The sequence below is a fragment of the Musa acuminata genome, chromosome BXJ1-3 (assembly GCF_036884655.1).
Source record: "Musa acuminata AAA Group cultivar baxijiao chromosome BXJ1-3, Cavendish_Baxijiao_AAA, whole genome shotgun sequence".
In the NCBI taxonomy this organism is placed as follows: domain Eukaryota; kingdom Viridiplantae; phylum Streptophyta; class Magnoliopsida; order Zingiberales; family Musaceae; genus Musa; species Musa acuminata.
This window is the reverse complement of record NC_088329.1, coordinates 31,132,677-31,197,500: the sequence shown is the minus strand read 5'-3', so window position 1 is coordinate 31,197,500 and position 64,824 is coordinate 31,132,677. Positions and strand designations below refer to the sequence as shown.

At 42.3% G+C, this 64,824-nt stretch overlaps 6 protein-coding genes across 9 annotated transcripts in view; 2 read left to right on the top strand and 4 right to left on the bottom strand.

Annotated features, from left to right (window-relative positions):
- Positions 1 to 4,315: 4,315 nt before the first annotated feature.
- On the top strand, positions 4,316 to 6,789 carry LOC135638611 (AP2-like ethylene-responsive transcription factor ANT). The gene is made up of 8 exons (XM_065151809.1): positions 4,316 to 5,181; positions 5,359 to 5,441; positions 5,589 to 5,597; positions 5,694 to 5,782; positions 5,844 to 5,917; positions 5,993 to 6,043; positions 6,139 to 6,215; positions 6,278 to 6,789. The coding sequence occupies exons 1-8, from the start codon at positions 4,316 to 4,318 to the stop codon at positions 6,787 to 6,789; spliced, it is 1,761 nt and encodes a 586-aa protein (XP_065007881.1).
- A 1,243-nt stretch (positions 6,790 to 8,032) lies between these two features.
- Positions 8,033 to 15,714, bottom strand: LOC135624593 (branched-chain-amino-acid aminotransferase 2, chloroplastic-like). The gene is made up of 12 exons (XM_065128379.1): positions 15,272 to 15,714; positions 15,128 to 15,198; positions 14,015 to 14,189; positions 13,480 to 13,659; positions 13,236 to 13,367; positions 12,929 to 13,027; positions 12,442 to 12,558; positions 12,217 to 12,312; positions 11,536 to 11,648; positions 10,298 to 11,150; positions 8,582 to 9,016; positions 8,033 to 8,486 (listed from the first exon to the last, which is right to left on the bottom strand). The coding sequence occupies exons 1-10, from the start codon at positions 15,320 to 15,322 to the stop codon at positions 10,967 to 10,969; spliced, it is 1,218 nt and encodes a 405-aa protein (XP_064984451.1). The 5' UTR covers positions 15,323 to 15,714; the 3' UTR covers positions 8,033 to 8,486; positions 8,582 to 9,016; positions 10,298 to 10,966.
- LOC135638605 (uncharacterized) lies at positions 8,247 to 8,920 on the bottom strand. Its single transcript, XM_065151802.1, has 2 exons — positions 8,582 to 8,920; positions 8,247 to 8,486 (listed from the first exon to the last, which is right to left on the bottom strand). The coding sequence occupies exons 1-2, from the start codon at positions 8,918 to 8,920 to the stop codon at positions 8,247 to 8,249; spliced, it is 579 nt and encodes a 192-aa protein (XP_065007874.1).
- A 6,424-nt stretch (positions 15,715 to 22,138) lies between the features above and the next one.
- On the bottom strand, positions 22,139 to 37,220 carry LOC135624588 (branched-chain amino acid aminotransferase 2, chloroplastic-like). 2 transcript variants are annotated; one of them, XM_065128357.1, is made up of 10 exons: positions 37,032 to 37,220; positions 36,150 to 36,232; positions 34,429 to 34,606; positions 28,584 to 28,760; positions 28,367 to 28,498; positions 24,870 to 24,968; positions 24,334 to 24,450; positions 23,631 to 23,726; positions 23,226 to 23,338; positions 22,139 to 22,458 (listed from the first exon to the last, which is right to left on the bottom strand). In XM_065128357.1, the coding sequence occupies exons 1-10, from the start codon at positions 37,158 to 37,160 to the stop codon at positions 22,341 to 22,343; spliced, it is 1,242 nt and encodes a 413-aa protein (XP_064984429.1). In that variant the 5' UTR covers positions 37,161 to 37,220; the 3' UTR covers positions 22,139 to 22,340. The 2 variants fall into 2 exon arrangements, with proteins under 2 accessions (XP_064984429.1, XP_064984439.1); XM_065128367.1 differs by having other exon boundaries at positions 34,429 to 34,603.
- Positions 37,221 to 60,605: 23,385 nt separating this feature from the next.
- On the top strand, positions 60,606 to 62,760 carry LOC135583696 (homeobox-leucine zipper protein HOX19-like). Of its 3 annotated transcripts, none has more exons than XM_065128338.1 (4): positions 60,606 to 61,268; positions 61,446 to 61,990; positions 62,075 to 62,154; positions 62,308 to 62,760. In XM_065128338.1, exons 2-4 carry the CDS (start codon positions 61,526 to 61,528, stop codon positions 62,597 to 62,599), a joined length of 837 nt encoding a protein of 278 aa, XP_064984410.1. In that variant the 5' UTR covers positions 60,606 to 61,268; positions 61,446 to 61,525; the 3' UTR covers positions 62,600 to 62,760. The 3 variants fall into 3 exon arrangements, with proteins under 3 accessions (XP_064984410.1, XP_064984417.1, XP_064984403.1); XM_065128345.1 differs by having other exon boundaries at positions 60,606 to 61,280; XM_065128331.1 differs by having other exon boundaries at positions 60,606 to 61,990.
- A 709-nt stretch (positions 62,761 to 63,469) lies between these two features.
- LOC135624572 (inositol-tetrakisphosphate 1-kinase 4-like) overlaps positions 63,470 to 64,824 on the bottom strand; it is a 7,166-nt gene continuing 5,811 nt past the window's right edge. Inside the window, exon 10 of the mRNA XM_065128327.1 lies at positions 63,470 to 64,016. Coding sequence (XP_064984399.1) covers positions 63,922 to 64,016 — 95 coding nt within the window. The 3' untranslated portion in view covers positions 63,470 to 63,921. The remainder of the gene's footprint in view (positions 64,017 to 64,824) is intronic.

Sequence of the window (64,824 nt, the reverse complement as noted above, 5' to 3'; positions counted from 1 at the left end):
CTCAAAGGGATAATAGACCTATCATTTTTTATTATATATGGTATATATACAATAATCAAATTATGACATAGGAATTGAAAGGACCCCTCATTGTTATCACAAGTTATGGAAAATAATGATTTTAAAAAATGATATGATATAATAAAAGAAGAGTTGAAGTCAATGGACTAGAAGGATGTTTTAGAACTCATCGAATTACAAAATAATTATAGAAAAGTCTGTTATATAGATATGACTCAAATGATGATATCAAACGATATAAAATTAGACTTATAACTAAAGATTTTACTTATAAAGAAAGCATTAACCTAATAGACTCGTTAAAAATCATGCATTAATAACTCATTATGATTTTAAGTTATATTAATGTAATTTTTGAATGAAGATCTAGATGTAAAATTTGGTATATAAATTTAGAAAATTCATTTATGATCTTAAATATGCCTTAGATAATGATATATAAAGTTCTATAATACTATTATTTCCATCATATTTAAGAAAAATACTATTAATCAACACTTATATCTAAAGGTTAATTAGAGCAAGTTTATTATATTAGTTTTATATGTAAATAAAATTTTACTTATTAGTAGTAATCATAATCTATTATACGGAACTAAAATATTTCTCACTAAAAATTTTAAGATGATTGATATGAATGAGGCATTTTATGTTATTGGTATTAAGATATTTATGGACAGATTTCAAGGATTACTAGGGTTATCTCAAAAAGGATATATTAAATAAGTCTTCAAGAGATTTAATATACATCTTTGTTTAATAAATGATAAAAATAATAAATTTCAATCAAAGCAATTATTTTTAAAATGGCTTGGAAAAATATCAAATGAAAGAAAATTATTTCTTATATATGTGTAATTGAAAGTTTATTAGATGCTTAAACCTATATCAGACCAGATATCAATTTTATAGTTAAAATACTAGGTAGATATTAGAGTTATCTAAAGATGAAATATTTTAAAGAAAATAATAAGATATCTAGAAGGGATGAAAAAGATCATATGCTCATATATATGAAATTAGATTATCTTGAAATTATTATATTTTCATATGTTGATTTTGTAAGTTGACTCGACAGTAAGAAGTCTCATTTACATTTTTATATTTATTAGTGAGAGATATATTTTATAAGAAAAAAATATAAAATAATATATTATTGTATTATAAAGAATAAAAGTTAATTTAGTGGTATGTTTTGAGGCCATTGATCAAGCTTTATAATTATGAAATTTTGTCTTATGACTCGGTGTGATTAGACTCAATTGTCAAGTACCAAATATACTTTATAATATATTATAATAGTTTTCTCTTGTAAGAATGAAAAGTATTCTAATAGTTCTATGCATTATGATATAAAGTATTTGAAGAAAAAAATCTAAAAATAATTAATGTCAATTAAGAATATGAGTTTCAGTATATCAATTGCAAATTGATTCATTAGGATTTATAATCTAAAATATTTAAAAGAATATATTCTTGTTTGTAAACAATCATATGATGATGTATGTTTTAGTAGATATTATAATTGATATTCTTGTTCACACAATTAAGGTTATTTGTTTCTGTTATCCTGTTCATATTTATGTGTGTATATATATATATATATATATATATATATATATATATAATAGTATTATCTTGATAAGATAAATTACAATGATCATTTTGGACTAAAGTAAAAAGGATTAACAGTGTTATGATACATAAAAGAAAACATGATATTGATGACATATAACAATTATGACTTGCATTGATAGTCAAATTTAATGTGATATTATTATATTTATTTGATTTATTGGTTTATTTTATAAAATTCATACACATGTGGAAAACTTTTTTAAAGTTTTAAAATCTAATTAATTAAAATTATTTTTTAAATAATTTTTTATTTCATTCATTTTAATCTTAATTTTTTTATATCTTATCAATTATTTTTAAATAAACTATGCGACTAATAATATATCAATTAATATATCAATTAAGATATATTATAAATTTGATTATGATTATTGACTAATAGAAAAAAATTTCAATTATAATGAGATTGGGATGCCAAAAGAAATTTTTTAATTATCATTCTAAACCCTTTATCTATTTTCAATCTCCCTTGATCCTTAATCAATCGTTCATATCGATTCTAAGAAAAAAAAAATTACGAGTCTAATTTTTCTTGTAAATCAGTGTTTTCAAATTCCATGATTGGTACAATTATATATCAAATAAAGATTTTAAAAATAATATCGAAAGATACCTATCATAAATTTAATATATTATTATTTATTTTTTATAATAATAATAATATAATTTTTATGCTTAATACTTTTTTTCTGTGCTCCCAGACATCCTCCTCCCAAACATCCTACCCACTCATTCTTGGAGTTCTGACATCATCAACGGCATGCGTTCCGTTCAGTAGCAAAAGATTCGTTGCTGCTCATTCGTGCATCAAACGTAGAACTCAATCCCAACTTAGATTCACGAGTGTCCACTTAATTACCGCTAACATTCCCCCGAACCCAAATCGCTCTTTCTACTGCTCCGCCAAGGCTAAGTAAGACGACAAAGCCAAAGAAGAAGAGAAAGCAGATGGGGGTGGGTCCCTTTTCAGCCTTAGCCGTCAGCATTGACCTCTGAAGACGACTTCAGCATTGAAGGCTCTGTCCCGTCTCAGCCTGCTTTTATCACATGCCAACAGATGGGAAGCAATGTTGCAACATCCATTTCGTTCTCGCTTTGACAATGACCCTACCATGACTGGTCTTTCTCCTTCAAACCCAGCCACTTTCCATGATGGTGGTGGCATCCATGGGGGCTCCTTTAGGTCTCCGACTGCCTCCTCTTTTCCATCACACACACCATAGTTAATCTCTCTATCTCTCCCGTATCAGCATAGTCTACTCTTGTAGTGTACAGCTCTCTTGTGGCTCTCAGTCGATCGCTACCAAATAGGGATCCATTGTGTGGGGTATCTTACTTGGATTTTGTGCTTCGCACTATTATTGTGTACGGTCGCAGAAGCTTGATCTCCGTCTTATCTTGAGAGAGTCGCATTAATTCCACAGTAGTACTGGTCATTTCTCTGTCCCCATCCGAGCTTCTTCCGACTCTCAAGTACCAGAAGATGCAGTATGAACTGTCAAATCATTTCTTTGTACCGCAGCCTCTCCATCTCGTGTACTCAAAGCGAAATGCTTCTTTGTCTCCGCCACCGGAGTCCCCCATTTGGCATCAGTCCGGTCTCAGCACTCTCCTTAAGAAAGAAGAGACATCAGGTTGGATCATGAAACCTCCTCCGTCGGAATCAATCAGGCATTGTGCTGAACCAGTCGGTGTGCTGTTTCGAGGATGAACAGAATGGCAGCAGATGAGAATCAAAGTGGCAGTATCTAAATCGACAGAGTGAAAGATAATCTTCACAGACCACAGACCTGTATGCATCCTTATTGAGGCTCGGTCATCAACCTGTAACATCTTTACTTCGAACTCAAACCAAAGTGTCCCCTTCTTATGATCTGCTTCTGTCAGTTTGGCCATGATCATTTCTGGTTTCAGCTGTAGATTCTCACAGTAGCAAAGGCAAATGAGTCGAAGGGGAAGAGGCAACTTGCTCTATAGTTTTTGAGGTGGGGAAGAAGAGTGTGGTTGACACAGTCATCATTGCAGTAATAAAAAAGGAGATGGGTATAAGGATACATGGATGTTGACATCTGTACCCTGGAATCTCTCTGTACCTCATACCTCTCCGGTACCAAATCATTCCCTCATGAAAACTGTCCCTAAGAAGGCCATGCATACATCACAGGAAAGCCTTTGCAGAAACTCTTTGGAGATCTTTTAGCTTCTGTAATAGCAGTGAATTAGGGTTATAAATCTATGCAAATGGAGGTCACGTTGAGGACAAACAGGATTCATGGATTGCACTGCGTTTAGTACAGAAAGTAGTGTTGTGAAGTGACTACTTGGACAGTCGTCTTTCCCTGTCACACTGTCTCCTGGCCATTACACTGTAAAGGTAGCAGCCTTGCTTGGGTATCTGATGGTGAGATATAAAGAATGGAAGGGGGGCTTCTCCCTGTTAGCAGCGTCGCCATAAAAACGAAAAACTACAACAGTATCCCCCCTTCTCAGACCACAAATCCCCACTGTTTATTGTTGTCAAGCACTTGCCTGTTGGAGCTCATTCTTTTTGCCTAGATTGAATGATCTTATTTGGTTCTCCTCTCGTTAGTGCAGTGTTAGGAGAATGGAATCCATGAGCAGCAACAACTGGTTGGGCTTCTCTCTCTCCACTCACATGAACACGGAGGTGTCTTCAGAGCCACCTCATCGCCAAACTCGACCCGCCCTTGCCGCTGCTCCGACTGCAGTAGCATGCAACTCCGGTGTATGCTACGGGATGGAAGATGAGAACGGCGGAGGACTTTACTCTCAGCTATCCATCATGCCATTCAAGTCCGATGGGTCTCTCTGCAACACGGAAGCACTCAGGAGATCACAGCAGGAAGGTCTGCCCGGAAGCCATCGCATCGGTAATACGTTCCAGAAATGCTTGTTCTTATTCACGTTTCAATGTGATGAAGGAATGATGATGCCATCTCCATCACCAAAACTAGCAGACTTTCTCAGTGGCGGACAGCATATGGGGATCCATCACCAGTATGAGAACAATGACAGAGCAGAAATCGCTCTAAGCTTAGACAGCATGCACCGTAACGAGGAATCTGAGACCGGAGGCCATGTCAACCAGATGCAAGTGCAACAACAACTGTGCTTTGGGCCATCGCAGGAAGGGATGTGCTCTGAGGTGAGAAGCCATGAAATGGACGTGGACGCCATTCCCGGACTGAGAAATTGGGTGCACTGGCACCACAATGCTTGCAACAACGGATCGTGCGAGGAAGGAGGTCTTGGAGCTGGTAACCCTGTTGGTGCAATGGGATATGGTCATCTGCAATCTTTGAGCTTGTCCATGAGCCCTGGGGCTCAGTCCAGCTATGTCACAGCTCCATTGCAGACCTCTGCTGCTGTTGCAACGGAGTGCATGGCTTCAGATGCACCAAGAAAGAGGAGGACCGGCAAAGGGGGCCGGAAGCAACCAGTTCATAGGAAAAGCGTTGACACTTTTGGGCAGAGAACGTCTCAGTATAGAGGTGTTACCCGGTCAGTGGTCATGGTGGTGATTCTTACTAGGGCCGTCATTTAGTATATCTTCTCATTTTCTTCTGTAGGATACTGCAAACATTTCATGCTTTTCGCCATGAATCAAATCAATGTTCTTTTTTCTGGTGATCTTCTTTCTGGCAAAAACATATACGATGAGTTCTTTTCATGCATCAGGCATCGGTGGACTGGTAGATACGAAGCACATCTCTGGGACAACACCTGCAAGCAAGAAGGCCAGACAAGGAAAGGAAGGCAAGGTGAGCAGAGCAAATAGATTCTGTTCCGAGAACCTCTTCTCCAGATATTTCCGACTGAAAACTAAACCACGCTAACTACAAATGAAATCTTGTCTGCCATGTTCTTGATTTGGGAGATGTGTCATAAAGTATCATGAGCTTCTGCAGTTTATCTTGGTAACCTTTCCCTGAACTCAGATATCTACTTCATTTCCACCTGTCAACTTCTTCATGAGTGAGCTCAGATATACCACTCGCATTTCAATCTCTCAGGGGGTTACGATATGGAGGAGAAAGCTGCCAGAGCATATGACTTGGCTGCATTGAAGTACTGGGGTTCATCAACACACATCAACTTCCCGGTATGTTTGATCAGTTCAAATCTTCTTCATACTTGCAATACTGTGATGGGAATTCATGCAGTCGGAGAATTACCAACAAGAGCTTGACGAGATGAAGAGAATGACCAGGCAAGAGTACGTTGCCCACTTAAGAAGGTGAATCTCCTTATACACTAATCCTAAATGGGACTGGTGGAGGTCTCATCTATCTCTGCTTCGATTTGCTTACAGAAGGAGCAGTGGGTTCTCACGAGGTGCTTCGATGTACCGGGGAGTCACAAGGTGAAGGTGACGTGGGGTTATAAGAGATGGAGCATCCACATTTCTCAGCTTTGATATCATCTGCTGATTCCTTGCCATTTAATGTTGCTCTTCAGGCATCACCAGCATGGAAGGTGGCAAGCTCGGATCGGTCGAGTTGCTGGGAACAAAGATCTCTACCTTGGAACCTTCAGTAAGTTTCTGATGTCTGCCACCTTCAATAAGATCACTGTTGCATCATCATCAGCCTTTCAGGTACACAAGAGGAAGCAGCCGAAGCCTATGACATTGCAGCAATTAGATTTCGTGGGGTAAATGCAGTTACTAACTTCGACATAGCAAGATACGACGTGGAGAAGATAATGACGAGTAGTATCTTGTTGTCGGGAGAGCTTGCCAGGAGATCAAACAAGGCAACTGATGCAGGAAAAGAGCCACCTCCAGCACAGGATAACTGCAGAGATCTTACAGAAGAAAGCAGCTCTGGTGCGGGGTGGAATATGGACTTCCAACAGCAAACTCCTCCCTCCGAGTACAGGAGCCCCATGGAATTCTCACCTGTTCTTCATGGGTTGGTCGTGGGAAGCTCGAGGTCAATGCAAGGGGTCGGTGACACGGACAGGTTAGGGAAGAGCTTGAGCAGCTCCGTGGATCAAACTGAGCTCTCGCTGTTGTATGCCAAGGGATCATCCCCAGAGTTCACTGGTTCTACTTGGGCTCCATCAGCTCCTCACATGCCAGTGTTCGCTGCATGGGGCGATGCTTAATCTTCTGCGGGTTGGTAAGACATTTCAGATTCATGAGCAAGTCACCGAAGAGAGGAATTGCTGTGCTATTTTGGTGGAAAATACTGCAGACATGAAATAGGCTTCAGGTCTAAGGAGAAAGATGATGATGGTTTTTTAGTTAGTCGAGAAGAAGAAGAAGAAGGGTTCTCTCACAGCAGATGCAGTGTAAACTTTTGACCACTCTTTGATCCTTTTCGTTGTCACCACCAGCATTCTCTTTATTTGTCTTGGCTGTGATCTGCTGCTCTCATCATGTCTGCATGTCTAAATTGACGATGGATCTGTGTGAATTAACATTACATCGAAGCCATTTAGGGATGCATAAATATAAGAATGAATATGCATTAAATCCAATTTGAGATAATAGGATACGATAAAATTTATGGTTACCCAATTCTACCAATTGACAGACATTCTAATGCCTCATTTCAGTAACATCAGTGGCTTCAATGCAACTATTAACATAATTAAAATCCTGACTACTTAGTTGTAGTTTAGCCTTGAGAAAAGCTGATGATACCATCCATCAACAAAGATAGATCGAGTTGTTTCCAGGACTGAAACTCTAAGCTACTATGCTTCTTGTCCCGAATGAAGCAACTTGGGATTTGTCCTGTGACCTTGCTTCTTATCAAAGGCAATTCGTACACGAATCAGTATGTTCTAAATCATTACCTTCATCATAATTTGAAGACACCATAAATTAAAATCTTATTAGTATAGGCAGGACATAATAGTAAGGATTAGTTTTTAAGTTCCAATAAATCTCAAGGAGGTGAAACAAAGAATACCTTATTCCTCAGGTAATAAGCCACTCTATCCAAGCAGTTTCATGGACTTTGCACATGTAGATGAACATAACCTGCAGTAATGGTGAAAAAGGCGAGTGAGTGCGCAGTTGGGGAACAACAAATTGCCCATCAATGGTGACCAAATCCACTATACTCACCCATGATGTTGAAGATAACACCCAGATCACAGAAGAAAATTGAAGCACAGCATCATATGTAGATTTGGAGATTGTTAGAGCAGCAATCCAAGAACAAACCTTCTGCCAGTTGGGGATCAGCGCCTCAGTTGAACCTGTCTCAGTCATCTATTTAATTCACATGCATGGTAGGGAGTACAACCTATCTTGATAAATTTTCAAAACAATGCTAAACAAATACATGTAAGATGCAGGGGTCAACTCACTACTGATAGATCTTACAGGGTGCAGAACTAGGTAAAAAGTTGATTGATTTCTCTGAGCCACACTATCGTATGTTGAGTACAATAACCTCCTCAATCCATAAATCACATAACAAAGAACAACAATCTTGTTCTTGTTGTCAAACTCAAGAGAGCATTTTTCTCAAAGAACAGGCTTGTAGGTATTATTAATTAAACTGGTAGGACTGGGACCATTGACCGACAGCGCATTCTGATTCTTGATATCATCTGTCTGCTGCAACTTTCTCACCAACCACAGTACTTGCATCAGTCGACGGTGCGTTCTGATTCTTGATATCATCTGTCTGCTGCAACTTTCTCACCAACCACAGAACTTGCATCAGTCCACCATTGCCAATATGCGAAAGAAGCACCTTACCTTGCAGTTTGAAGCACAAAGAAACAAACTTAACAAACACAAAAAATGATCCAATGCCCAGAAGATTTGTATTAGGGTCTCCATCCTGTTCAAAAGCAGTAAGAAATGCAAGGGTATGATCACAAATTTGAACAGAAATAGAATAATCAAAATAAATCATGAGTAAATCACAAATTATACCTCTATGCGACTTTTCAAAAACTCTTGCAAGGATTCCTTTATGAAATCTGCCAATGATACACCAACAAACAGGCCAATTGGTACAAGAAGTTCTCTATCTCTTGAGATAGCAAGAGATATGTCCGATAAAAAGCTTATAGCATACAGCCCAATGAAGGACCACCTGAGAGCCTTTTTTCCAAGAAAGAACAATTGGCGAAGAACCATATCTTTAGCTTCCTCCCAAGGAAACTCTTTGAGCGATTTAGGATAGGCCTCCCATATCCTATCTGCCAAATCTTTGAAATAACTAGTAGCTTTGTTTGGTTGAGCAAACTTTCCAGCAGCTTGCAATTTCATTATTGAATGTCTTATAGGTTGCCACTTTAAGTGGTATTTTGAAGAAGGATAGAAGCCATGATGGTCAAAGGTTCTACAGCTACAGTGAGTTATTATCTGCCAAATGAAAAGCAAGAATGTTAAAGAATCTAGTAAGAAATTATTATTCACAATGCTATGCCTAGTGCAGTTTAATTCTATATTTATTAGGGAAAACATGATAAACCTAAAAGGAACAAAATAACATATTATCTCAGAAGACAGAAAAACACAAACAAGTCATATAATGCATTTCAACACAGCCAATCAACTTATACTAAATCTGGTTTTTAAAAAAAAAACAAGAGATGGCTATTTTAATCAAATTCACTAGGTCAATTAAATTAATCTGGGTTATCAGGATCAAAGTACCATAACCAGGTTTCTTTGATGCTTCATAACTTTATCGTGGCTGGCAGGCTGGAGCCTCCAGTCAATGGCTTAATGAATCTCCTCCATTCAGAACCAGACAATACCTTAAGGTATCTAATCTCTTCTCATCCTTAATAATTCTCACCTTCCCTCTGATGTCATGCAAAACTCTTATAGTTATGGCAGTCTGCAAATGACCGACTTAGATGATCTATAAGTATGGAAACACAGATGTTGGTACGACTCTAAGATTTCATAACTTTGCCCTTGCAATTCGATGGCACATCCTTCAGGGATCTTTAGAACGATGGAAGCATACAACAAGCTAATCAAAGGTATGACCAGTGACAATTCTAGTGAAAGATATGGCATTAATTTCAAGAACTTCTCAAACACTAGAGCAAGCTAGGGTTGATAAAATAAAAGAATCACCACAGTGGCTGAAACTAAGATGTCTGTTTGTCATGAGTTATACACGACTAGAATCCCCAACAGTCCACCAAAATTAGTACCTCAGCTTGATATAAAGCAATCCAATTTTATCAAGTTAAACACTTTTACAGTCTAAACCTTTTTCCATCAAAACAAACCAGCATCATCTAAATTATATATCAGTATGCAATATGTACAAGCAGACATGAAGAACATCACGATTCTCATGTGAATGTGTCGTTAGAAGTCGAACAATCTCCTTGAAGGATCTCAACGTTTCGGACATGACCACAAGCACATCACCATCGTCTGGAAATAACCTTCGGTCACAATAGTTAGATTAGCTCGGAGGAATGTCCAAATAATTAGGAATTCCCTCAAAGTTCGACCTAAAAGATCGTCGAGGGACTTGGTAAAGCAAAGTGCATTATTGGTGAATTCCCGAACCTTCATTTCTCTTACCTTGTCCCCATTTCCCCATCAACGAAACCCACCGATCCTCACAAAATAACGCACAGAGAATTGTTCAGCGAATTGAAAGAGGTTCGAACTTACTTTACTTGTGACCAGGTACATCGAACCGGAAGAAGCCGTGATCACCGAAGCCATCATCCGTGGTGCCGACGGTCGAATCCTCTCTTTCCGCCTCGGTTAGGGTTTTCTCTTCAGCATCACTTTCGACTGCTTCCGCATGCCTCGCAAGCCTCACAACCCCAAGCTATGATGAAGCCGATTGGTAAAGAAGGCGAGAGACTTTAGGATTCGTGTTCACGCTAGTACTGTCCGTCCGTCCGTCCGTTTTGGTTGGGCCTGATTGATCATCGTGGGCGAGGTCGTAAATTATTAGGCCTTTTTTATCGCTGCTCGCACTATATATTAATAAAAATAATAATAATAATAATAATAATAATAATAATAATAAATAAATAAATAAATAAATAAATAAATAAATAAATAAATAAATAAATAAATAAATACAATAATAATAATAATAATAATAATAATAACAATAATATAATAATACATGTTGTTTCATAGGCTATGCAAAATTCATCAGTAATTCTCTCACTCTAAAGATAAAGGCTAACTTTATTTGTACACAAGAAAGGATGATCTAGCAAACCTAATAATTAAAAGGATACGCTTGCCTCACCATATGATGGCAAACCATTAGATGCATAATATGTTGGGACTGTGAGCTCCCAACATGGTCATAATCAATGTTTAAATACACTTTCCTTTCAGATTCATAATTTGCTTACGCACGATTCTGATGCATGTATACAAAAAGTCTGGGACAATTTCAAGCGTCCATCTTTTCTTGTCTTCTGCCCGCCCCATTTGAATTGCGGTGAGGATATCATATAGCTTTCGAGTGACAGTTGCAGCTCCTGTTTTATATTCAAACCTGCACAGGCAAAGAAATTATCCATGATCAAGAACTGAAAAGCAAAAGAAGATAGATAGGAGAACAGCATTTTTATTTTTATTTTATTTCCTTCCTTGCAGCTTACAACAGTGCTTATATAGGGCACCGATGGTTTCTATTTTAATGTAAAATAATTTTAGAGCAGATTTAAAGCATTGTTAATCTACAACAATCTATCAGTGGATCTTATGCTGATTCTCGGTTCCCTGTTGATCTTTGCCAAGAAGAAGATTTAAGAGCTCGGTCATTCTTTTTCATATCAAGCTCTAATATTCACTGTTTCAGTGGCAGATATTTTTCGAAACAATGCCATAATGAATGATCTACACAAAAAAAAAAAAAAAGGGAAATCATTTATCAGTACCTTTGGCCTTGATAAGTAATGCTGCCTACTGGAGCAACAACCACAGCGGTTCCTGTGCAAAATACTTCATCAGCATCCATCAGATCCTCGACAGAGACAAGCTGTTCCTCCACCTGATTGGCACAGAAATAAGAAAATTAAAATAAATGAAGTGAAGGAAGGAGAAAATAGATTATGCAACTGTTTTGTTTTTCAACTAAGGGAATCTGACTTTTTATGGATGTACTAACACATATGTGGCTAACTCACTTCAGGTCATATTTTTCAAATACTCTTCATGAATGTTTTGCTATATTTTTCAATCCTTTACCTCTAGCAAAAATGAAAAATAAATTCATGTCTGTATTATTTTGGTGTCTCTGACTCAAGATGGATGCACCTTCGGTACAACCTATGATGTCTCGCAGTTTTTCATTACTAGCTCAATAATTATCACTTAAATTTGATGGATTAGCAAGATATAAGTTCTACATAGTTTTCTCAGATTAGTATTAAAATTATGTCTAAATATTTAAGCACTAAATGTATCAATCATGAGGGCCTTCATCCTTGGTCTTTCTTCTGAAAGAAGTATGAAATGTCTTCGGATTCGGTAAAGTTGAACCTTCCTAATGTCGATACCGGCGAGTTGCCTTTCAAAAGAACAGATAACAACGGTTCTTGTAATGATCAATTTCTGACCTGGTATCCATAATCACGAGCTATTTCAATGATGCTTTTGCGGGTGATTCCTGGTAAAATGGTTCCCATAGTAACCGGTGTTGAAATGACATCATTCTGCAAGAGAAAATCTTGTAAATATTCACATGTTAACTGATTATAAAAGCAGAGTTTTTTTTTTTTTTTTTGTGAGATTACTTGTTTGTTAGCAAAAGAGATTCCTCCAAAAAAGAGGCACAAGCATACCTTCACAATGAACAAATTGCATGAAGAGGCCTCCTCCAAATATTTTTTCTTAATAGAATCAAGATATAAAACATCCGTAAATCCTTTAGCCTTAGCTTGTGTCTGTGCCTTGAGAACCTGAAAAATGGAGCAAGACTGAAAACCCTTGACGTTGTTGCCTTGCATTGAAAACATGAAAGGAGTATCTTTGGATGCAAGTGGGGATATAAAATGTTTGTTAGATTTCTCCAACAGAACCAGTAATTCTTTAGGCAAATATGATCTTTGGGTCTATTGGAATTACACAATCATACTGACTTGTCTACAAGGACCCAAGGACAAAATTAACTCTGGGAAACATTTTGAAGATTAATCTCATAGAGAAGAAACTTCGAAAACATGTCCAATCATATAGGATAGTGATTGGACAAGTCAACTTGCAGATGGAGATTGCAAGCCCATGAACCTCATATTATACTAAATAAGGTAAAAAGAAATAGAAAAATACCGGTGCATAATTGGTAATTGTCTTCACACCACCAGTCCCACCAGGAGTGGCACGATGAGTGTTATCGTCTATTACTAGATTGATTGGAGCCAAACCCTCCTGCAAGTGAAGGAAGATTATATAACACTCACAGAAGAGTGATGCAAGAAACAAGTAACAAGTAAAAATACAATGTATCGATGATAGATACTGAATTAGCTCTTTATGATAAGCAACAGCCAACATGCGAGGAAAATTATCTTTGGTTGCAAAAACAGAAATAATTTGGTGGTAAAATAAGAAAGGACAATCATTAAGCATCAGTTACCTTAAAATATGTACCCACAGGAGCAGCATAGACTAGAAACATGTAATCTGGTGCTGGAGCCAAACCAAGCACCGGTCCACTCCCTATTAGTAGTGGTCTGATATAGAGTGAACCTTTTCCTTGAGGAGGCACCTGTTTCAGAAACCATGATACAGATGGATCTCGTGTGAACTATTCAGAGCTGAATGAGCCCTTTTCTCACAGATAACAGAATCTCAGTAATATGAACCTAAGAACATCATACCCATCGTTTATTGGCAAATATTGTCTCTTTGATGGCATGAATGAACTGTTCAACTGATGGAGATGGCATGCACAGTCTCTCTGCACCCATTTGCATTCGACGTGCATTCTCTTCTGGCCTAAAGAGCAAGAAACCACCATTATCTACTTTCCGATATGCTTTCAGACCTTCAAATAGACCCTGATCAAGACAATGATTTCACAATTTACCGAAAATGTTCAAACAAGTTTTTTAAACATATATATATATATATATATATATATATATATATATATATATATATATATATATATATATATATATATATATATATATATATATATATATATATATATGTTTAAACAGCATCACCTACTGAATGTATATGTACAATTTAGGAATTTCGAAAGTCCTTTAGTTTAGATTGGTGGAATAATATGAAGGTCCCTGTAGGCTACATACAGATTAAAGAGAAGAGCTACAGAACTAACACTATCTACAACTGCAAGAAACATAATAAATATTCTTGACAGATGCGTGCCATAAATCTGCAAACCTGCCCATAATTTAGGACTCCTGATGATGGGCTCAACTCAATGTTTCCATACCGATTAAGCACTCCGGATGAGAATTTCTCATCTCGTCCACATCTCATTACATACATGTAGTCGGTCGGTACGAGACCAAACCCAAGGTCATCCCAGTTAATATCAGCATCTTCTTCATCACTCCTGCGGATTTCACAAGTGAAAAAAGTTCATGTCAATCCGCAACTCGACAAGCTGCTAAAATTTCAGGTGAGGACACAACTTATGAAAATGATATCCTACAAAAAAAAGAGAAAACAAAATTCAAAATAGCTAACTTTTCTTATTTTCTTTCAATCCCTCCTCCTCCCCAAAAGAAAAAAAAAAAAAAAAAAGGTAAAAGAAAAGACATGCCCCCTTTCTTGCAAGTTCTCCACCGGTAAAGGTAGTAATTCCAGAGTCTCTCTCTTTTTACTCGTTCGGTAGGAACCAAAATAAATACTCTTTTTTGTAACCAAATGCTTGGGAATGTAATCAAAGTTAAGGATAGAGGATACTTAAGTCTTCAACATTTATCTTTTCCTTCCAATCACCAAGGTATATTTCTATTAATCTAAAATCTTAGACAAAAACTATTAACCATACTAAAATAGATTAAAAGATCCTAGAAGGAACACAAAGAAACAAGAGTTATCATTTAGGATTTAGTACATCGCATAGCATAGGGTAAAATCAAGGAAACAACTGTTTGGGTTAGAATCTGAAGATGAACACAATTATCCATAAGTAAGAACTATAATATAATATATAAAATGGTTTGACGACAAACTAGTAACTAACTTTATAGAACAGATGATTAATTTATTTTCCTCTTTTAAGTCCAAGGAGGTTGCAGTTAAAAAACCATGCACAACTTAAGGGATGAGATCTACACGCCAAAGAGAATTTACTCAAAAGCCTCTAAACGAGGCAATCCGACGCTCCAACCAATTTGGAGCAACTGCAAGCATGATGAGAATATTATGTCACAAGAAAAAGTGATACGAGGTTTGATAAAAATGTGCTAATACTCAAAAAGAAAAAGGGGGACAGAATTACATGGTAGTCATCAGAATAAGCATATACGATCGTGTCTATCTCACCTGATGGTGTCAAGACATGCCTGTTGCAAGGATGAAGCGGACCGCGACGCAAAGGATCGCCGGCCTGCAAGCTGCAGCAACAGCAACAGCACAGGTAAAATAAGACTGCAAAAATCACCAAAGGACGAACACAAACTGACCCACCCTGTAAAGCATGCTCGACGAAGCAGGCACGAGAGCTCGCCTCACTGACATAGCTTCTTCTGAATCAGACACAACGCCCCAGTCTTGATCCGTTTAAGATCCAAGAAAAGCAGGAAGACAAGCTCGTTTTATTGGGTACCGATACTCAGTTTGAGCCTCCTCAAACTCGGGAAGATTTTCTTTGGAAAAGGCCAGAAAGAAAGTACCCAAATAACAGCGTCCGGAGACAAATCAGCAAATAAGGAGGGGACGAGTTAAGAGTGATAAACTTGGGACGAAACCAGAGGTGACAAGTCCTACGACTAAGACATTAGAAGAAGAGAGATCCGCAGAATCAGAGAGGAGGGTAGATAAATAAAGCCGGATAGTCGGAGATAATCGATACACGTATGAAATAGGTGGCGAGGGAGAAGAGTCTATCTGTAACGCTTCCGCACACGCCTCTTACCATGCCTGCTTTTGACAGAGGCCGCTGCATTGCGCTCTGCCCCGTGAAAGTGTCCATCAGCAACGATTCCGCACACGCCTCTGTCGATGTCCGCTTTGACAAAGGCCGCTGCATTGTGCTCAGCCCCCTATTTCTCAGATCAAACCTGTCAGGTTTTCCAGCCACTTTTAACCTACACCATTGTCGATCAAGTTATATCCATGGCCATGGAAAATTTGCGTGTTCTTTTCAGGATTTACGAATGAATTCAACCTGCCTAATTCGACCCAAAGAGTTGGGACCAAATATACGCACGCTGCCCTCGTGAACTAAGGCCAAAGAGAGCCATCGACACCATCCATGAGCGCAGCTGCTGCTGTCACTGTCACTGTCACTTGGAGAGGGTTCTAAAGTTGACCATCTCTTTGACGTGGCGTCGGCAGGGGTGTAAGGTGCATGTTGATGGATTTCTTGGTCAGATATCCTACGGAACTCGAAGCAAATCTTTTTCCCAACCACCTGGCAAGAGAAAAAAAAAGGAATAGGAAGAAAAATGGACGACCATACCGTGTGAAAGGGGACGACGGCCTCGAGTGACGTCGCCAACTCCCTCGTCCAAATCTGTCCAGAGAGAGAGAGAGAGAGAGAGAGACGTGTCAGTGGATAAGGACACATACGAGATGGGGAGAGCATCATCGTCCCAATCCTACCTTGCGTGTCGCGTCCGAAACCTTCGCACCTTCCATGTGGAACCCAATCCTCACGGCAAGCACGCGCGTGATGAAACATGCATCTTTGGACGCTTCCTTGACCCCGCAGAGTCCGTTTTGTGGCCTCCCTCCGACGCCCGCCTACGAGACGATAAAGTTGTGCTCCGTGGAATTCTTACCCCATGCACAAACTCCAAGAAATAAATGATAGGAGAAGAGACCGTTCACCTTAAAACAGGCACACACGTCTCTGAAAACCTAAGATAAAAAACCGAAACAGAAGGGTGAGCTTAAACAAATGGCAACTCGAAAGTATAATAATATGTTAGAGACGATTCCATGACCTGGATAAGTTTGCAGCATATGCTTGCTTATTGCCCATGACTTCAATGATAAGATTATAAAGTCTTATCGTAAAAAAAAGAAGGAAAAGGGATGATTACTTCAAGGGGATCGATCTCCTTGATCGTTTCAAGGGAATCAGCCTTCCTTGATCGCTTCGAGGGGATCGGCCTCCTAAGGTTTCCCAAAAGACAAAATAGTATTTTTCATAGATAACCGAAAAGAAACAGTTACATCCCTATTTATAGAGTTCCGACTTTAGCTAAACTAAACAGACTTAATAAATACGTACAAAATAAAAAAAAAAAACATAGAAAATAAAAGAAAAAATAAAAGAATCCTAATAATCCCGCCTCCTTCAATTCAGCCTTGTCCTCAAGGTTGAGCAGCATCAAATTCTGGAAACTTCTCCTTAAGCATGCTATAGGACTCCCAAGTGGCATATTCCTTTGGTAAGTTGACCCATTGCACCAACACTTCAATTACAGGATGTCTGCGGTACATTACAACTCGTCGATCAAGTATAGCTTGTGGTTGAGCTTGAACTTCCCCAGTAGTAGAAGTGTTTGGCAAATGGCACTGCACTATTGCATCTTCACCCAATTTCCTTTTAAGGCATGCAACATTAAAGACTAGATGTATTTTAGAGCTAGCAGGCAAATCCAAGCAATAAGCAACTTGTCCAATGCGTTCTAATACCTTATAAGGCCCAAAATATTGAGATAGCTTCATGAAAGATTTGACCTTTATGGAAGTTTGCTTGTAGGATTGAAGACGAAGGAAAACCCAATCACCCATAGTAAATTCTCGTTCACTTCAGTGTTTATCAGCTTGTTATTTTATTTTTGCTTGTGCGACTATGAGGTTATCCTTTAAAAGTTGAATAATCTTATTTCTATCCATCAATTCCTTGTCCACTTGATCAACTTTAGAAGAACCGGGTATATATTTTGTAATTGTAGGTGGGGGTTGACCATAAACTGCTTTAAATGGAGTCATTTTAATAGAAGAATGGTAAGAGGTATTATACCACCACTTTGCCCAAGGAAGCCATTTAATCCATTCCTTCGGTTTGTCGCTAGTAAAGCATCGGAGGTAATTTTCTATGCACCTATTTACTACTTTAGTTTGCCCATCTGTTTGTGGATGATAAGCAGTGCTCATATTCAATTGAGTATCTTGTAAACGAAAAAGTTCTGTCCAGAAGGAGCTAGTAAAAATCTTGTCTCTGTCACGAACAATGGAACGGGGACTCCCATGCAACTTAGCTATGTTTTCCATAAAAATACGAGCAACACTTGCAACAGTATAAGGATGTCGTAAAGTACAGAAATGAGCATACTTTGTAAGCCTATCCATGACTACAAGTATAGTACTCTTTCCTTGAGATGGTGGGAGACCGTTAATGAAACCCATAGATATGTCGGTCTAAGTAGCATCAGGAATAGGGAGGGGCTGTAGTAAGCCTGGGGTGGCTACTGTCTCACTTTTATGACGTTGGCAAATATCACATTTATTAACAAATTTCTTGATAAATTTTTTCATAACTTTCCAGTAAAAAAGTTGTCGAACTCGCTTATAAGTGCGGAGAAATCCCGAGTGACCAGCAATTGGTGATGAATGGAACTCCTTCAGAATTATTATCTGGCAAGAAGAATGTGAGGCAACCACTATTCGGCCTTTATAATGATGTTTTGAGACAGAACCTGGGGCTTCTTCTAATTTTTGAGAAGTCCACTGAATCCCAACTATAATTTGAGACAGAACCTGGGGCTTCTTCTAATTTTTTAATGATGTTTTGGATCTCAGGATTATCTGACCATTCCCTTATGATAACTTCCAAAGTCTCGTAAATAGGAATCGAAATAGCTACTAGTTCAGCTTGTTCTGGAAGGCGTGAGAGGGCATCTACTACTAAATTCTCACTCCCCTTTTTAGAAACGATCTCATAATCGAATCCCAGTAGCTTTGTGACCCATTTCTGCTGCTCTGAAGAAGAAATCTTTTGCTCTAGAAAATATTTGAGACTTTTGTGATCAGTGCGTATTTGAAACTATCGACCAATTAGGTAGGGTCTCCATTTTGTGACTGCATGTATTATGGCTAGCATCTCTTTGTCATAAATAGGTAAACTCAAATGGGAAGGGGAAAGAGCCTTACTAGCATAAGCGATAGGCCGACCTTCCTACATTAATACAGCCCCTATTCCAGCTCCAGAAGCATCAGATTCAATCACAAACATCTTATTAAAATCGGGTAGAGCAAGCACGGGTGTAGTAGTCATTGTAGTTTTCAAGAAATGAAATGCCTGAGTTGCCTCTTCTGACCATATGAATGTATTTTTCTTTAGAAGTGACGTCAAGGGGGCACTAATTTTGTCATAATTCTTCACAAACTTTCGATAATAACCTGTTAGTCTCAAGAACCCCCTTAAAGCTTTGATTGACTTTGGAATTGGCCAGTCTGTAATCACTTGGATTTTTGAAGGATCAACTGCAACACCCTTTTGAGATATGATATGGCCGAGGTACTCAACCTCAGGTTGACCAAAACTGCACTTGGATTTCTCGACAAAAAAACCATGCTCACGAAGAATATTAAAGACAATTCGTAAATGTAATAAATGACTTTCTAGGGAATGATTGTATATTAAAATGTCATCAAAGAGAACCAAAACAAACTTACGAAGATGAGCCCGAAATATATCATTCATTAAACTCTAGAAGGTAAAGGGCGCATTGGTTAAACCAAAAGGCATTACTAGAAACTCATAATGGTCGTTATGTGTCCTGAAGGCAGTTTTCTGAACATCAATTTCATGAACTCTGATTTGATAATAGCCCGATCGTAGGTCCAATTTAGTGAAGACCTGAGCTCCTCTCAATTCATCCAACAGTTCATCCACTACTGGAATAGGATATTTATCTTTCACTATAATGTTGTTAAGTGCTCGATAGTCGACACACATCCGCCATGAGTCATCCTTCTTTCTAACTAGTAAAACTAGGGAGGAATATGGGCTAACACTAGCTTATATAACTCCTGTTTTGAGCATCTCTATGACAATCCTCTCTATCTCTGCCTTTTGAAAATGTGGATATCTATAGGGTCGGACATTGGTTGGTGCCTTCTCGAGTAATAGTGGGATCCGATGATCATGACATCTAAGAGGTGGAAGTCCGTGTGGCCCTGCAAATATATCTGCAAACTCTGTTAGCAATGATTTAATATTTCCAACCGAAATGTTCACTATCATTTCCTTTTCAATGTTATGCAATTGCACCAAAAATCCGGTGTGTCTTCCGAAGGACCCGCTCCATCCGATAGCTAGTGATAGTTGTAACCTTACCTCTACATCTTCCTTTGAGAGTCACCTGCCTTCCATTAATAAAGAACTTCATAATTAGTTTAGAAAAATTCCAAGAGACATTACCTAGGGTTGATAGTCATTCAATTCCAAGCACCACTTCATAGTCTTCCAAAGATAATAAAAAGAAATCCACAAATAATTCTTGACCTTGCAAAATCAGTTTTATCTTTGAGCACTTGTTGTCACAGGTTAAAATCCATCCATTGGCGACCTTGACTTCAAATTTGTCACAACATTCGATGTAGTAAGCTAATCGGGCTACAACCTTCCTATCCATAAAATTATTAGTGCTACCCATATCAATCAAAACAGTGACAGACTAGTGTTTCAGAGTTCTCCCAATTTTCATAGTTTATGGATTAGAGTAGCCAGCCAATGCATGCACTGTATGTGTGACGGCTTCAACATCATCATCAGTTTCCACTTCTTCATGATCGGAATTCAATACTTCTACTTCCGGTTCCTCCTCGATCGGTTCAATCATCAAAAGTCTTCCTTGTTTGCATCGGTGCTCCTTACTCCACTTTTCATCGCAATACCAGCACAAATCCTTCGCTAACCTTTCTTTGAGTTCTTCTCGGGTTAGTATGCTAGTGTTATGGTTTTGACTAGGAGTAGATGAGGTAGGTTGCCTGCTAATCACTTGTTTATTGGTACCTCTGTTTCGACGATATTCCACACTGATTTTTTCCATATGTAGGCGTGCAAATGAAATCACAGCCATCATAGTGCGGGGTTGACAAGCCTTAACCTCGCACCGGATCTAGGGAATAAGCCCTTCAATAAATATACCCAGAAGTTGTCGTTCTGACCAATTCTAACTTGGTTGGACAATCTTTTAAATCTACTCTAATATTCCAACACTATAGAAGTCTGACGAATTTTGGCGAGTTGGCCATCAACATTCTCATATTCGGATGGGCCAAAGCGAACAAGAAGCCCTCTTTTGAACTGCTCTCACGAAGGAACTCCATGGCAAGTTTCGTACCAATCATACCACTAGATTGCATCTCCATCGAGCTGGATTGAGGCCACTTCTACCTTGGATTCTTCTGGGGTTCTGTGAAAACGAAAAAAAAATTTCGCCCTAGAGATCCAACTGGTCGGATCCCCATCTTCCCATTGTGGAAATTCTACCCTGATGCATGGGTAGTGTGTGTCACCATCCTAGGACTCTTTTCCTGTATCTCTCAATCTATTCAACTTAGAACTTGAGCTCCCATCTTGTTGAAACCCACTAAAGTGCTCCGATAAACTCTTTTGAAATCATGAAGAGTTTCTTGTAGCTGATTCTCAATTATGGTTTCCAACGTTTCCATTTGTGCCTTCACTGAGTTATCGACAGCCATTGCGTACGATTGTAAGTTGGTAATCCACAGTTCTTATTTCTGATGTCTAGTCAAGGGCATCTGCACACCCATATCCTCTTTTTGTTTTTGTTTTTATAGCTACGATGCAACGAGAACGCCAAGGATCGTCGCTCTGATACCAAATCATAAGATCCTAAAGTCTTATCGTAAAAAAGAAAAAGGGAAAGGAATGATCACTTCGAGGTGATCGACCTCTTTGATCGCTTTGAGGGGATCGACCTCCTAGGGTTTGTCAAAAGACAGAATAGTATTTTTCATAGATAACTAAAAAGAAACAGTTACATTCCTATAAATTATAGAGTTCCGACTTTAGTTAAACTAAACAGACTTAATAAATACGTAAAACATAAAAAAATAAATAAAAGAACCTAACACTCAAAGAAACAAGTATCATGCTTTGCTTTTCCCCACTCCAACGACTTGTTTGTAGCACATCGAGGAGGCTGCTTCATAAGCTTCCGACTTTTGACTGAATACTCTTTTTTTTTTTTTAATCTCAGCATAATCATTGAAATAATGATGACAAAAAGCACATAATTATGTCCATGAACATACAATTTGAATGCTCCAAATTCACATCTTCAACTCTATATCTCATATCAAAATCCAAATGACCGACTGACTTCCAAGTAAAACTAGGACCGAGCATTGGGTAAAAGTGTATTCGTTAACAAACTAGAGAGAGTGCAAAGGGTCTCAAACAATGCAATTACAGTAATGCAGATTGAATCATAAAGGTTGCAGATTAAAAAAAAAACAAGTATAAAAAGAGCAAAACACAGGTATATAACTAAACTGGTTGCAGATAAAAAGCATATGTATTTATCATTCGGAGTTACAATGTCGGCTCCTACTCTAACTGGATTGTCCACCCCATCTTGTCCTCTGAAAGGCCCATCTGTAGTCTAGTAAGTGAAGAATAAAGTTGTTGAGATACAACCCCAAGACCTTTGTTCCCATACTCAACCCTGCAACAACTTGAAACCAGCAAAGATTGAGAGAACCGTACCTCTCTGACTCATCAACAACTTGCGTAAGACCACAGGCAATATTTTTTTGTAATGAATATAAGCAAAATTAAAGAACAGGCAAAGATAAAAATTACTGGAATTTAATTGGTGAGAAGTGACAATATATATATATATATATATATATATATATATATATATATATATATATATATATATATATATATATATGCTTTCCAGGATACAACAAACATTTATTGAGGCAGAAAGACTGACCAGAAAGATGCATCACAGCAAATTCAAGTGATCAGGCAAGCCTGACAAACATTTTGTTATTACCGATGGATTTAACCATCACAATTGGCACTTATTAATGCACTTCAAGAATTACTGCCAAGTTACTACACAAGTGACAACCCAACAGGATGACCAAAACAAAAGAAACAAACCTCTTAAATGTGTCTTTCGCAAATAAGGCTACAAGGAAAACATGAGAATGGGAAATAAGACAAACTATCAGCTCAAGTGCTCAACCCTTTGGAATTATGAGCTCTCCATATATGGCCAAATCAGTTGATGCTGAAGAACATTAGATTTATATCTTACAGAACAAATAGAATATAATCTTCTAGATGATCCTGTTCCAGAACTTTAAACAACTAAGTAGATAGCAGCCATTAATTTCAAATTTCACCACCAATGGGTAAAACGTATGACTTATGGAGCATCAAAAGAGAAATGGAACTAACAACAGTGAGAAAACTTGCCTTCTTTCCAGGTATGTTATGCTTCCCACAGGGGCTACAACAACAGCGGTACCTGTACAAAATACTTCATCAACATCAAGCAGTTCTTCAACTGACACAGGGCGCTCCTCAACCTGCACAGTTTCATGATTATTATGAAGAGACTAGTCTTGGTTCAGAAATTTTCATTAAAAACTTTATTCTGACATATGTAAAAAATAATATCAAAAAGTATTCACAAATATAAATGATCAATTATGAACCTCAAACATGCCAGATCAAATTAAATACCTTAATGCTCACTGGATGCAGTCGGAAGAAAAGAAGATGATAAAATTTGACATGAGATTATTAAATAATGAGCAAAACTATGCATCTACTTTTTAGCAATCTAAAAATAGTTTAACACCACAGCAAAGTCTGTACCTGATAGCCTTGACCACGAGCAACATCAATTATACTCTTCCTTGTAATGCCAGGCAATATCGTCCCTTTTACTTCTGGTGTTGAAATAACTTTGTTCTGTCAAAAAGAAAGTCAATTTAATGTCTATAAATATTGACAATTAGTAGTATAAACTGTACGCATGTGATGCAACAATAATGCCTGAATATGAAAGGACAATAAGTCCAAAAAAACTTGTTAAGAGATTCTATATTGGACCAAAATACATGCACAACAAAAATGATATATATCATGATAACATTTACAAAGCTAAGTTCAAAGGAAAAAGACACAAGGTTCTAAAATTAGAATATCCAAAATGACAGAGAGTTTAAGATTACGGCAACTCTCAAAAAGAAATAATATGAAACCCACAAAATCTGAGTTAAACAAGCTCCATGTCTGTTGTTTTCATTTAACCAGGAAAGTGGAAACTCTCGAACATGATGCAGAAACATATGAAAACAAACACTGAAAAGGCTAAAAACGTCAAAACATCAGAAATTGCTTTAATCCTACTTCATTTATGAAATGGTTAAGCACTACAAGATCAAATAACCTGAAAAGGCAAGCTTTTTATTTATTTATTTTGTGCCAGATACAAACATGACTGAATGCAATAGTTCAGGTTCACACTAGAAAAGCACCATACTGAAATGACAAGAAATATCATTAACATCCATACCTTCACAACAAAAATATTACAAGATGAAACTTCCTCCAGATACTTCTTATGAATACAATCAAGATATAAGACATCAGAATAGCCATTCTCCTTTGCCTTTTTTAGCGCTCTGAAGACCTATACAGATGTAAACACAAAAGAATCTAATCACCTGGACTGTCAGTATAAGTGTTTAGAAAAAAAACATTCACTACTATATGCGACAGCAACAAGAAAAAGAAAATTATGCCCTCGGTAACACACAAAATTATTGTGTACCACATCAAAATTACCTTTACTCAATATAACCCTGCATGTTTCTTGAGTATGTCAGCAACATAAAAAGAAGTGAAAATATCATCAACCGCAAAGATATGCACAATTATTCTGAGTTGTAAAAGATTTGTTTGGTGAATCAGCTTGACTTTCTTGCTGAGGACCATGTAGTTCCTCAACCAAACAGAGCATGACTAGGATGATAAACCAGAAAAAGTACTAGTTCTATGAAACATGAGGCAACTTGCAAAGCATTTTATCACTTTAACAAGCTCGCTTACTGATGCATAATTTCCAATAGTCTTTACACCTCCAGTTCCACCGGGACCTGCACGATGATACTCATTCTCAACTATCAAGTTTATTGGTGCCAAGCCCTCCTGAAAGGTATAGCTCCATTTGTCAGCTAGATCTTTGCAATTGAAACTATTTCTCTAATATTTGAAACAAGAAAATTTGGATGAAAAGACACATAAATTACAAAATCAGGAGACAGAAAAGAAAAATGTTAGTCTCATGGTACAAGAGGTAGTCTAATTAACATTTTTAATGCATGAATATATTTTCTTTCGTGCACTCTTTAACTGTCTGATGAAATCATGTTCATTGAAATCAACCATCAATTGATCAAATACTCTTTGGAGTGATTAATCTCAAATAATCAGTATCTTAGTAAATGGCAATAAATAGTGCAAAAGGAGCTATTCAGCTTAACCTCCAGTAGATTCAGTTGCTGTGCAGAACTTAAGCAATTATTTGTTCCGACTTCAAACCATCGATGATTTCACATACATATTTAAGCCATATCAGACACAGTATCACACCAAGATTTGATGGCTTGCATAGATATTTTATTTTTTATAATTAATTTTGGTATTCTCATCTTGATATTTTTCATGCCCTAATCAAGAGCAGGTTATCTTTAGGGTTTCAAAGATGTTGCTTTTTTGCCTTCTTCTGATGCTGATAAAAAAATTAGTCTTACATATATGCTACATTTTTCATGCTGTATGGAGTAGAAATTGATCACCCTTATTTTGAGACAAGAAAACGAAAATAAAAAGCAACTTCAAAATTACAAAATCAGGAGACAGAAAAGAAAAATGTTAGTCTCATGGTACAAGAGGTAGTCTAATTCAAGGTTCGCCGTACCGTACCGTACCGGCGTTTCGACTCGTGCTCGGTACGGTACGATACGGGTGTACCGACCTGTCACGAACGGTCGTCGCGCACCCGCAACAACTCCGTTCAACGAACCGTTCGTCGCTCACACCCGCATGTACAGCTGCTTGACAGCATGTTTTCTTATGGTTTTAGGTCATTTTGCTTGTAAATATGTAAGTTCGAACAAGCTGCAGCGTTGCAAAGCGACCGTTCACCGAACCGGGCGTAGACACTCTTTCGCAAGTTCGCACGTGACCTTTACGGGAACTTGGTGTTGCGTCCGGGACCAGGTGAGCGGCTGTTTGTGGGCTTGCAGCTGTTCGTTCATCCTTGAAAGCCTTGTTTTTCCCCCTCTCCCTCTTTTCTCTTGTGCACACAAGGTGTTCGACGAATTGCTTGTAAAGCTTTCCTTTTCGCGAGACTTCGGGACTTGTCCGTTGCTCGTTCTTTCGATCTAACTCTCTTTCTCTTTTATAGGTCCTTCGGGACCTGCGAGAGGTTACAAAGTGGGCTGATCCTTGCGGAGCAAGATCGCAAGGGCGAAGCGCGACTTAGGCAACGCAAGCTAAGTTCGCGTCTTTGCCGCAAGAGTGACTCGCGACTTAGGCAACGCAAGCTAAGTTCGCGTCTTTGGCCGCAAGGGTGCCGCACGCCTTAGGCAATTCCAGCTAAGGTCGTGACAGACCGGTATACCGAGGTGTACCGAGCACTGTAGCACTGCTACAGTGCGCTAACATGTTACTGTAGCACTACTATAGTGCGGACCGGTACAGGGCGGTCTGCGTACCGACAACTTGTCGGACCGGTACGTACCGCCCGTACCGGGCGGTACGGCTCGGTACGGCAAACCCTGGTCTAATTAACATTTTTAACGCATGAATATATTTTCTTTCGTGCACTCTTTAACTATCTGATGAAATCATGTTCATTGAAATCAACCATCAATTGATCAAATACTCTTTGGAGTGATTAATCTCAAATAATCAGTATCTTAGTAAATGGCAATAAATAGTGCAAAAGGAGCTATTCAGCTTAACCTCCAGTAGATTCAGTTGCTGTGCAGAACTTAAGCAACTATTTGTTCCGACTTCAAACCATCAATGATTTCACATACATATTTAAGCCATATCAGACACAGAGTATCACACCAAGATTTGATGGCTTGCATATATATTTTATTTTTGATAATTAATTTTGGTATTCTCATCTTGGTATTTTTCATGCCCTAATCAAGAGCAGGTTATCTTTAGGGTTTCAAAGATGTTGCTTTTTTGCCTCCTTCTGATGCTGATAAAAAAATTAGTCTTACATATATGCTACATTTTTCATGCTGTATGGAGTAGAAATTGATCACCCTTATTTTGAGACAAGAAAACGAAAATAAAAAGCAACATCAAAATTACAAAATCAGGAGACAGAAAAGAAAAATGTTAGTCTCGTGGTACAAGAGGTAGTCTAATTAACATTTTTAACGCATGAATATATTTTCTTTCGTGCACTCTTTAACTGTCTGATGAAATCATGTTCATTGAAATCAACCGTCAATTGATCAAATACTCTTTGGAGTGATTAATCTCAAATAATCAGTATCTTAGTAAATGGCAATAAATAGTGCAAAAGGAGCTATTCAGCTTAACCTCCAGTAGATTCAGTTGCTGTGCAGAACTTAAGCAATTATTTGTTCCGACTTCAAACCATCAATGATTTCACATACATATTTAAGCCATATCAGACACAGAGTATCACACCAAGATTTGATGGCTTGCATATATATTTTATTTTTGATAATTAATTTTGGTATTCTCATCTTGATATTTTTCATGCCCTAATCAAGAGCAGGTTATCTTTAGGGTTTCAAAGATGTTGCTTTTATGCCTTCTTCTGATGCTGATAAAAAAATTAGTCTTACATATATGCTACATTTTTCATGCTGTATGGAGTAGAAATTGATCACCCTTATTTTGAGACAAGAAAACGAAAATAAAAAGCAACTTCAAAATTACAAAATCAGGAGACAGAAAAGAAAAATGTTAGTCTCATGGGACAAGAGGTAGTCTAATTAACATTTTTAATGCATGAATATATTTTCTTTCGTGCACTCTTTAACTGTCTGATGAAATCATGTTCATTGAAATCAACCGTCAATTGATCAAATACTCTTTGGAGTGATTAATCTCAAATAATCAGTATTTTAGTAAATGACAATAAATAGTGCAAAAGGAGCTATTCAGCTTAACCTCCAATAGATTCAGTTGCTGTGCAGAACTTAAGCAATTATTTGTTCCGACTTCAAACCATCAATGATTTCACATACATATTTAAGCCATATCAGACAGAGTATCACACCAAGATTTGATGGCTTGCATATATATTTTATTTTCGTTAATTAAATTTGGTATTCTCATCTTGATATTTTTCATGCCCTAATCAAGAGCAGGTTATCTTTAGGGTTTCAAAGAAGATGATTTTTTGCCTTCTTCTGATGCTGATAAAAAAATTAGTCTTACATATATGCTACATTTTTCATTCTGTATGGAGTAGAAATTGATCACCCTTATTTTGAGACAAGAAAACGAAAATAAAAAGCAACTTCAAAAACTTGAAACTGACCAACCTTGAAATAGTTTCCAACAGGTGAGACAAAAACAAGAAATGTATACTCAGGAGCTGGTGAAACACCAAGAACAGCACCACTCCCAATAAGGAGTGGTCTAATGTACAAAGAGCCTTTACCAGTTGGTGGTACCTGCATTGCATAAAGGATATCAGACAACTTATAATCCACATAGAAATGCTATAACTTAAACCATGATAGTGGAGTTGCAAGCTACCCATCGTTTATTTGCCAAAACAGTTAACCTTATAGCATCAACAAATTGGTCAATTGTTGGTGAAGGCATACACATCCGGTCTGCACCAATTCTCATTCGCAGGGCATTTTCTTGAGGTCGAAAAAGTAGAACAGATCCGTCTTCCTTCCTGTATGCTTTTAAACCTTCAAATAATCCCTGAAATAAAACCATATATATTACTATAGACTTTTTGTCATGGACATATTTCTTCTATACACATGCAACAGCTCCATTAACAACAATTAATACATTATGATATATCATTTTGAACCAAGGTTCGCAATACCGTACCGTACCGGTATTTCGATCTGGGCTTGGTACCGGTACGGTACGGTATACCGAGCAGTACACCCAGGTGTACCGAGCTGTCACGGACAAACTTCTAAACAAGGTGTTTGATGTAATGCTTATGTATGTCCGTGTCGTTTGGCATGTTCATGCCTTGTACAGAATGTAAAGGGGCAGCCGAAGGCTTATAAGTCCCATTTTTGTTGGGTTGGTGGCCTCTTTAGGCTTGTAAATAAAGGTTGTGTCATGTAGACACGTGCGAGAGCTTTTCGGTCTGTAATGGACCATTTTACCCTTTGTTGTGCCACTGTTCAGAGCTTGTAAAGTCTGTTTGTAATTTGCTTTGTCTATGAAGTGTTTTTCGGACATGTTTGCTTGTGGATCCCGTTTGAGGCGTTCTCTTTAACCCGTTCTCTCTTTTGTTGGTCCTAAGGGACAATGGGAGGCTTCGGGGAGGCTGACCTTTGCGGACGGACGCGCAAGGGTGCCGCACGACTTAGGCAAAACTAGCTAAGTCCGTGTCATATGGTATCAGAGCGGGACAAGCACTCATAGAAACACTTGACATGCAAACGTGGGGGACCTAGCGGGGCTGCGTTGAGGGCAGTCAGCACATGCGCGACCGTTTGAGGGAAAACGGGCATGGAGATGTAGGGAAAAGAGTCGCTCAGAGGAGCGGGCATCTGAGATTGGCATTCAGAGGAATGGCCAACCCTTCGCGCAAGAGGCACCACGAGAACAGGCAAGCTTGGAAGAATCTGGAGCGCACAAAGGTTGGGATGGCTGAGTTTGAGCTACGGCTCAACGTTGACAACTTTACTTGATGGTGCTCAAGGCAAGCGAGGCGCTTGGCAAAAGGACGAGACCATGCAAAGTGGAATGAGTTGCTCAGCGACCGAAAGAGTTGTGCAAAGCTCACAGAGGTGAGGGGAATTGCTAACTCGAAGAATTCGGTACTCATGCATGGGCTTGTATGCGGACGATGGATTGTTCGTGGCCATCCCAAGGCGACCGAGACTCGGCGCCATGGAGCATTGAAACTTTCTCTTCGGCATGCGAAGGATACGTCCGGAGGAGGCTGAAGTGTGCAACGAGTTCAGCATGTTGCTAGGCCTGGAGGGGTGCAGCGGTGGCTGTATTGACGTGGAGGCGCAATCTAACAAGTGCGTTTGCAAGAGGCAGAACAATGCACAGTTTGTTCAGCAGATCGGAGTAGTCCAAGGGGATGGTGGTCTCCGAAACGAAGAGAGATGTTGCTCCAACGGGACAGTTATCCAGGAGGGATAAGTCTCGGCTCTCCAGAGGGAGAATCATGTGAGACGGACTTCACATGTTGAGGAGGAGTACCTCACAAACAACAACTCCACGAAGCTCAATGGACCGAGCAAGCAGCGAGGAGTTGTCACATGATCTCGCTCGAGAGAATGCATGGGTGGATGCATTGCGAGATCAAGTGGGGGAGCGACCTGAAGCAACTTAAATGAAGGCACACTTAGAGTCGATATGGAGATCGGACTCAAGGGAGGGCTGACCCGTGGAATGGTGGGCGTGAGGGCCACCATCAACTCAATGCAAAAAACGAGGAGCGGAGCAACTTGGGGGTAACTTGGCGAAGTACTCAAGCCGCTTGAAGGGAGCCAGCATAGAAGTTGGAACATGGAGCAGAGGCACAGTGCTTTCCTTAGACAGAGGTCAAGGACATGAACTCTTGCAGAGGCAAGAGTAAGATCATGTTGTTCCATGGGTCCTTCATTCTGACGGAGCAGACTCATCTTGCATGGTGCCAAAGACGAAGGGAGCTTCGGGGCACATGCACCTTATCTCGGAGGAGCATTTGATGGAGGAACTAAGGCGACTCAATTTGCGGAGGCGAAGTTGAGTTCAGAAGGCCTTAGCACGGGGCAAGAGGATGCAGAGGCGGGTACTCTTGAAGAATATGCCACAGTGTTGCCATTCGAGTTGCTATGAAGGAAGCGGTGCGCAGCGGAGATTGTGCTGGTAGGGGCAGAGGCCCAGGATCCAAGCAATGGTGCACAATTTACAGCGAAGTCGGTGGACTTCGGGAGCTTCTAGGCGACGGACTGTCCTAGAGTGGTGCTTCATCTAGGTGTGACCCAAGAGTGGGTGGATGAAGGTCGATTGCCAAAGGAGCGAACAAAATCGAAGGTGGAGGAGACCCTGCGATGTATTGGCAGAGGCCACACATGGAGGGTTCACAATTCGAGTTTATTCCACAAGGATCAGAATGCAATGGAGATGTCACCAGGAGGCGACATGGTGCAGCGGATCGTGGTGGGACAGTTCGTGGCAATGCGATACACACGACAGAGTCCCGGGAGGGACTAGATCATATGGAGGTATGATCGGGAGCTACTGGGAGCTCCGCTTTGGTGAACAACACGACGGCAAGAAGGGCTATGGATTCAAGGAGTGAAGGCCATGGTACCGCAGAGGCGGGTCTTCCGGGCGTGCACCGAATTTTGCATCGGATGAAAACCTTGGTCATCAGCATATGGGGGCTGGGTTCCACCAAGGGAAAAGTTCGAATGCAAGTACCAGTGAGTCCCATGAGAGGGACTTGATCATGCAGAGGTATGATCGAAGCAGCTGGAGAGTTGGACTGCTCCAGAGCTCATATTCGCTTAAGGGAGCCCGACAAGTCAGAGGACAAGGTCGAGTAAGCGAACGTTGCTACCAAGGAAGCTAAGGAGAACAGAATCGGTGCAAACCCTACAATGTGATGGCAGAGGCCATGCATGGGAGTTGCAGTCTGTCTTTCCATCGAACAAACAGACTGCTTGGAGAACACAGAGGTGTTGAAGCAGGAGGTCGAAAGGGGCGAGGAAGCGACGACAAGTCCAGAGGGACTTAGCTACCCAAAATCAAGCAATCAGTGAGAATGGAGGTGGACTCAGAGGAGTGTCACGAAGGCATATCTACTGATTGTGAAGAAAAGGGATGTAGATGCGAGGCGACGGATAGTAGGGCCATGGGCATGGCAGCGCCATGGTACCGCAGAGGCGGGACTTCCGTCAAAGTCATTGATCCCTTGCTCTCACGGAGGGAGAGCGCTTGGTCGTGAAAGGGGCCGAGGAGGTGGAGCATGCAGAGGCAATCTCCAAGTACCGAGACAAGGCTGAAGGGCAGAGGCCAAGAAACTTCGTAAGACCGGTGTCAACAAGTTTCTCATCAAGATAGCCGTAAGTGAAGGACTTCGGGTCATGCAAGAGTGCACGACCAAGGAACGAAGCAGGCAATACGTGGTGTTGTACCTTTGCTACTCAGTGGAGTAGGCGACAGGGTTGATGGAGAAGACGGTACAATCCCAGAGGCGACCTCATCTATCAGAGAATTACTCCAAGTTGGGGTGAAAACTTCCTGCATTCCAGAAGTTCAATGGCATTGAGAAGGTGAATCACAGTAGCTAACTCAACGCAAGGAGTGCAAACACTTCAAGTGCTTCAGAAGTGTGAGCAAAGAGCAGGCGAAGGCCAGTAACCAGCTCGATGCATGAAGTACAACCTCGAGGAGGCGGGCGAAGTCAAGTAACCTTTGCCTTCTCAACTCTTAAGAGAATGGGCGAAACCGAGTACCCCAGTTCTCTTATCTATCCAGCAGAGGAGCTCTGCACAAGTTCGACCCTTCGAAGATAATGGAAGACAATAGTTGTCAAATCCTCACCAACGGTGATCAGTGCTACTGAGAGTAGATTGTCCGCTTCATTTCCCAACGAAATGCCAATCGAAAGCGGAAGTGATGCGAACCTACTTGGATGTGACAACTAACTGAAAGAAGAGTCAATGAGCAGATTTTGTGGAGGAAGGACCCAAAACTTCAGAAGTTTGTGAGGCGATGCTCGTTAAAGCTCCAACAAGCATCCACCCAGTTCAAGCAGCATGTGGAAATTTTGAGAAACTGGCGCAGTAAGAATGGTCTTTTCCTTCATTTGGTGGATCCGCAGGAATCAATGAGGATCAATACAACTCAGCCAACCCCACACCAGAGTCAGAGTCATTGGCGAGTTGAAGCAGCATGGCGGATCAAAGGTTCGACTACTCAGAAACAGCAGCGGAGAGCAGCTGGGAACCAGGAGGCGCATTGCAGCTGGAGCAGAAGATTGAAGACTCAGCAAAGGCGAAGAGTTGCAGTGTTCACAAAGGCTTCGACGAGGACGTCGAAGGGATAAGTGGGGGAGAATGTCACGGACAAACTTCTAAACAAGGTGTTTGATGTAATGCTTATGTATGTCCGTGTCGTTTGGCATGTTCATGCCTTGTACAGAATGTAAAGGGGCAGCCGAAGGCTTATAAGTCCCATTTTTGTTGGGTTGGTGGCCTCTTTAGGCTTGTAAATAAAGGTTGTGTCATGTAGACACGTGCGAGAGCTTTTCGGTCTGTAATGGACCATTTTACCCTTTGTTGTGCCACTGTTCAGAGCTTGTAAAGTCTGTTTGTAATTTGCTTTGTCTATGAAGTGTTTTTCGGACATGTTTGCTTGTGGATCCCGTTTGAGGCGTTCTCTTTAACCCGTTCTCTCTTTTGTTGGTCCTAAGGGACAATGGGAGGCTTCGGGGAGGCTGACCTTTGCGGACGGACGCGCAAGGGTGCCGCACGACTTAGGCAAAACCAGCTAAGTCCGTGTCAGAGCGGTACACTCAGGTGTGCCGAGTACTGTAGTACTGCTACAGTGCTACAGTACACTCGGACCGATAACAGACGGTCCGTGTACCGACAACCTATCGGACCGGTACGTACCGCCCGTACCAGGCGGTATAGTTCGGTACGGCAGACCCTGCTTTGAACTTCAACTTAGATGATCTTCAGGTATGCATGCAACATACTATTTTGTTCACATAATGCTAAAGGCCAGCTCTTGTGATAAGTGGTAATTGTAAGAAGTTGACCATCAAAAGACATCAAAAAATTAGTCCAAAGTACAAATCAAATAAGACAAATTATATCTTTGGCTTTTCCATTTTTTTAAAAAAATGGTTGGTCCATTGATATGCCATGGTGCAACACAGAGTTTTGACATGAAGACCTTTTTCTCCTCGTCCTAATCCAAGTGCCACCCTAGAAATGATCAACTTTGTAGTGTACCACTTGGCCTTTTGAGGAAATTATTGCATACCAGTTCGCCATGCACAGCATTATCCACGTCAGAGACTCCTCTCAAATGATCGTCCAAAGGTGTGCTAAAAACTTCCGATTTCAGTGTTGAAGTTAACAAAACAAAAAGTTCCAGCTCCCAAAGCATAGAAAAAACAAGGAAGGCAAACCAAAATGCTTTCGGTCGAGTATTTATCAACAAAAATGGAAGAAAATACAGCCTTTTAACAATATTATTTCCAACAATTTAAAGTCTTTCTCCCAGTGTTTATCATTATATTCAAAAAACAGCACATCATGCTTTGAGAAGGAAAATGAACATACCGGATATGAGTAACTACAATTATCCACAAGCTTAATTTCATAAATTGCTGCTATGTCTATGAAATTTAAATACAAAAGAGTCCTGAATGTAATTCTTTGCTAACCTGTCCATAATGTAATGCTCCAGAGGATGGACTCAATTCAAGGGGTCCATAACGCAGCAATTCGCCTTTTGAAAACATTCCATTTTGAGAACATTTCATCATGTACATATAATCAGTGGGAAACAGTGCAAATCCAAGATTATCCCAGTCCAAGTCAACTGTTTCAACAGTTTGCCTGCTGAAACACAGATTACCATCAACCTTTGCCAAAAAAACAAATCGGAACATAAATTATAACAATGTAAATAAACTTATTTGTTCTATCCAACACAGTGAATCAGTGATGAATAAAAAATATTTATAATGTGATCCAATAGGTAAAAGAAAAAAAAGGAACTGCTACAACAGAAAAACGAAAAAGCTTCATCAGCCGCAAATACAGGAAGTCAAATGCATTAATATGGCCAAATAGCTTCATATCAACTCGTTCAGAAAAATAATGAAATTTCAAAACGAATTAGATAAAAAAGTAGATCTTACCTCAAATGCCAATGTAAACTGAAAACAGACCACAGAATTTCTCACAAGTTGCATGACAAAAAGTTATATAGCTGGCTTCCTTTTTTAATGTTATTATGCTTAGTTGCAGTTGCAAGCATTGAACTGAAACATACTGATATATTCACAAGATAATACAAGTTACTTGGGTAGATCAAGAGATAGATTCTCCTTCCTAATACGGAAGCATACTCTAATTGATTTAATAGAATTGACGATATCTCCTCTTTAATGAGAAATTTTGGAATTACTTGTGGAACAAATGCAAGGAGACACAGATCTGCTCTTCAAATTCTAAATTCATATATTCCAAGCACAACCTTGCTAATACAGCATGCCTTTGCCACCAATTAAAAAATTCAAAATTTAACCCCAGAAGAGTGTTTAGCAAGCTTTGAGAGGAGATATATATCATCTTATTTAGCACATTATAGAGAAGGTAATCTATGAATTTTATTTTGGGTGGCAATGCCATCTCCTAACTAATATCAAAAAATCTTATATTAATCATCTAATCTATTATAGATACAATTACATGCTTAGATCTACAAAATTTTGCTAACAGCAAACCCTTTGGGTTATCATTTGTCCAATTGATGAGCCACATGTTCTATACGACTGCACATAGGAAGTTCATGGTAGTAAATATTTATTAATCGCATGAGATATGGTGGTCTATCACAGGATGATTCAGATGACGACCACCATAAAGCTAAAGTGTAATCAAATTTTATTTAGAACAAATGGTGCATAAACAAACACAAAACATGGTAAAAGAATAGAATATATCGAAGTGATGGAGAATAAACAAAATCATACGTCAAATTTGTGATACGAAACACACAAGTGAGGAACAAGCACAGCAGAATTCATAAAACAAAAAACTGGAAGTGTGTTGATTAGCAATAATCAATAACTTCTAAGGGATACCAGTTTAGCCAAACAAGATTAGGCTAACTTGAGTTCATGACCCTCATTCAAATCTCACAGTTGTCTCTATGTTCATGCAAAATTCATGTCAACAACAATAGAGTATTCTCAATCCTTGAACTGTTTGAGTCAAGCCCAAAAAAATTGATAAATGAAATTAGCTTCATGAGAAGTAAAATGACAAGAAAAATAAAGCTAAAAAAACTCAAGAATATAAAGAATGGGTTGAATAGAGGTTCTATTCAACAATATCATGGCAGATAAAAATGAGAGAAAGATGCACATATACATACTTGTACATGCTTGCTTCACATCTTACTGTGCTACTAGAGGCTCCTAAAACAAGAGACGATATGGAATGAAGCTGATTTTGAATCTGGAAATTGGAAGGACAAAGTATAAGTTCTTTTTGGATAATATATCATAAACAACATAAACGAACCATGAATTTCAAATTCAAGAACATTTTATATAATTTTATGAATGCAATTAAGCGGACAGATGAAGCTACAGCATGAACAACTATTCTGGATGTTACACAATTAGACAAGAGATGCATTAGGAGGGTAATAGGAGTTACCAATAAATTCTTTAGTGAAATTATCTGGTCTTACCAATAAATGGTGCTTTGTTATATTCTGTATAAGAAGCATTACGAACGAGGCTAGTCAGCCACTAAGGATTTCAATTGTTCTACCGACCAGAACGCCAAGTTGCCCAGACTATAATGATCCAGCCCAAAACACTCGTAAGGAAGTACGGTGGCTCCTCTCGACAAACCAGAGATTACCAGAAATTTGGTTTTTATCGTTCAATAGGGAGATATTTGCCAACATAACTATTGCAAACCCTTTTGGTTTCTGAAGATAACGGCACTGGCATAACCCTCAAATAGCGCAAAAAAGGGGGAAAAGATATTTCTCTCAGCGGCTAAAATCCTGACACAGCACGATAGATTCACTTGGAAACCAAAAAAGCAGAACCAAGATGAAGCTAAGGATTCGACTAAGTGGAATCTTATACGAAACCAGGAAAATTCCACAAAGAGAAGTCTATATCAAACCACCTCGACCCTATCATCTCAACAATCGACAAAGCCCTCCATCATCAAGCTAAGATCATCAACCAGCAGGGACGTAGTCGAAAGAAGGGGGAGGAGAGGGAAAACGAGGTACCTTGAGGGATGAGTCGTGAGGGAGGAAACGGCGCCTCCGGAAGGCGGTCAGGGAGGCAGCGGAGAATGGGGAGGCGAGAAGCGCCCCATGGTCGGTGGAAGGTCTAGAGAGGAAGAGGCTGCGTTCCATTCGAGCTCCGCTTCGTCTCCCTCGCTGTCGCTCTCGCTCTCGAAGAAGGGAACAGTCGTCGAGGACTACCCTCTCTTCGGTTTATAGAAGTGGATCCTCTCCGATGACGCTTGCATCAAGAACCATCCAATTCTCTCATCCACTCGCCACAACCAAACACAGGAGAACTTTTCCCAGTCGCGGGGCCCACTAGATTGCTCCACGCTGACGTCAAAGATAAAGCAAGAACCAACTTGGGATAGGGGAACGATTTCCGCTATCCCCACGTTTGGGCGTCTCGGACAAGAGACAACACGGTGGGCACCAGAGAAGGCCCACGGACTAGTGGGAACTCGACACGTCTCCGTCAAGACGAGGCATGTGGAAAATGGCGTGTGATTGAAGGCTGGCATGCAACTCGATGGAGATGATCGTTGACCAGACTCCGATACCGTGCGACGCCGAATCCATTTGGTGTGCGGAAGGAGTCGTGTCAACTTAAATCTATTTAGGGATATGGTACTGTGATTGCGAAGCCGAGATGCATGAATTGCGATTAAAAAAAAATAAAAGTAATGAACAATATATTTAGGGATTTGAATGGTTGGAAAGGCATAGATGAGGTAAATTGATTTCGAATGAATTTAAATTGATGAATCAAACTAATACCAAGTCCATTCAATTAACTGATATGTTATAAATGTCTTATTTGTCATTGATATACTCCAATTACTCTATGCTTTATTTGTTATGAACCAAATATGTTATGAATGAAATGACATTTACGATTCTGTATCTAATGAGATGATATCTTTGAATCTCTTGGATTCTGTCTTCCATTGTGATATCTTGTTTTATTTGAAACTGTCCCTTCTCGTGCTAGATATGCTTTGTCACTTGTTGAGCTGTTTTTAGCTCACTCCGTTGTTATATAAATCTTTCAAGTCAGCTTGTCACTCTTTGAGATGTTTGAATTAGGTTGAGACAGTGGAGAGCTATTCAGAATTATGGGAAATCTTGTTGGTTATTATGTTATTGTTGTATAAACATATTTTGTATGTAATGAAATGTTGTCGATGAACCGAAATGGATATACCTTATAAAAGTATTAGACGATCTCTCTTATTTAAAATTTCAGAATATTAAGTCTAGTTTACGATGATATGAACTTGTGATAAATGGTTGAAGTTTTGATTGTATAAATTACTTAGCTTGTGGATTTATAAATGTTGTTCATGTTTGTTAAGTTGGCTTGAGTTGTCATAAATGTAAATTATCGAGTGATATGATATATGATTATAAACTGCACAGGTTTTATAGATGTGAATTTGATAGAATGTTTTCAGTGTCCTCAATTGTTAGTTTAGATTTGGATTGGTTTGTGATGAAAATTTTAATATTATTAATTTTTTTTTTTTAGGGTCATTACAGAGGTGGTATCAGTATACTCTGTTTTGATTTCAAATACTATGTTTTGATTGATGATGTATTTGGATACAAATATCAGTATCGGAATTGGGTTAAATCTTGTAGTGCAGAACAAATAGATCAGGTAAATTTTTTATCCAGCATTATTCAACAATATGAGATGTTCTTGTAGAATAAAAGAAGTAAAGATAATTAACAAGTAATTAAAATTGAAGTAATTGATCATAGCCACTAGCAAGGGATTAATTGATAAAACATCAACACCAAGAAAGATGAGAATTTTAGTGGAAGTAACCAATGCCTTCCACCAACAACAAATTAGCTGCTAGGATGAATTAGACCAAACTTCTCCGCAAAAGACATATTAAGATTCATTATTGGTAGATTGGTAAGTCGGTTGTCTAAAATGGATGTCGATTCGGAGACAACGGAAGTCTTAAGACTTCCGTACTAATATCAAATTGTCCAATTTTGATAGTATCAAACCTTGCCAAACTACGTCCAAAGTATTCTCGATGAGACTCCTCCGATATCTAAGTATGGGTATAAAAGATTCAGACTTAAATATTTATATCGTATTGAGGGAGATAAAAAGATCTACAAGAATGTATATGTGCAACCCTTTTATAATGAGCTCCTATTATCAGTACCTCAATGCGATCGACGTCAATTATGGGAAATGGGGAATGTGTCATGCCGCTCACGAACTTAACTGCAATCCTCATCGAATCTGGAATATGACAAAAGATATAAGAAAGAGATAAATAGAAATCAAAACATATAACAAAAGAACTAAATGATCTAGAATACATCACCTGTAAAGCAATTATAACACAATAGCCGAGGCATAATTTGATAAGACCCTAATGTGTTATCGTAAAAAAGAAGAAGGGAAAGGGGATGATCGCTTCGAGGGGATCGGCCCTCCTTGATCGCTTCCCTTCTTCTTTTTTATGATAAGACTTTAGGGTCTTATCATTTGGTATCAGAGCGACGATAAGACTTTAGAGTCTTATCATTTGGTATCAGAGCGACGATAAGACTTTAGGGTCTTATCAATTGGTATCAGAGCGATGATAAAACTTTAGGGTCTTATCATAATTAAACTATCCTCCATTATTGGTCCTTAACAACAGTAGCAGCAAGCAGCAATCTCCGGGCCACATCATGATCAATGCCATGCCACGCTATAGCCAAGTCAGCAAGAGGAGAACCCCCACGCGCCGAGTCAAAATCCGTACAAAGGCGTGCTCGGTACGTCCCGTCCTGGAAAGCTCGAGATGGCGTCGCATGGTGTCGTTCCATGCATCCTGGGACGACGGTCGTACAAAGGTACCATCTCACCTGTCGAGGATCGATCGTCACGCCAAACCCGCGTACGACCGACCCTCGTACAGTAGTATAAAAGCCCTTGGCCGGCATTTGGCCCAAGGAAAGGCAAAAAACAAATCAACCCATCACTGACTTGCTCGTCGGAGGGGCCAAAGTCGACAATCACCCGACGAGGGCCATCCTTGCAGGAAAGCGGCCACCGTCGAGCCACGAGCATTCCGACCTAGGAGTCATCAACCAGCATCCTGACGGCGAGCTGCCAAATGACATCCGGGCCGAGAGACGCCGATCAACATTCTGGCGCCAACACCCTGTTTCGAGGGCTTGATCGACCTCGGCGACCAGCTCAACCGACCGAAGACTCCCGACATCGACCCGTGGACCAGGCCATGCTGACTCATCAGTTATGGTGCATCAGTTCACCAACATTTTTAGCGCTAGAAAGAGGGCCATGTCACAGGAGCATCCCGTAGGAGCTCTACCCGAGGGAGAACCACCGACCGGTCACCCCTCTGTCGGGCCCGGAGATCAGCCCCTCCCCATCCTCAGAGACGAGGGGATCTCGGCCTCGACGCCAGATCGCTACTGGAACCTGTTCAATGATCCGGGGTTGTCACCCCCCGGACTTACCACAAGACCCTCGACCATTTCACCCGAGGCGTTCCTCGGCCTGGCCAAGCAAGTACAAGCAATGGTGGGGATGATGCAGATGATCGTCCCACTCATTCCCCAGATCGTGCAACTAGCAACTCCTCCGACCAACCCGACACGGAAAAGGCCGAGCAGGGAGCAAGTCGGGACGGGAGAAGCCCAAGAGAAGACGATGAACCCGAGAGGCATGCCCGAGCAGAGCATACCCGCACCCTGTCGGATCACTCCACCCTACTTCGAGCCTGATACCATATCGTCCGACTCGACGAATAACTCGTTCCAAATCTAGCTGTGTCGTGTCAACCAACGCCTGGACGAGTTCCAACGCAAGTTCCAAAAGTCGCGAGGCGAGACGGGCGAAGGCAGCTCAGGCGAATCCCCCTTTACTCAGGAAATACAGGACAAGCCTATACCCCTCAACTTCAGGTTACCGGCATTGGAGACGTACGACGGTGGCTCCGACCCCACAGAGCACGTCGCCGTGTTTCGGGCTCAGATGGCCCTCTATGGCACCTTTGATGCCCTGATGTGTCGGGCATTCCCGACCACCTTCAAGGGACCAGCACGAGCATGGTTTAGCTGACTACGCCCATCCTCGGTCTCATCTTTCGATCAGCTCACAAGGGAGTTTGAGCAGAATTTCCTCGCCAACGTGCCACCCAAGCCTTCCATGGCCACCTTGCTCGCGTTATCCCAGCGCGAAGACGAGTCGCTCTCTCAGTTCGTGGCACGTTTCGCCACTGAAATCCTAGGATTCCCGGATGCTCATCCTTCTTTAATCATGCAGGCATTTCTGATGGACTTGAAGCCTTCAAGGTTCTTCTGGTTGTTGATCGAGAAGCTGCCACCGATCATCCCCGAGATGCTTCAGCGCGCAAACCAGTACATCGCCGTCGAAGCTTTGGTGGCAAGAAAGCGCATGGACAAAAAGAGACCAAGGGCGAAATAGTCCTGAGGAGCGACCTCAACAGTCCCGGTGCAACCTCGCTGGAGGCCCGATCGACAAGAGTTGTTGCTCCCGAGGCCCCTGCCTCTCCCTCTAAACACATCTCGTACCGAGATCTTCCTCCAAATCAGGGATAAGGGCCTCTTGCGACAGCTCAACCCCATGAAAGCTACTCATAAAGACCGGTCCAAATATTGCAAGTTCCACCGAGACTATGGTCATGACACGGAAGACTACCGCGACCTCCAGAATCAAATCGAGGACCTAATCCGAAGAGGTCACCTTGGGCGCTACCTCAAGGAACCTCAGGAAGCAACTCCACAGCCTAGGGGACCCATCGAAAGGCAGATCAACATCATCTCCGGAGGACCGACAACCGGTGGCAACAGCTCAATGGCAAGGAAGGCCTACGCCCGGAGCACGGTGGAAAAATGTCCTCAGCCCGAGCTCGAGCCTGAAATCACTTTTGGAGCCGAAAAGGTCGAGCGCTTCCATCACGACGATGCTTTGGTGATCTCCATTTGAATCACCAATGCTTGGGTCAAAAGAGTAATGGTCGACACCGGGAGCTCTACCGACGTGCTATACCTCGATGCCTTCAAGAAGCTCAGCTTGATCAAGGAGGACCTCACCCCCATGGCGTCGACACTCATTGGGTTCACAGGGGATTCTATCTCCCCGCTCGGGACCACCATCCTCCCCGTCACCATCGAGGAAGACCCAAGAGCAAAGACGATAATGACTACCTTCGTGGTAGTCGATCTACCCTCGGCCTACAACGTCATCCTCGGTCGATCGATGTTCAACAAGTTAAAAGCAGTGGTTTCCACCTACTACCGGGCCATCAAGTTCCCAACTTCAATAGGGGTCGGGGAATCCCGAAGCGATCCGGGAGAATTAAGGCGGTGCTATCTTACAGCAGTTACTCTCCCGGAGAAGTCACGCCCCCGTCAAGTCCCGGATCCCTGCGAAGGAGTCGTGGCACCGATGCAGCTGGAGCCCCTCGAGCAACTCACTGAGGTACCCCTGAAAAGGAACTGGCCTGATTTGATCGTGAAAATCGGGACGGCACTCCCCGAAGCAAATCAACTCTAGTTCATCGATTATTTGAGGGAAAATATCAATGTGTTTGCATGGTCCCCCAAGGAGATGCCCGGGACCGACCTAGGGGTGACCCAACATCAGCTCAACATCGACCCCGAGGCTAGGCTGGTGAAGCAAAGGCCAAGGAAGTTTGCTCTCGACCGACAGAAGGCGATCGGCAATGAGGTTGACCGCCTTAAAGAGGCAGAATTTATTACCGAGGTGAAATACCCCGGGTGGTTGTCGAATGTAGTCCTCGTTAAAAAAACCCAATGGAAGCTGGAGGATGTGCGTTGATTACACCGATCTCAACCGGGCATGCCCCAAAGACTGCTATCCACTTCCCAAGATAGACCAACTGGTCGACGCCACCGCAGGCTATGAACTCCTCACGTTTATGGATGCATTCTCGGGCTACAACCAAATCCGGATGGCACCACAAGATCGGGAGAACACTGCCTCCATCACCAACAGAGGAGTGTATTGCTACAAAGTAATGCCTTTCGGCCTAAAAAACGCTGGACTTACCAAAGAATGGTCTACAAGCTGTTTAAGCACCAGCTCAGGAGGAACATTGAAGTATATATGGACGACATGATCGTGAAGAGCAATGCTGCAAGCACGCACTTGGCCGACCTAGCGGAGACATTCCAAACGCTCAAGCGGTTCAACATGCGCCTGAATCCTGCGAAGTGCATCTTCAAGGTCAGCTCGGGAAAATTCCTCGGTTTCGTCATCCACTAGAGAGGGATAGATGCCAACCCAGAAAAGGTTCGAGCCGTAACCGAGATACATCCCCCCCCCCCGCTCGATCAAGGAGGTGCAGTGCCTCACCGGGAAGTTGGCGGCACTCAGTAGGTTCGTGTCGCGATCAGGCAATAAGTGCCTCCTGTTGAATCTCGGATTTTGATGATGAAGTCAATTGTCATTTGTTATCTAATCTATATGTTAAGATAAGTGTGCAGGATTAACTACGATGAAAGTAAGATATACAGCAAGAGTTGCGCCGGAGTCAAGACAATGATCACGTTGGGAGTTCGAGAGTTCGACGGAAGTTCGAACAGTCGTCGGAGGTTCTGCGGGAACAAATTCGAGAAGTCCATGAGCTTGCCAAAGAAGCTCGCTGGAACTCGCCATGTGGATCGTCGCAAGTCCAGGAGTTTGCCGAAAGTCCGTAGGAGCATCACCGAGGGTTCATCGGATGATCGACGGAAGTTCACCGGAAGCTCGTCGGAAGAGGCGATTGATGCACCGGAGCAAGTTGCAGTAAATGTCTTAGGAAATATCGTAGTTAGCACAATGATTAAGTTGGAAATGGGAGGTGATCCCATTAACTTAATCTTGGGGCAATTGGGCCCCTGAAAAACCAAAATTGGGCCGAATGGATTGTTGGGAAATCTTGGGGGCGACATCATATGCGCAGCGGAAGAACAAGAAAACAAAATCCCTGATTCCCAAAAAGATGTTCGTCGTCGTGCGAAGATTGGTGCGCAAAATCTGCGAAACTTAAAACTGCGTATAGAGTAGATTGTGTTACCTAGGGAGATCGTATATCCCTGTTTCCTTGCAGATCCTTAGGAGAGAGTGAAGGAGGTCAAGCGTCCTCCTCTCTAGTGGTGATCCACACAGCAGGGTTGCGACGACGCTCCTCAAAACTCCAGGCCTGCTCTGAGGTGGAGAGGGAGAGGAGAATAGGAAAGGCAAGCAAAGGCTCTAGCCTATGAGGCTCTGAATCCCTCCTATTTATAGTGGTCCCCTGTCAAACCCTAATGGGTCCAATAAGACAAGGGCTCCGTCGGATATCTCATATCCGAACCTCTACTCATCGCAATGCCTACCATATGTGTGTGACCCTCTAGGCCCAATATCGAGCTGGCCGTGAGTCATACCTATCAGGACTCCTTCTAACTCAGTGAATTATTATCTCTGTAATAATTCACTCGACTCATCGACTATGGACATACTAGGCCACTACGCCGAAGTCCCGAGCTTATTATCTCTGTAATAATTCTTATCTCTGTAATAATAACTCAGTGAATTATTATCTCTGTAATAATTCTGCCTCTTTTTAACCTGAGCTAGGGCCGGCGGTGGAACCGACCCCAACTCACTCCCTTCCCCTCTTTACTCTTCCAAAACTTCGCCACCTCCATTTCACCCCTCATAGCATCCCAAATACTCCTCATTTTGAAGCAAAAGATCAACAATCTCTCCCTTTATTGAAGATCTCACTAAGGTATTTTCTAAGAACCCCTTAAATTCTATTTTTGATTCATTTACCCTTGCTCATTACTATCCTCTTAAATAGCAGTAGTTATGGGGTCTAGAAGATCCTCAAGGGACAAAGGGAAGAGGAGATTAGTGGAAGATTTTGATCTTACCCTTTTCGATTCAAAATATCATGCTGAAAAGTTTTCCTCTTTCGAACTTAAGAGTGTCAATAAGGGAAAACATGTAGATTTAAATGAACTAAGAGACTTAGAGACAATCCAATGGTTTGCAAACTTAGATCTACTCCCTATTTTACAAATTAGTGAACCCATCTATCCAAGACTTGTTAGATTGTTTTACAACAATATACAAGTAGATGAAGAAGAAAGAATGTCTACCTATCTCTTAGGACAACACATCTCCATTACGGATAAATTCATTTGCGACATAATAGGCATTCCCATAAAAAATAGAGGACTTTACTTTAGAGGATCATGGGATGATGAAACTGTTGGGACAACATATGTTGAAGCCTTAGGAACAATTTTCGCCAATCCCAACTTAGCATTTGTTCCTAAAAGTTGTGAACATCTACTACCACTAAACACTAAGGTACTTCATCATATCCTAACTAGCATCATTCTCCCTAAACAATACCATCATGATGAAGTAAGCCAAATAGAATTAGGAACTATGTATTGGATCATGAAAGGACATGACATCTGTCTTGGTTATCTTATCCAACAAAATATGTTAGAACTATCTAAGAAAGACATGATGCTTCCATATTGTGGTATAATCACTAGAATACTGAAAGCCTATGATATTACAATACCACCGGAAGAAGAAGTAATAAAAGTAGATAGATTTAGCATAATAAATAAAAATCTACTTCACCGATTAAGATGTATTTATAGAAACGGTAACTGGGTTAGAATGCCTAGAAGAACCGATCCCCCTCAACCTGAACCAGAACCGAGAACACCAGTCTTTAGGGGTACTCAATCTCCTCCGATCTGTCCCTTTGAGGAAACACATTCATTTGAGCAAGCTCATACATCATCTGTCGAAGATATTGAGATTCGGATGGACCGATTTGAACAAAGATAAGAACGGCTTGAACATCGACAAGATCAAATCCTATCTGAGCTGCAGCAAATTCATCGACAATTTGACTCTTTATTTAGGTATTTTAATTTTCCACCTCCTGAATGAGCTTATATGTGTATTGTAAACTCTTTATGTTACTCACTATGATCACAATGCCCTGTGCCTTGATCTTTGATATGGTTACCTGATGTATTTATTTGTGAGCAGAGTTACAAACATCACTCATTGTTTAATCTCGTTACTCACTATCAGATTTTACATTGAAACTAAATGTTTTTATAACCACCTTAAAAACCTTGTGCCTTGGTTTCCATGATAAATATGATTTGAGAAAATGATATACCAATGCAGTTGATGCGTCATGTTATTAAACATCAACTAGCTGATATTTTTACAAAACCTCTAAGTGAAGAACAATTTGATTTCATAAGAAGAGAATTAGGAATGTTGATGTGTCCGAATACATAAACTAGTTAAAATTATTTTTCGGACTTTATTGAATGATCAAATCACTTGATTGTCATTACATGCCTAAATAACATGTTGGAAATGATGTGTTGAATACAAAAATTTCCATAACAATAAGCATGTTTTGTCTTCATGATTGTATTTGAAAATCTATAGCATAGTCTTGTTAATTTCATTTTCGGATTCGCTTAACAATTGGTATACTAACAATCGAATTTTCTATACACTTATTATATGAAAAATATTTTTCTGAAATGGATTTGATGAAATGATTCCTGCTTATAAATTCCATCTTGAAATATGGATGATAGTGTTTTTACTTGCAAAGATTTGTTTCACATACATATCTTGATCCTTGTAAAAATGAAGCATGATTTAATCTCTCATCGATTTTAACTTCACTCAAAGTAAACTCACAAATAGCTGGTATCACAAATGGCCTTCCTCCTTCATGCAAAAAAATTATAACAAATAAAAAGGAAGAAGTATTCAAAGCGATCTATATATCATGATTTCCTTTATATGCTTGTATAATTGATTTCCTATCACTTACTATTGGAAAATAACATGAACCTAGTAAAGGCATGAACAACTATCACACTTATGCTCAAAATTTGCTTATATTGTTCTCCTGGTATCACAATTACCATGCTTTTTGTTGATGACAAAGGGGGAGAAATATATGAGTATTAATGCCATGCTTGCATCACCAAGAGATATATGAATTGATGCTATGATTGCTATAATTTGCATTATGCCTTGTTTGTATCATGTAATGATATCAAAATCTTACTTCGCAGTTTTACATGTTGATATCTTACAATATGATGAATTGCTACTATTACCATCATTTAAACTTGTAATGTAAAATTTGAAAATGAATGTCAAGCCTTGACATCATCTTGAGAGAGAAACATCATGATGGGAATCATGATGGGAGTATTGATAAGTTTAAATGATTTTAACTTATCAATATGTCTCTTGAATTCAAAGGTTTTGAATTCAAGAATGACTTATCTCAAGTATGGCATATAGACAAGGGGAGTTAAGGTTAACTCCATTATCAATTGATTGTCATCATCAAAAAGGGGGAGATTGTTGAATCTCGGATTTTGATGATGAAGTCAATTGTCATTTGTTATCTAATCTATATGTTGAGATAAGTGTGCAGGATTAACTACGATGAAAGTAAGATATGCAACAGGAGTTACGCCGGAGTCAAGACAATGATCACGTTGGGAGTTCGAGAGTTCGACGGAAGTTCGGACAGTCGTTGGAGGTTCTGCGGGAACAAATCCGAGAAGTCTATGAGCTTGCCAAAGAAGCTCATCGGAACTCGTCAAGTGGATCGTCGTAAGTCCAGGAGTTTGCCGGAAGTCCGTAGGAGCATCACCGAGGGTTCATCGAATGATCGATGGAAGTTCACCGGTAGCTCGCCGGAAGAAGCGATTGACGCACCGGAGCAAGTTGCAATAAATGTCTTAGGAAATATCGTAGTTAGCACAATGATTAAGTTGGAAATGGGAGGTGATCCCATTAACTTAATCTTGGGGCAATTGGGCCCTTGAAAAACCCAAATTGGGTCGAATGGATCAACCCATTCGGACCCTGATTTCTGCCAGGCGGTTGAACCGCCCAAGCCAGGCGGTGGCACCGCCTGAGCTCAGTCTCCGAGCGAGACTGGGCGGTGCAACCACCCAAGCCAAGAGGTGGCACCGCCTGGGCTCGGTCTCCGAGCTCTGGCTGAGCGGTGCAACCGCCTCAGTCAGGCGGTGGCACCGCCTGAGCTCGGTCTTCGAGCTCTGGCAGGAGGTGCAACCGCCCCTGACAAGAGGTGGCACCGCCCAGAGGCTCAGTCTTCGAGCTCTGCCAGGCAGTGCAACCGCCTCAGTCAGGAGGTGCAACCGCCAGATCCCGGAATTCTGGGAATTGACAGTTTTGAGCTCCAAATTCAAACTGGGTTGGGGCCTATAAATACCCCACCCTTTCAGCACTGAAAGGGCACTCAAAACATACCGAAATCCTGATCTTATTCTGTGATTCTTAGAGCTCAAAATTGTTGTAAAGGCCAAAAGTTCTTCTCCCTCTTTTCTTCCAAGTTCTGATCTTTAAAGAGATGAGAGAAAATTCTGTAAGGGTTGTCTCCTAAGCCCGTCAAAAGGAGTGAAACTGTAAAAGGGTGGTTGGCCTTTGCCTATTGAAGGAAGGCCTCTAGTGGACGTCGGTGACCTCGTCGGTGGAGGAAGCCAAAAGTGGAGTAGGTCAAGATTGACCGAACCACTCTAAATCTCGGTTTGCATTTACTTTGAGCATCTTATCCTTACTGCAAATCTCCTCAAAAGCTTACTGCTTTCTGCGCATATACGATCGGGTTTCAAGCTTTGCACTTTCCGAATCAGCGTTTAGACGTAAATCAGTTTTATCGTACGATCATCATATTTCAGTTTGCGTTTGCGTTTTGATTTCTATCATAACTGCAAACTGCCTTTATATCCTTGCTTTAACTGCATCTTACTTAATCAAGTGATTTACGAATCAGCATTTAGACGTAAAACAGTTTTTTCGTACGAATATCATATTTCAGTTTGCGCCTACTATCTGATTCGAACTATAACTGCAAACTGCATTTATATCTTTGCTGCATCTCGCTTAATCAAAAGTTAAAGTGATTTACGAATCAGCTTTCTTACCGAAATCACTTTTATCGAACGAATGTAGTTTTTTAATCGTAGAAGGTTTTCCGCTGCACTAATTCACCCCCCCCCCCCCCCCCTCCTCTTAGTGCTCTTGATCCTAACACCTCCCCTTCTTCTGGGCTCTACGGCAGGCTGACAACTTCACATGGACTCCGGAATGTGAGGAAGCCTTCGAAAAGTTGAAGGCGTGCCTCGCTCGCTTGCCCCGACTCGCCTTGCCCGAGCCGGGCGAAACCCTCGATCTCCACCTGGCAGCCTCGGCGCAGGAGATCAGCTCGGTATTAGTTCGGGAAACGCCACCAACACAATAACTTGTCTATTATGTAAGCCATGTTCTCGTCGGGCTTGAGGTGCGGTATTCCCCGATCGAGAAGCTAACCCTCGCACTGATGAAGATGGCCCGAAAGCTACGACCATATTTTGAAGCTCACACAATCAAAGTGATTACCGACCAACTGTTGCAGCAAATCCTCTCCAAATTCGACACGTCAAGTCGAATGCTGCGGTGGTCGGTCGAGCTCGATGAATTCAACATTCAATACTCCCCCAAAACCACCATCAAAGCCTAGGTACTAGCTGACTTCATCTCCGAGTTAACCCCTAAAGATCATGCTATTGGACAAGGGCACAATGAGAGCACATGGACCCTGCATGTGGACGACTCGGCCACTACCGAAGCGGTCGGGATCGGACTTATCCTCCAAAGCCCATCGGAGAAACCTACGAGAGATCGCTCCGATTACAATTCCGGGCCACCAACAATGAGGTCGAGTATGAGGCGCTACTTCACGGTTTGCGCCTCGCCCTGGAGATGCATGTGGGCAACCTCGAAGTCTTCAGCGACTCCCAACTGGTGACGGGACACGTCAACTGGAGCTACGAAGCTCGAGACCCGACAATGGCGTTATACCTGATAGAAGCGAAACGACTCGCCCACCGCTTCAACCGCCTCTGGTCACTAGAGTTCCTTAGGCGCAGAACACGTAGGCCGATACATTGGCTAGATCGGCCTCCGCTCGTACCCTGGTGGCAACCCCGACAACTGAATCCGTAACGGCGCTGACAATACCAACTCACGGAGTCACCGAAATAGAGGTCTCGCCGAACTAGATGGAAGAGATCCTTCACTTCAAGAAGGACGGGACGAAGCTCGATGACCCGACGGTCGCAAGACGATGAGGCGAACCCAAGCCTAGTATTGCGTGGTCGGTGGAAAGCTATACCGCAGGGCTTTCCCTCAACCTCTCTTGCACTGCCTCATGCCATCAGAAGCTGAAACGATCCTCACCGAACTCCCCGACAGGATTTGCGGGGAACACATCGGGGGACGAACCTTGGCCTTCAAGACCCTCAAACAGGGGTACTACTGGCCAACCATGTGCCAAGATACTATATCATACGTGCGGCAGTGTCAACAGTGTCAAATGCACACTCGACTGCAACACCAGTCAGCGGTCCCTCTTACCCCGATGGACGCGACTTGGCCCTTCGCCCAATGGGGACTTAACCTCCTCGGGTCTTTTCCTCTAGCTTCGGGACAATGACGCTTCCTCATAGTCGGGGTTGACTACTTCACGAAGTTGGTTGAAGCTAAGCCCCTAGCATCCATTACCGAAAAACAAGTTCGGGGCTTCACATGAAGGAACATTATTACCCGGTTCGGGATCCTGAGGGCTATCGTCACCGACAACGGAGCTCAATTCAACAACGCTAAGTTCAAAGCCAATTGCCAATCGTATGGAATACAATTGAAGTTCAGCTCAGTCACGCACCCCCAAACTAACGGCCAGATCGAAGTAATAAATTGGGCGATTCTGGAGGGCCTCAAGAAGAGGGTCTTCGGCGTGCATGGAGCCTAGGTGGACGAGCTTCCTAGCGTCCTATGGGCAATGCGGACGACTCCCAAAACCGCCTCAGGGGAGTCTCCATTCAGCCTGGCATTCGAGACTGAAGCGGTCCTCCCACCTGAGATGGTGTTCCCAACCTTGCGCACCACCGTCTACGAGCAGGATAACTCTAAGGACTGCCTACGAGCAAACATAGACCTCCTTGAAGAAAGAAGAGCCGAAGCACACCTACGTACCTTAGCATACAAAAAGGCCACGGCTCGGATGTACAACTACAAAGTTCATCCACGACCGATCAAGGTCAGAGACCTCGTCCTTCGAAAGACTGAGGTGAGCGACCCGACCCGACCCGAGCGAGGGGAAAACTCACGCCAAACTAGGAAGGTCCCTATCGGGTCTACGATGTGGTCCGAGAAGGCCCCTACCACCTCGAGACTATAGAAGGAAACCCTCGGCTAAGGACATGGAATATGGCAAATTTAAAGAAATTCTATCCATAAAGACCAAAAGTCAAGATGCCGAAAAGATATGTTTTATTGATCAAAAGAAGCATGCACATCTGCAATTTGGGAAAGACAAGAAGTCAGGATTTCGAAACAAGAGTTTTTCATTGATGAAAAAGAAATACACATTATGATCGGGCAATACAGTTTCAAAATTCGACCCGACCAAAAGCAAAAGAAAAAAGAAATACATCCCTTAGTTTGAAAGAGGAGTCTCGGGCCCGTCGTCGAAGGGGACGTTTGCCAACATGTCGATGTTCTAATCCTCTGGCTGATCGATGAACGGGTCCGACTCCAGTTCCGGGTCCGGGTACCTCGCTCAAAAACGAGCATAAGCCACTCAATACGCGAACTCGTATGTCACCCGCCTTCACCTCACCAGGTTGCGCTCGAACCTGACGGATGATTTGTACTCAACGATTGCCCCCTTGAACTTCTTGGGCAACATCAGGCGCTCCTCCTTCAAAATCTCCTCGGCAACCTAGGCAGAAGATCTGGCGGACTCGACGTCCCGAGAGAGGGTATGCAGCTCGTCGTCAAGCGTCCGTGCGCGGGCCCGACTTTCCTCCAGCTCGACCTTCAGATGGTTCACCTCTTCGTCCAGAGCTGAGGCGCGTTGTTCGGCCGTGGCGACGGCCTCGGACCCGTCCCGACCCTCAGCTCCAAGAGCTCCATGCAAAGGGAGGATTTGGAGTCCGAGAGGCACTCGATCACCCTTCTAGCATCCCAGACACAATCAATCAGCGCCATGGAATAATGCTGGCCCTGCGCAAAAGTCAGAGACAGAATCCACGTGCAGAAGGAAGGACCAAACAGGCAAAAAGCAGCACCACTTACCCAGACGAACGACTTGGCCGCCCGATCCATCAGCAGCTCCAAGGGGGAGCAGAATAGCTCCTTTGCCATCGTCGGTGGAGTGCCCCTGGATAAACTCCTGGGCATTCGGCCCGTCGGCCCAGATCCGACTGCCGGCCTTGAGGTTTGCCCACCGAGAGGTGTAGGGGGTTCCCGACTCCCCAGCAGGAAGGTCGATCATGCTTAGGGCCTGATATTGCTCGACTTTGGCCCAAGAGCGGATGCGGCACAAGTCCCACATCGACTTCGGGTGCATCGAAGGCCTCCTCGAGGGGCCGCTGCTAGACGATCCAGCCACCCCCTTTCCTCTCGAGCTCCCCGAGCCCTCGCCTTGGGGAGCAACCCCGGATGACTCTGGGACGGCACTCTCACGAGCAACTGAGCTCGCGTACGTCTTCCAAACCGCAGTCTTTGCCTTCTTTTGAGGATGACTTGCCTCCGGAGACCCTGACGTCCTCTTTGGTGTGCCCTTCTGCGAGGCACCCCCAGCTCCAGAACCCTCGCCACCCCGAGACGGTGGCGCGGCGGCCTTGGCGTGAGGCGTCCTCTCCACCGACTGGAGGTCCACCATCTCTGCAAGCAAAAGCCTGGTCAGTCAGCTAGCTCGAGACGAGTGGACAATCCATAACATGCGAATGACCATACCCCTAGTGGCTGGTCTCAGTCCCGCCTTGACCAGCCACTCCTCGGTCATCTCTCTGATTGCCCGAGAAGAGGACAAGATACCCCATAGTCGATTCACGTCCACTGTTTCTCCGACAGAAAGAAACGGGGGGACATTGTCGATGGTTCAAGAAGTCCATCCAGTACGGAAACCCCACCCCCGACTATAACTGACGAAGAAGAAGTGACTCTTCCAACCCTTGTTGTTGGAAGGAGCACCGCTGATCTTAAAACCGCTGCAGGCGGTCAGGTAATACCTGCCTTGCCCCTTACACAGACGGAAGCAGGCCAGGAAGAGGGTCCTGGTCGGCTCGATCCCGGCTCCCCAACACTCCCCAAGAAAAACCACCAGATAGCACTAAGAGTTCGGCGCCATCTGGGACGACGATATTCCCCACTTACGGAGGCACTCCTCGATAACAAGATGCAGCGGGAACCGCAGTCCCGCCTCGAGGGCACCCACGGTCAGCCCGAACCCGTCGGGAAATTGATCGTACGACCGCTGACCAGGCTGAGGGGCGTGAACACCATAGCACTTCGAGATACGATAGCGATCCCGAAGTACCCTCAAACGTTCCTCGGTCACCACCGAATCTACATCATGCCACGACTTGAGGTTTTTAAGCACAGCAAAACTCCCTGCGGCCTCCGAAAGCATGCCACCCGAGGACAAACTGACGACCTAAGTCTGCGGGCCCCTAGAAGAAGAAGACGAAGAAGAGGAAGACGAAGAAGAAGAAGACGAGGAAGAAGAAGATGAATAGGAAGACGGAGACATCCCGAACTCAAGGTCGGAAGGACTGAGCAAAGTGATGGCAATTGTTCTGGAAGAAGCTTATAAAGAGCAGGCTAATCCACCGTGAGGCGACAATTGGGCTTCCTGAGGAGAGAGATGGTTGCAGCATTTAAAACCCATCTTAACTCCTCGGATTCTCCAGATTCGCCTATCTCAAAGCTCCCACTAGAGGTGCCTCATCACTAAAAATTTCCCGCCAGAAGCCGTTCATAACAGGAAGTTTCCCGCCAGGCCCTGTGCCACTCCATCAGGCACGCCACGTGGCGCGGTGGCACTTGGGCAAACCCCAGCGTGTCGCCCAATGACGCCCTCCAGTCTTCATCCTAGTTGCGCCAGATCGGTCCCTGACTTGCGACTCGTTAGTCCTCATGCCTGAGCCCGAGTGTAGACCCTTGGCCCACAAGCCCAGTCTTCATCCTAATCATGCTAGATCGGTCCCCGACTTATGACTCGTCAGTCCTCATGCCTGAGCCCGAGTGCAGACCCTCAGCCCATAGGCCCAGTCTTCATCCGAATCGCGCTAAGATCGGTCCCCAACTTACGACTTGTCAGTCCTGCCTGAGCCCGAGTGTAGACCCTCGGCCCATAGGCCTAGTCTTCATTAGAGTCGCGCCAGATCGATCCCCGACTTGTGACTCGTCAGTCCTCATGTCTGAGCCCAAGTGCAGACCCTCGGTCCATAAGCCCAGTCTTCATCCTAGTCGCGCCAGATCGGTCCCCGACTTGCAACTCATCAGTCCTCATGCCCGAGCCCGAGTGCAGACCCTCGGCCCACAAGCCCAGTCTTCATCCTAGTCACGCCAAATCGGTCCTCGACTTGCGACTCGTCAGTCCTGCCTGAGCCCGAGTACAGTCCCTTGGCCCACAGGCCCAGTCTTTATCCCGAGTCACGCCATATCGGTCCTCCGACTTGTGACTCCCCAGTCTTTATCCGAGTCGCGCCAGATCGGTCCTCCGACTTGCGACTCACCAGTCTTTATTCAAGTCACGCTAGATCGATCCTTTGACTTGCGACTTGCCAGTCTTTATCTGAGTCGCGCCAGATCGGTACCCGACTTGCGACTTACCAATCTTTATTCGAGTCGTGCCAAATCGGTCCTCGACTTGTGACTCGTCAGTCTTTTCCCGAGTCGCACCAGATCGGTCCTCCGACTTGTGACTCGCTAGTCTTTATCCAAGTCGCACCAGATCGGTCCCCGACTTGCGGCTCGCTAGTCTTTTCCCGAGTCGTGCCAGATCGGTCCTCCGACTCGAGACTCACCAATCTTTATCTGAGTCGAGCTAAAATAGTCCTCGACTTGTGACTCGCCAGTCTTTTCCCGAGTCACGCTAGATCGGTCCCCCCGACTTGCGACTCGCCAGCCACAAGCCTGAGCCCGAGATTAGTTACTCGGCCAACAGGTCGTCCCCTTCCAGGTCGCACAACTCGGTCTCCTGACCAGCGACTCGCCAACATCATCCTGCCTAGGCCCAGCCACCCGACCGACGGTGCCAACCCTTCCCAAAGCACAGGGCGCCGCCCCCGAACTGCCTCACGACGAGCCAATCCAACTTCCCTCACAAGCAATCAATACATCCACGGCGCTCCGACCCAAGCATGCCCCTCGCCCTCTCGCAAGGACCCCACGACATGCCCCGATTGGGGGGGGGGGGGAGGGTTAGGGGTAGGATTGATAAGGTATATTTTGGGTCCAGAACACGTCATGATAAATGCCACACCACGCTACAGCCAAGTCAGCAAGAGGAGCACCCCCACACGCTGAGCCAAAATCCGTACCAAGGCGTGCTCGGTACATCCCATCCCGGAAAGCTCGGGATGGTGTTGCATGGCGTCGTTCCACGCGTCCCGGGATGGCGACCACACAAAGGTACTATCTCACCTCTCGAGGATCGACCGCCACGCCAAACCCGCGTACGACTGACCCTCGTACAGTAGTATAAAAGCCTCTGGCCGACATCCGACCCAGGAGGAGGCAAAAAACAAATCAACCCACAACTGACTTGCTCGTCGGAGGGGCCAAAATCGGCAATCACCCAACGAGGGCCATCCTTGCAGGAAAGTGGCTACCCTTGAGCCACGAGCATTCCGACCTGAGAGTTGTCAACCAGCATCCCGACGACGAGCCGCCAATCGATGTCCGGGCCGAGAGATGCCGATCAACATTCCGGCGCCAACACCCAGTTTCGAGGGCTTGACCGACCTCAGCGACTAGCTCAGCCGACCGAAGACTTCCGACATCGATCCGTGGACCGGGCCGTGCTCACTATTGAATTTTATGTTTCTCATGATACTTCTATCCAATGCCACAAGCTATGTCATTCGGTAACCAATCTAAAGCATCACACTGAAAAGAAATTATCCATGAGGTAATTCTCTTTAAACAAATCACAGATACTCTTTCCATTTTCTAAATATATCACTTGACAAATCCCATCGACTCCATGGGCATCTCACAGAGATGTTAATTCATAAGCTGCCACAGCTTGTAGTTTCATGACAAGTGAAATGCAAAAACTCAAAACTGATGGTAAACACAAAGATGCACATAGCCCTCTCCAGTAATTGAAGAAGAGTAGCATCACTCTGGAACTGACTAGCCCAAATATGTCTTATATGCTCATATGTAATGAAACACTAACCAGTTCTAACTCACCTCAGGGACAATTGATGATTTAAGTTCTTGCAACTCATTTCCAGAAGATAATCTTCATGCATTCTCGATAAAGACTGTGTTTCATCTAGTGGCTGATCATCATAATCTCCATGTTTCATCTAGAGACTGACTGATCAAGTAAGTACTTCACAATCTCCATTGTCTTGTCATCCTGGCCTCACTTGTTTCATTGGCACAAGATGCTCAAAGTTTGTCCTTTACCACCATTATATCTGATTCTTCTTCTTTTTTTTTGTCTTTTTTCTCAAAGGGGCAACATGCTCTTCCTTGAAGTTAGCAATTTAAGTCCTTAAGACAGCAATGGACATGTGTGTTGTGAACATAATCAAGTCAAAGAGGTTATTGAGATCCCAACAGAAAATATAATGATCTTTTCTTTTGCAAACATTACAGAGCAAATGAATGGATGTTGAAATAATATAATGGCATTCAACTGGACATGTTTTCTGCAATTCTACATCTTTTCTGTGGCAGGAAATTAGCAGCATTCAATTGGACTTGTTCTTTTACAAGTCAAAATTGTCTTTTGGCAGACTATTCTCAGAATCTATAACCATGAAATATATATACGCAACGATAAACGACGACCACCAGAAGAAGAAAAGGTGCGATTTTTGTCGATGCACGCGACACCAAGCGCCTGAACGAACCAAAGGGGCGTAAGGGCATCGAACATTAGAAACCATAGACGGGTACCTGCGCTTTGTTGAAGACAACATAGCCCCAGGGAGCTAAAGGACCTCCGCCTCCCCTTCCTTGACGATCTTGCAGTTCTCAACCGCGTCTCCTTGCGTCGCCCATGACGCCGACGAGGCAAGAATACCCTCGATTGGTTGGATTACCTCCAACTTCACCATTCCCTTGCGGAACTGCGCACGAACGGACCTTTGGAGCCCTTAAACCTCACTGGTTCGGATCCAGCGTCTGATCCGAGCAACCAAATGCCGCAGCATTCTCTCTCAATTCTTATATCAAGTGGGCACTGCACTTCTAACAAATGGGAGGGCGTCTCTTATGTTCCATGGTTCGGCGCCTGCACGCGGAATCTAATTTCATATTCTGCGCGCACGATGTTTCGTAGGTCGAAACAAAAGGTGGTATTTAGGCCCAATATAACACACGTCTGATTGGGCCAGTAAATATATATATATATATATATATATATATATATATATATATAGGTTTTATCAGATGGTGGTCCTATATTTGGTTTTACTAAGAGATGTCCCATTTTTCAAAATGAAGCGAAAGCATGATTAGGGGCTAGACAGAGAGCGGTAGTCGCGAGATAAAATGGTCAAGTTGAAAAAAGGCATTGTACGTGAATTTTTTAAAATTAGAATATTATATGAGAAATTTTCAAACTTTAATTTTTTTTATAAAATTCACTATATATATATATATATATATATATATATATAAAGTGAGTTATATGAGTGAGTCGAGGAAGAAGGCTTCATGGGTGATCTAGGTTCTATTAAAAAGGGGGTGATAGGAGTCACCATAGAGGGAGTCATTGACGCTACAAACGAAGACTTTATGGGGTAGCAACAGAGCAGGGTAGTCACAAAGAGGCAACGGGGTGAAGTCAATGAGTGACGACGAGGGGCATTTAGAATATTAGAGGAAAAAAGAACAGTAATAAGAAAACTAAGGACATCTTTTAGTAAAAACCTAAAAAAAGTTTTTTTTTCAGAAAATCATATATATATATATATATATAATAAAAATAATTATTAACATGAAAAAGTCTGACAATAAAAATGAACAAGAACAGAACCGGGCGAGGTTTTGTTTGGTCAAACTCTTGACTACGAATTGGTCAAAGCCTTGATGTAATTAATAAACACATATGGGTGAGAAAAGACAGCACAATGTCAGTCATGATTGATACATTGTGTTGATGTAATTAATAAACACAAAGTTCGATTTCGATCGAGAGCAAGTGTGCATGCCACCAAACAGTCGTTATTGGACGGCAGGATCCAAACGTTGACCGACAACAGGTAAATTACATGCGGTCAACCTGTTACTATTATTTTGTCGTTGCAATGACCGATACAGTCAGTCAGCTTGACCACCAATCCATCCTGACTTCACCAACCACAAATCTGATCCAGTCAACAAGATCATCCTTTCGTACAAAGTCGATCCTTGTAACGTTTTGCTTGTGACCAATTACGAAGCTCTGGTATGAAGAATTTGACATGTTGTTCATGATTTAATGCACCTTAATATAAATATACTTATTTTTGTGATCTTTTATACATCATGTGTCATAACTGAGTTATCCAGTGGAGTTATACCACTTTGATTTGATATGCATATAGTTGATTTGATTCTATATGTATTTTTAGGATTACTAGAACAAAGATCAACTATCAAAATTCTCAAATCACATAGGCTTAGAGTACATGTTAGGACAAATATTCTATATCCACACGATCATGAATTTTTATTTACAAGCACTTAATGTTAAAAATAACTTCATGAGTCTAAATAATAGTCACATATTATTAGAAAAGTCGGATTCATATATTGGAATCAACACAAGTAAACAAATGATATGGTGGTAAGGCAGGGATGACTGAGTCACATTTTTTTCTCATTCAATTTCCCTATAGGTTTGAAAGGAAAATATCAAGGGCCAAACACTTTGGATGTGAATACTAACTCCCTTACAAGCTCATGCACTGCCCCATACATGGACGACTATCTCACCTGGTGTGGTGTGGTACCAATTTATGGTTATGATGGACAATGTCAAGAATTAATTCTATCATACAGTTTGGAGAAAGCTTTCACCCAACTGGGACTTTTGTGTCCTTCATTTTTATTTCCTTGTTATTTTTCTTTTTTTTTTGCTTGTGCCCATACATCATCAAATGGACATGTGGTAACCATTGGAACAACACAGGTCAGGTAGGAATGGAACACACAGTGACATGATAGGAGGGCCTTAGTTGATCACCTTTGATGGTTCATCACCTTTTTCTATCGTGACTGACTGATCCCACTTGAGAAAGCACAAGTAGTGGTGGCTTTGAGTTGCTTTGCATGGGACACATTCTTTGGGATAAAATGCCAACTAGTTGTCACGGCTGCCCAAACTCCCTCTCCTTCCTCCTCGAACGAGCATAGGCTATGTTGGACCATTGCACCACCAACAGGGTCGGGAATAAAATAATGCCTCCGAGTGAAAAGAGATGATGCATCAATGCCATGTGTTTGGATGTGGAAGACGGGAGTTTGCAGGTCAGTTTTCTCAGGGGTGGATGCAATTTGATTATAACTATGTTGACTAGTTTGAGCAAGTTGGTGGAGACGAGAGAGGTGGGGGAAGAGGAGGGCAACCCAGAAGAACTGGGTGAGGCAAAAGGGGTGGTGGTCCACCAAAGATATGGGGGATCATATCATATTGTGATGGTGATTGGAAATGAATCGATGGGGCTAATCAACAATGGGTTTGGATCTTTGACATGGTTACTGGATGATATGTGACTGAACCACCTTTTGGTAGATATGCACCTCAAATTTGACTTTGCAACTACTTTTGACATTAATCGATCGACGACGAGGAGGTTTTCTTCTTCTTCTTCTTCTTCTTCTTCTTCTTTCCGGTAAATAAAAGAGGAAGAGAAAGGATGGATAAATTGTTTTCTATCCAGGCATGTAGACTTGTTTCTTCTCTTTAAGAGGAGAGAGGAGAGAGGAGAGAGGAGAGAGGAAGTGGATGAATTGATTTCACTTAGTTGTTCGCTCCATCCACCTCTATATTCCATGATGACATGCTTAGAGCAAATTCCAAGCTATCATGATCGTATTCGTTGTACTGAACAAGGACGAGGAACAGAAGCCTGCAGGTGCATATGGCAAGTAGTAGTCGATGGCACACACAAACGGACGCTGCGTAGAGCGTGTGCTATCTGCTTCACAAGTAGCTCCGCGATTCTTGTCCTCCCCACTGCTCTTGTCCCCGAGGAATCTCAAGTGACACATGATCGGCGGGGCCACAGCCTTACGATGATGCATGTTGGTCGGTGGTGTATGGAAGCTTTATCCATCAGCACGCAACTTGGTGCGACGGTGGGGGGATGGTGTTCGACGAAATGCCTCCACTGGAATATTAATTATGGTGCCGTTCGGTTTGATTTGGGAGATGAGACACTTATTCTCCAACATGTCATCGGCTACTGTCCTTGGAGTCGATGCTTATCCGAGATAATCATCACAACACCATCTTCTATGGGTTACAAGGAGTTGGTGGGGAGAAAAAGTGTTGGAAGTCATCTCACGCAACCATTTGAGAGAAAAGGTTTGGTTTGTCTCGTGGATCAGGAGAACTGCGGACATCTCATGGCATTGAATAGGCGACGTCTGTTTCTTTTCCCCTTGGGAGCAAGACACGGTGCAGTTCACCCTTGCTTCGATCAGTGGTTCCTCTGTCCGTCTCACCTCCACCATCAGAGGACCGAGAAAGAGCAGACAAGCGGAGGGGAGAGGGCTGGCGACATGAGCCCCATATCTATCGGTGTGTTGTAACATGGCAACCACTCCAACGAGGAGTTCTCACACTTGGTATGATTAGCTCAACGACGAAGAATACGTAACGCATTACGTGGGGTACAAGTTGCAGTGGGACAAAGCTTATAAGCCAAGAGTAGCGGTGGAGGTGTATCAACTCCAACCCGTATGTGTACCACAGGGAGTTAACGAGACCTTCGAGTAGATGTGGAGTGGGGTGGGTGCGCTGTGGCAGGGGAGGCAAAGGTCACGCACCCTTTCCCATGTGAATCCACGCGGTCATCTCTCCCCACGCACCTTCCCATTCCGAAAGCTCGTCTTTGGTCCTCCTTTATTCATTGGTAAGTAGCGAGGTAGGTCGACTCCGTCGTCAACCCTGTTAGCTTGTGGCAGATAATTCTATCCCCATCTCCCATATTCTCTTCCTGATTCCCTTCTCGGTTCCTTCATCGATTTATTTCCCTCACGTATTCTATTTCCTGCACCAAAGCTTCTCTCTCTCTCTCTCTCTGTTGAAGAGGAGGATACAGCGGGATACTGGGAGTAGCGGGTTGAGGAGATAAAAGAAACAAAGCAGAGATTGGACAGTAGCCGAGGGATGGATGTGTGCGACACCAGCCTTGCTCTCGGGCTTGGCGTCGGGGGAAGGAGCACGGCGCCGTCGAGCGGTACGACTCGTCGCAGGCAGGAAGTGCCCTGCTCGCCTCTCAGGAGCTTGATGGCACAGAAGCAGCCATCACTGATGTTAAGCCTTCCTCATGATGTCTACAACGGGGAAGCGAACAAGGGGAGCGAGGAGGGGCGGCAAGCGCGGCCGTCGTCTCCTCACAGCACGGTCTCATCCTTTTCGACTGCCTACACTCCGACGACGATGAAGAAGGAGAAAGACGACGGCGGCGGCGGCGGCGGCGGCGGCGAGGAAGCAGATACAGCGAGGGCCGACTCCCGCGGCGGTAGCTACGACGATAACGACGACGGCAGTCCTAGGAAGAAGCTTAGGCTCACGAAGGAGCAGTCGGCCCTGTTGGAAGACAGGTTCAAGGAGCACAGTACCCTCAATCCTGTGAGTAGTACCCGAAAGAATCTTCTCTGCGTACCTTTCTTTCTCATCTATCTTTCTCCTCATTATTTTTGGTTCGATGAACAGAAACAGAAGCATGCTTTGGCCAAGCAATTGAATCTGCGGCCACGACAAGTGGAAGTATGGTTCCAAAATAGGAGGGCAAGGTTTGTCTCTAATTCTTTCAGACGTGTGTGCATATACATACGTATATTTCATATCTATGATGTCAAATGTTGTGTATATATCTACTACCTATACATAATGGAATTGCATGCACTGCGGTTGCAACATCAAGGCTTCGAGTGATGTGATGACAGGACCAAGCTCAAGCAGACCGAAGTCGACTGCGAGTTTCTGAAGAGGTGCTGCGAGTCGCTGACCGACGAGAACCGGCGACTGCACAAGGAGCTACAGGAGCTGAAGGCCCTCAAACTCGCGCCGCCGCCGGTCTGCATGCAGTTCCCGGCGGCCACCCTCACCATGTGCCCTTCCTGCAAGACCATAAGAGCCGCCGCCGACGGCCCCAAAGGCGGCGGCGCCGAGCCTTTTGTGGTCGCACCAGCAAAGCATCACTTCTTCCACCCTTTCATCCATTCAGCATCATGTTAGCTGGGGAAGACGAACTCCTCCCACCCCCTCTTTTTTATTATATATATTTTTTTTAATTTTTAATCTAGGGCTTGGGAATTACACTCGATACTTAGCATCACTCGACTGGTTATGGTCGACGAAGAAGCAATTGCATCTGGTACCGCCAAGTATTATTGACAGACCGATTGCTTTATGTTCCTTACAAGTCATCTTTGTCCGCTGTACAGAAGACATGATTCTTACTTATATGTGTAATCTCCTCCGTTTCATGCGATTAAATGAAAGGTGTGTGTTAATTTTTGTATGCCACCCCTTGAATGGGGAGGACACAAGGAGGCCATTTTGTGGAGGCAGACGCTGATTGAGATGGTACACGTGAAGGCGTAGGAAAGATGTGAAGGAAAAGGGAGGAGTGGAAAGCGTGTGGGGGCAAGGAAGAAGGATATGATTGACAGAAAGATAGATCATACACGACACGAACCCACTAATTCATGGAGAACTATTTGGTGGGCCATACCCACGTGAAGTATCGGGCCCACGTAACATAAGTATTTGCATACATTTAGGAATAAGGACAAATTGAGGTCTACAGATGGAGGGTTGGGGGATCACAGTGACTGATCTTTATGCTTCGGCTTTATCTATGGAGGTGACCGAGTCCTACTTGATTGGAAGAGCGGACAGTCACGTCAACTTGTGTCATTAGAATAAGCTTCTTCTTTCTTTCTTTTTATTTCGTCACTGTCACATCACAGTCTTCTGCAAAGGATTACAAGCCATGTATATAAATTTGAAGGGACTACATATGCAGCTGTATAAGATCCAAACGCAACTGCGTACCAAGGGCGTGCATTATAAAAGCATGTAATCTTAAAGGAAATGAAAGAATTTCACGTCAAAGATGCATTATCTGCTATTAAAATTTGTCAGGTTGAACAATGTTCTTAAACCTCCTATAAAAATCATACAAAAAGGAGAGTTTTAGCCACTAACGTTGTAGATTTGGTTCCTCACTCCACAAAGCACACTGTTCGGAAACTGGAATTACATTGATCATCCATTAGAACATGAACAAGGAACGAACCACAAAAGATAAAAGAGGAGGGGTGTAATTAGACTTTCACAGAAGGCTTGCTTATAACATGAATCAGTAACCAGAGAAGAGGGAAGCAGTAGCACTTATCTGCACATTAAATGCCACCATCTCGGAATAAAGCTCCAGATTATTGTGGGTCTCCGAGCTTATATACATTGAGCATCGGGTTGGGACTCGGCTCCCCCCGGGTTCAGGTATCCGGCAAGTGCTTCGTGCCGTCGAGCAGCATCCTCAAGCTAGATGATCAGTTGCTACTTAGTAGCCTTTTGAACTTGCTCTGTACCACGCTCAGAAGGAAGTCGGTAAATATGTGTTCATAGCCTGGCATTTTACTGTAACCTGCAAAGGTTACCAACTGTTCTACTTAAGAAGATGTTTTGTTTGTTCATTCAAATAATGTCAGGAAGTAAAGTCAATTATATACCAGCTCATAAGAATCCTCCTGCTAAATACTGCTTATAGTTCATAATTCTGACAAATATGTAAACTTCAAAATTATGATATTATTTCCCTAAAAAATTAAGGACTTTTGGTTTTCCTTTTTTTTTTTTTTTACAATAGATAAATAACGAAGTCCTATCAACAGTCAAATAGATTTGATCCCAGGAACTTCCAATGTGAGACTTCTCAATTAATATATTACTCGATATATCCAAATTAATGGTGGTACACCCATCTTTCCTACATACATTAATACTTATTCATCCACTTCCATTGTGCGTCATTTGTGGCTATCACAACTTGTATCAAAATGTCATGTTATACATTGAAAATTGTCTATTGTAATTTCCTCCCACTAGATTGTTCCTGAAATGCCCTTCTTGTCCTGTTCAATTAGTACTTCAAAGTTAAATCTAAACAGGAACCAAACAACCAAAGAAACAGATGCATACACCCTGCGGTTAAGGAACTTGCACACCTAACAAGCACCTGATGTTCTTGCTCTTTATTTTTGGTACAATGGATATGTTGCCTATTGTTCTGATTCATCAACGCATAGAAATGTCCTCCCATAAGTACACCATCTATCCTTGGTCTCCTCTACTCTTTCCGATCATTCCCTACCATTCTGCCAAAACCCCAGGATTGACCAAGGTACGTTGCTTCCACTAAGAAATCAAGTTTTCCAACCAATTGTCTTACAGTG

Coding starts and splice junctions, on each gene's coding strand:
- LOC135638611 (XM_065151809.1), top strand. CDS start 4,316: ATGAACACGGAGGTGTCTTCAGAGCCACCTCATCGCCAAACTCGACCC. Junction 5,182..5,358: donor CAGTATAGAGGTGTTACCCG/GTCAGTGGTCAT, acceptor TTCATGCATCAG/GCATCGGTGGACTGGTAGAT. Junction 5,918..5,992: donor TACGTTGCCCACTTAAGAAG/GTGAATCTCCTT, acceptor ATTTGCTTACAG/AAGGAGCAGTGGGTTCTCAC.
- LOC135624593 (XM_065128379.1), bottom strand. CDS start 15,322: ATGTCAGTGAGGCGAGCTCTCGTGCCTGCTTCGTCGAGCATGCTTTAC. Junction 14,190..15,127: donor GCATGTCTTGACACCATCAG/GTGAGATAGACA, acceptor TGAAATCCGCAG/GAGTGATGAAGAAGATGCTG. Junction 12,559..12,928: donor CAATTACCAATTATGCACCG/GTATTTTTCTAT, acceptor TCCATTTTTCAG/GTTCTCAAGGCACAGACACA.
- LOC135638605 (XM_065151802.1), bottom strand. CDS start 8,920: ATGAAATTGCAAGCTGCTGGAAAGTTTGCTCAACCAAACAAAGCTACT. Junction 8,487..8,581: donor TTTTGAAAAGTCGCATAGAG/GTATAATTTGTG, acceptor GCTTTTGAACAG/GATGGAGACCCTAATACAAA.
- LOC135624588 (XM_065128357.1), bottom strand. CDS start 37,160: ATGGAACGCAGCCTCTTCCTCTCTAGACCTTCCACCGACCATGGGGCG. Junction 28,499..28,583: donor TTTTGGCAAATAAACGATGG/GTAGCTTGCAAC, acceptor TATGCAATGCAG/GTACCACCAACTGGTAAAGG. Junction 24,451..24,869: donor CTATTGGAAATTATGCATCA/GTAAGCGAGCTT, acceptor ACATCTGTATAG/GTCTTCAGAGCGCTAAAAAA.
- LOC135583696 (XM_065128338.1), top strand. CDS start 61,526: ATGGATGTGTGCGACACCAGCCTTGCTCTCGGGCTTGGCGTCGGGGGA. Junction 61,991..62,074: donor AGCACAGTACCCTCAATCCT/GTGAGTAGTACC, acceptor TTCGATGAACAG/AAACAGAAGCATGCTTTGGC. Junction 62,155..62,307: donor TTCCAAAATAGGAGGGCAAG/GTTTGTCTCTAA, acceptor ATGTGATGACAG/GACCAAGCTCAAGCAGACCG.